Source organism: Thermobia domestica, chromosome 7 (genome assembly GCF_964235325.1).
Source record: "Thermobia domestica chromosome 7, izTheDome1.hap1.1, whole genome shotgun sequence".
Lineage (NCBI taxonomy): Eukaryota > Metazoa > Arthropoda > Insecta > Zygentoma > Lepismatidae > Thermobia > Thermobia domestica.
In genome coordinates, this window is record NC_137460.1 from 289,277,565 (window position 1) to 289,349,653 (window position 72,089).

The 72,089-nt window shown below is 36.8% G+C and overlaps 1 protein-coding gene across 1 annotated transcript; it reads left to right on the top strand.

Moving 5' to 3' along the window:
• The first annotated feature begins 29,844 nt into the window (after positions 1–29,844).
• On the top strand, positions 29,845–58,290 carry LOC145691018 (uncharacterized). The gene is made up of 4 exons (XM_081766554.1): positions 29,845–30,412; positions 44,528–44,689; positions 46,730–47,238; positions 56,059–58,290. The coding sequence occupies exons 1-4, from the start codon at positions 30,251–30,253 to the stop codon at positions 56,729–56,731; spliced, it is 1,506 nt and encodes a 501-aa protein (XP_081622680.1). The 5' UTR covers positions 29,845–30,250; the 3' UTR covers positions 56,732–58,290.
• Positions 58,291–72,089: the final 13,799 nt, after the last annotated feature.

Here is a 72,089-nt window from a genome sequence, read left to right on the forward strand (position 1 = left end):
TTTTGGCAGGGGTACCATGGCCCACCCCCTAAATTTTGGCAGGGGTACATAGGACCACCCCCCTTAAATTTTGGAAATTGCCAAATCTAAAAATTTGGTATGGTAGCCTAGGACCATAGTATGTACCTCTATTAGTATTGGGTGTCTATGTCGTTCCCTTTCATGGGTAAAAAATTGCCAAAAAGTCAAATTTCGGGGGTTTTTGACCTAATTTATCCCCTTGGATGAGGTGTTATTACCCTATATGGTTATATGGGCGTATACAGGGGTCCATTCCCTTTCATAAGACATGGGTATATTAATGCACCCCTTGAAATTTTTGGGAGGGGTACCTTGGCCCACCCCTTCAATTTTGGAAATTGCCCAATTTCAACATTGGGTATTATAGTACAGGACCCTAATATGTATTATGATAAATTTGGGTGGTCCACCTCATTCCCTTTTAGGGGTAAAAAATTGCCAAAAATTCAAATTTCGGGGGTTTTTGACCTAATTTATCCCCTTGGATGAGGTGTTATTACCCTATATAGTTATATGGACGTATACAGGGGTCCATTACCTTTCATAAGACATGGGTATATTAATGCACCCCTTGAAAAATTTGGGAGGGGTACCATGGCCCACCCCTTAAATTTTGGAAATTGACCAATTTAAACATTTGGTATTATAGTACCGGATCCTAACATGTATTATGATAAATTTGGATGGTCCACCTCGTTTCCTTCTAGGGGTACAAAATTGTCAAAATATAAACGTAAGCAATACGTTGTTCCACGTGTTTGGTCTTTTGGCCCAATTTAACCTCTTGGATGAGGTTCTATTACCTTATATGGTTATATGGTTATGTATAGGGGTCTATTCCCTATCATAAGACATAGGTACATTTGTGCACTCCTTTAAAAATTTGGGAGGGGTACTTTGGCCCACCCCTTCATTTTTAGAAATTGCTCATTTTATATATTTGGTATTATAGTACTGGACCCTAACATGTATTATGATAAATTTGGGTGGTCCACCTCGTTCCCTTTTAGGGGTACAAATTGCCAAAATATAAACGTAAGCAATACGTTGTACCACGTGTTTGGTTTGACCTAAGTTATCCCCTTGGATGAGGTTCTATTACCTTATATGGTTATATGATTATGTATAGGGGTCTATTCCCTATCATAAGACATAGGTACATTTGTGCACCCCGGGAGGGGTACTTTGGCCCACCCCTTTAATTTTGGAAATTGCCCCTTTTACATGTTTGGTATTATAGTATAGAACCCTAATATATATTACTATAAATTTGGGTGGTTCACCACGTTTCCTTTGATGGGTACGAAATTGCCAAATTTTAGTACAACCACGTGTTTGGTTTTGGCTCAATTTATCCCCTTGGATGAGGTCCTATTACCTTATATGGTTATATGATCATGTATAGGGGTCCATTCCATATCCCCTTAAATTTTGGAAATTTTCCAATTTAAGCATTCGGTATCATAGTACATGACCTCAACATGTATCATGATAAATTTGGGTGATCCATCTTGTTCCCTTTCATGGGTAAAAATTACTAAAATATAAACATAAGCAATATGTTGTACCATGCGTTTGGTTTTTGGCCCAATTTCTTCCCTTTGATGGGGTTCTATTACCTTATATGGTTATATGGTCATGTATATGGGTTCATTTCCTATCATAAGACATGGGTACATTGACGCATCCCTTGAAAAATTTGGGAGGGGTATTTTGGCTCATCCAGTCGGTTTTAGAAATTGTTTTAATATAAGCATTTGGTATCATAGTACAGGACTTCAATATGTACCACTATAAATTTGGATGGTCCACATCGTTCCCTTTCATGGGTAAAGAACTACCAAAAATCGAATTTCGGAGGTTATTGACACCTATTTAGCACGTTATATGGTTTATTACCTTTATATGTTTATGTTCCCTTTTAAATTTGGGAATTATCAAATAACAAAATTCGGTAAACGTTTTCTAGGACCCATTGGTGTTCCTCTTATGGCCAAATATTCAAAATTTAAATGTTATTGACCGGTTTTATTATTGAATAAGTACAGGATTTATTACTTTTTTTTCATAAGACACAGGTGTATTTGTGTACCAATCTTAAATTTTGGGAGGGGGTACATTTCTTATTGTCGTATCAATAATTGGTAATTGGATAGTATATCATTCATTGGGTAAATCATTGTCAAATATGAGTATGATCACGTGATCAGTTATTAACCTATGATGGGATTAGGAGTCCACGACATTGGTACATTAAAACTTTGTAGTATAATTTAAGAATTGTCAAATGAAATTACGTCATTGGCTTTGATTATTCACGCCAAATATAAACGTAAGCAAGACGTTGTACCACGTGATTGTCCTTGATGAGGTAGTGTACAGGGATTCATTTCCTTTGTTGTGGTACTTCTTAAGTTTGAGTACACACACTTCTAGAAAACAGTTGGTTCTACTCAGGTAAACAATTGACGGACATTATTGACCTTATTGAACATATAATAATATGATTAACTCTAAGACTTAGGTATATCAGGAGAAGTATTCTTTAAATTTGGGAATGGTGATAAACAGAATTTTAACATAAGGCGCGAAATTAGAAACAATACATTGAACTTTAGTCACAGCTCATAGTCTAAGATCATTGGTGGTGATTGATTTGAAATCTGATAGCTATCCTTATTGAATCTTATGACTCATAGACGAAAGGCAATACATGCTACAACACTGGCAAAGTTATTGTTAATGCAATTTGATTGGTTGATCACTATCTTTCCTGCAATCTGATTGGTTGATCACTATCTTTCGTGCAATCTGATTGGCTGATGATTTTCAAATCTTTGCTGTATTCAGTTTTAAGTTTTGTTTAACATTTAAAAATCTTGGTTTCGTTCAACATTTTGCACTCACTGATAAATATGATCAAAACCGTTTATTTGTTAATCGAATAGTTAAAAACCGGATAAAGTTTGACGGTTAACCGTGAAACGTAAAATTTTTTTAGTTTGAAATTTTTTTGCTTGAAATTTTTTTGTTTGAAAATTTTTTCGTTTCCAAATTTTTTTGTTTCAAAATTTTGTTTGAGATTTTTTCGTTTGAAATTTTTTGTTTGAAAATTTTTTCGTTTGAAATTTTTTGTTTGAAAATTTTTGTTCGAAAATTTTGTTTAAAATTTTTTGTTTAAAATTTTTTGATTCCAATTTTTTTGTTTCAAAATTTTGTTTGAAATTTTTTTTCGTTTCAAAATTTTGTTTCAAAGATTTTTGTTTGAAATTTTTGTTTCAAAGTTTGAGTTGACATTTTTAAAAGTTTGTGCACTCATTAGTAAAGAACCGGAACTGTTAGAACTAAAACCTCTGGCAACATTGTGGTGCAATAGTACACGTCAGAACCTGGGGTTGTACTTGAAATGAAAAAAACACAATTCATTGAAATGGATCATTTTATTACACTCCACATACATCCATACCAGATAGTGGTTCTGGATATTGTCGATACAATGTATTTTGAACTTCTTGCACTAGTTTGTCTTTAGCATATAATTTTAATTCCAATTGAAGTCTTTTAAGGTCTATTGCAATATCAATTGGTGGAAACTCAATGTCCATTTGATCACAAATAAACTGTTTATCAATACAGGTATGCACCCACGAACGATGTTGACAACCATCACAATATCTAGATACATGTTGTACAATATGCATAACACATTTTTCAAAATAGTACTTTTTCAGGAATATACTAGTTTTGTTGCACACTTCCACTGCATGTTTCACACACTGAAATACGCTGATGAATTTGTTCCATTCTGTTTGCGTTAGATACACCATGTTGCGATGGACATGGAATGTACTCTTTTTACGTAACAGCACCATCTTCTCTTCGAGGACTGTACGCATCACCACTTCATGATTTGAGCCTAATGATTTGACTATGGTCACATTTAGCTCATCATGAAAATAATCGTTCATTTGGTCGATTCGTGAACATAATATTTGCCATTCTTCACAGGTCAGTTGTACACCAAATTGTTCTGCTTTGCCCAATCGAATCACAGGTTCAAATGTTCTAGCACTGATACCAATCATCACATGTTTTGTTTGAAATATATTTATTGGATAATAGCTTGCGAAGATGAACTCTTTATCGTTAGAAGTACACATCTTTCCTCCTGAAAAGCACTTGCTCAAATGATTTCGTGGGATGACACTGTATTTGCTGGTTTATAATTATTGCTGACGTCACTGGTAAGGAATGTGCTGACGTTTGAATTCATGATTTCAACACAGTTGCTGACGTCATGCCGACCAACCACATTCATACAACTACAGCTGACGTGCTAATTCATGATTTTGCTGACGAATCTGGCTGTGTACTAAATTCAAGTTGATGACTTCGACCCAAGAATCCTTTGTAACATAAAGATACAGATCCAGTATTTAAGAATCGCAGCAGTTCTTCTTGTTTTGATGGTTCCATGGGTAAATATCTTGCTGGTAAAATTATATTCTTATCATTTTCAAGCTTCACTACGATTCTTAATCCAAACTTTGTAGGGATCATTTGGCTAGCTAAGATTCTATAAGGTACATTCTGTTGTAAATCAGTAATCTTGGTAAATGATTTCATCACATCACGTGTGTTTAGAAACTGCAGACAAGTAGCCATGATGACGTTATCATGAATACTAACTCGAACGATACTTATATATGATGCAAAACTGATGACATTGCATTATTATGTTCTGACGTGTACTATTGCACCATGATAAACAACGTTGCCAGATGTTTTTGTTCTAAACAGTTCCGGCTAGTGCATACCTGTATTGATAAACAGTTTATTTGTGATCAAATGGACATTGAGTTTCCACCAATTGATATTGCAATAGACCTTAAAAGACTTCAATTGGAATTAAAATTATATGCTAAAGACAAACTAGTGCAAGAAGTTCAAAATACATTGTATCGACAATATCCAGAACCACTATCTGGTATGGATGTATGTGGAGTGTAATAAAATGATCCATTTCAATGAATTGTGTTTTTTTCATTTCAAGTACAACCCCAGGTTCTGACGTGTACTATTGCACCACAATGTTGTCAAAGGTTTTTGTTCTAAACAGTTCCGGTTCTTTACTAATAGGTGCACAAACTTTTAAAAATGTCAACTCAAACTTTGAAACAAAAATTTCAAACAAAAATCTTTGAAACAAAATTTTGAAACGAAAAAAAAATCAAACAAAAAATTTCAAACCAAAAAAAATTCAAACAAAATTTTGAAGCGAAAAAAAATTTCAAACAAAATTTTGAAACAAAAAATTTGGAATCAAAAAATTTTAAACAAAAAAATTTAAACAAAATTTTCGAACAAAAATTTTCAAACAAAAAATTTCAAACGAAAAAATTTTCAAACAAAAAATTTCAAACGAAAAAATCTCAAACAAAATTTTGAAACAAAAAAATTTGGAAACGAAAAAATTTTCAAACAAAAAAATTTCAAGCAAAAAAATTTCAAACTAAAAAAAATTTACGTTTCACGGTTAACCGTCAAACTTTATCCGGTTTTTAACTATTCGATTAACAAATAAACGGTTTTGATCATATTTATCAGTGAGTGCAAAATGTTGAACGAAACCAAGATTTTTAAATGTTAAACAAAACTTAAAACTGAATACAGCAAAGATTTGAAAATCATCAGCCAATCAGATTGCACGAAAGATAGTGATCAACCAATCAGATTGCAGGAAAGATAGTGATCAACCAATCAAATTGCATTAACAATAACTTTGCCAGTGTTGTAGCATGTATTGCCTTTCGTCTATGAGTCATAAGATTCAATAAGGATAGCTATCAGATTTCAAATCAATCACCACCAATGATCTTAGACTATGAGCTGTGACTAAAGTTCAATGTATTGTTTCTAATTTCGCGCCTTATGTTAAAATTCTGTTTATCACCATTCCCAAATTTAAAGAATACTTCTCCTGATATACCTAAGTCTTAGAGTTAATCATATTATTATATGTTCAATAAGGTCAATAATGTCCGTCAATTGTTTACCTGAGTAGAACCAACTGTTTTCTAGAAGTGTGTGTACTCAAACTTAAGAAGTACCACAACAAAGGAAATGAATCCCTGTACACTACCTCATCAAGGACAATCACGTGGTACAACGTCTTGCTTACGTTTATATTTGGCGTGAATAATCAAAGCCAATGACGTAATTTCATTTGACAATTCTTAAATTATACTACAAAGTTTTAATGTACCAATGTCGTGGACTCCTAATCCCATCATAGGTTAATAACTGATCACGTGATCATACTCATATTTGACAATGATTTACCCAATGAATGATATACTATCCAATTACCAATTATTGATACGACAATAAGAAATGTACCCCCTCCCAAAATTTAAGATTGGTACACAAATACACCTGTGTCTTATGAAAAAAAAGTAATAAATCCTGTACTTATTCAATAATAAAACCGGTCAATAACATTTAAATTTTGAATATTTGGCCATAAGAGGAACACCAATGGGTCCTAGAAAACGTTTACCGAATTTTGTTATTTGATAATTCCCAAATTTAAAAGGGAACATAAACATATAAAGGTAATAAACCATATAACGTGCTAAATAGGTGTCAATAACCTCCGAAATTCGATTTTTGGTAGTTCTTTACCCATGAAAGGGAACGATGTGGACCATCCAAATTTATAGTGGTACATATTGAAGTCCTGTACTATGATACCAAATGCTTATATTAAAACAATTTCTAAAACCGACTGGATGAGCCAAAATACCCCTCCCAAATTTTTCAAGGGATGCGTCAATGTACCCATGTCTTATGATAGGAAATGAACCCATATACATGACCATATAACCATATAAGGTAATAGAACCCCATCAAAGGGAAGAAATTGGGCCAAAAACCAAACGCATGGTACAACATATTGCTTATGTTTATATTTTAGTAATTTTTACCCATGAAAGGGAACAAGATGGATCACCCAAATTTATCATGATACATGTTGAGGTCATGTACTATGATACCGAATGCTTAAATTGGAAAATTTCCAAAATTTAAGGGGATATGGAATGGACCCCTATACATGATCATATAACCATATAAGGTAATAGGACCTCATCCAAGGGGATAAATTGAGCCAAAACCAAACACGTGGTTGTACTAAAATTTGGCAATTTCGTACCCATCAAAGGAAACGTGGTGAACCACCCAAATTTATAGTAATATATATTAGGGTTCTATACTATAATACCAAACATGTAAAAGGGGCAATTTCCAAAATTAAAGGGGTGGGCCAAAGTACCCCTCCCGGGGTGCACAAATGTACCTATGTCTTATGATAGGGAATAGACCCCTATACATAATCATATAACCATATAAGGTAATAGAACCTCATCCAAGGGGATAACTTAGGTCAAACCAAACACGTGGTACAACGTATTGCTTACGTTTATATTTTGGCAATTTGTACCCCTAAAAGGGAACGAGGTGGACCACCCAAATTTATCATAATACATGTTAGGGTCCAGTACTATAATACCAAATATATAAAATGAGCAATTTCTAAAAATGAAGGGGTGGGCCAAAGTACCCCTCCCAAATTTTTAAAGGAGTGCACAAATGTACCTATGTCTTATGATAGGGAATAGACCCCTATACATAACCATATAACCATATAAGGTAATAGAACCTCATCCAAGAGGTTAAATTGGGCCAAAAGACCAAACACGTGGAACAACGTATTGCTTACGTTTATATTTTGACAATTTTGTACCCCTAGAAGGAAACGAGGTGGACCATCCAAATTTATCATAATACATGTTAGGATCCGGTACTATAATACCAAATGTTTAAATTGGTCAATTTCCAAAATTTAAGGGGTGGGCCATGGTACCCCTCCCAAATTTTTCAAGGGGTGCATTAATATACCCATGTCTTATGAAAGGTAATGGACCCCTGTATACGTCCATATAACTATATAGGGTAATAACACCTCATCCAAGGGGATAAATTAGGTCAAAAACCCCCGAAATTTGAATTTTTGGCAATTTTTTACCCCTAAAAGGGAATGAGGTGGACCACCCAAATTTATCATAATACATATTAGGGTCCTGTACTATAATACCCAATGTTGAAATTGGGCAATTTCCAAAATTGAAGGGGTGGGCCAAGGTACCCCTCCCAAAAATTTCAAGGGGTGCATTAATATACCCATGTCTTATGAAAGGGAATGGACCCCTGTATACGCCCATATAACCATATAGGGTAATAACACCTCATCCAAGGGGATAAATTAGGTCAAAAACCCCCGAAATTTGACTTTTTGGCAATTTTTTACCCATGAAAGGGAACGACATAGACACCCAATACTAATAGAGGTACATACTATGGTCCTAGGCTACCATACCAAATTTTTAGATTTGGCAATTTCCAAAATTTAAGGGGGGTGGTCCTATGTACCCCTGCCAAAATTTAGGGGGTGGGCCATGGTACCCCTGCCAAAATTTAGAGGGGTGGTCCTAGGTACCCCTAGGTCATTGACCCTGGGCCAAGGTCATTGACCTTTGACCTATGACGTCACAAAGGTCGGGGTCAAAGTCCAAAGTGAGACCAAGTCATGCGATTACTACTACGAGTCGATACTGTAGGTATAACGCTACACGGTAATATTTCTCATTTATTTTAGGAGATGATATTTGTTGTAGCATAAGTTTGCTGAGTTAGTATCAGTGGTACTTTCAAGGCCAGATCAGTGGATGGAAGAGTAGTGGGGAGGGTGGTGGAATACGAAGTGCTCCTCAGCGATCTGCGCATCTTGGTTTGAAACTTGTCGAGTTATACCTAATTCTGTGAAACTGTTAGAATTAATTATAGTCTGTGTAGAAACGCTCTCAAAATGCATTAAAATTATAAATGACAAGTAAAAGGTGCCTTGCTGAGCGTACCTTGTAGGGGCCCCCTCAAGTCTACTCCTCCGCACCGCGGGGTGTGCGCACCCTTTATCGCCGGCACTGACTAATATGAATATGAAACGGATGTCAGGCAAGGACAACTAGCGGTGTTTCCCATATGATCAGACGATGACTTATTTATGGCACGAGCCATAGTAGAAAGCGGCATAGTTGAAGAAACTATACCCTCTCAGTAACCTAAATTGCACGAAAATTTCTAAAGCAGGTTCATTGACCTGAGTACCGCATCTTGCCCACTTTGTCCAAGAGTGGGGTAGTTTGTTTCTAACTTTTCTACCGAAAAGCATTTGTCTGGAATGGTGTTTCGGAGACAATAAAATAAAGAAAATATACTAGGCAGAGAGAGAGCAGGAGGAGGGAGTGTACCAATTATTCCTTCCTCTAAACCACTGCCTTCTACATCCGTCCGCTCCCTCTAGTGAATCGTGAAGGCGCTGCTCTAAACTTTCCTTCGCCTTCTACAAGAGAATGCCATTTTCTGCCTAGTCCTAGACTGCGAGGAAGGGCTGGAGGATGTGAGAAAAAATCTGTAGGATTTCAGAACAAGTTTATCTCTTGTTTGTCTTGGTTGCTAACAATATTGTTATTCCATAAACTAGGCATTCCTCACGCTCCCATATAAGACATTTTTGCATGGTATAAGCATATATCTTAAATAAAAACATAAAATATGCTGAATATGCTCTTAAACACTAACATATGCATTAACATTTGAAATATGCATTTATATGCATTATAAAACTTCAAACTCGAGCTGTATTATCGTTGTTAGAAACCCCTACCAAGTCTAACAGAGATGCATATAAGCAAATAAAATATGCATTTGCATTAAAATCCGATGTCTACTCATTACCAACTTTGTAAGTAGCATGGAAGCACAGTGGAGAGCATGCATCACTGTCTGTGGTAATCACAGAACCTTGTAAGGACCACTTAGACCTTCTGTAATGTCTGAGGAGACATCATGAATCGCAGTGGTTTCAGCGTTGAATTTGAATTAAAGTGTCATTTTTTCTAATGATGTGTTTGTTTGTATTGCTTCCTGTATCATACTTTCTATGCATGGTTCAAGTTCCACCAATCTATGCCACTTCGGGTATATGAAACTTACTTTCGCAAGTGACATAGCACGCGGAATAATTGTCCTAAGAGCTGCACAACAGTGTATACCAAGGTACATATACTAGCAGAAATGTCCGAGCTACGTGAGGAAGAATAAAGTTTAATGAATAAAATCCCAGAAATTTCAGTGTTGTACGAAATAACTTCTTTCCTCCTTTAGAAACAGGAAAGCTAGAATACGTGTTTGCTCATTCTTATTGAGGAGCTTATAATCAATAATTCACGTCTCTGACTTAAGTGAATCCTCACATTCAACATTATGTGCTTATAAGATCTGAAGTTAGAGCAGTATATGAATTACTGTTTCTTACTTCATAAGCGAAGTGTTTGCCTGCTGGATTTCACACCTCCAACTTGGGCCTCCAACCATAACTTAAAACAGGAGAGGGCAAGATAGTTTTGGGCGGCTAGCTCGAAATGAAATCTTTCAGTATTACTTCAAGTCGCACGATTTTGCCCTGTAAGTTAAAGAAAACAGTGAGGTTGAGAACGAATAAAATGGTAGAATGAAATAAGTGGGAGGAAACTAGAGAACCACGAGAAAGTCCAGATACACGGTGTTTCTGTGCCACAAAGCCCACTTGGCACCAGCTGGGGATCGAATTAGAGTCCTCACACACCAAGGGTGAAAGCTGTGCCACTGAGTCACAGCGGACCCGGGGCTAGGTCGAGTTCACTTTACGTTCATAGTTTCGTAGTACATAAATGTTACGATTATGAAGCCTTCGAAATGCATTAAACAATTAGCTCGATTTGATTATGAACTTATATTAATAGTTTCTGTAAATTTAAAACTGATTACAAAATGAATCCGTAATTTTATTAGGTGAATATAAAATATACTCCCAGCACAAAACAAAACTATCTGGAATTGTCATGAAAAAAAGAAAGAAAAGGAAATATCGTTGTAACGAGAAGAGTAAAGTGAGAAGTGTATTTATCTCACAGTGAACTGCTTTGATGCCAAATGGTCTAACTCAAAACTTAAACTTTCCAAAAGCGGAATTTGAAGTTCAATATTTCATGAACAATCCATATTTGTTTTATGTTGAGAACCAAAACCATAACTACTGTATGTAGTTTATTGTTTCATTTAGTGTTTAAAAAAGTCCTTTTAAAAAATACCTATCTACAGAAGTGAAAGGTACCTGTACTAGTTCTTGGCATCCAAGCAGTCCATTTATTGCAATATACTATGTAAAATAGTCTCGTATCATAATATGTGATGTACAATAAATGTTACATTATATATTATCCGTAACACGTGACTGGGAAAGCGAATAATCCAAAAGTTACGTAGCCGTATTGCATTCGTGAAAATAAAAACACAATAGTTATAACTATGCTAAATTACTATAGACTGCCAAATGCTCATTCAGAGAATTTATAATGTTCACTTTATTGAAATGGTTTTGTACAAACTAGATATAGGCTACGGATAATAGTTTTATAGAAACTAGATAATCAATTATTATTATTATTATTATTATTATTATTATTATTATTATTATTATTATTATTATTATTATTATTATATTTGAAGTACAATCAAATATCACTACATTAATTATTAGCAGGGCCCGGATATTGTTGACAAGTCAACTTTTTTCTGTTACGCATATGACAAGGCAAGTTCAAATTAAAACGTTGTCCATCAACTCTTGGTTCTAAAAATATATTTTATAGAGTCAACTTTTGGTCACTTTTTGCCATTTTGAAGTTTCAGGTCAATTTTTTATATTTTAAGGTAACTTTTAGGTCATTTATGGTCTTTTTATTCTTTTTCTTCTACATAAGGAAATCTTAAAATGAAAACTGTTTACGGATTTAAAAACACGAAAATAAATGATCTTTTTTTCCTGCTTCCTGATTGTTGGGGTGGAAAAACTGCATTCCTAACAAGTCAATGAACACTAAGCTGTAGCTGGTTGACGAGAGCTGGAGGTTCGTAAGTGGCCAAAGCAGATGGTTGTAGGTTGTTTACTACAGAGGATATGACTACGTGAATAACTAAAAATTATTCTTTAAGTGCGCTTCCTAGTTTCAACTCGAGAGTCAATTGATGCTTTGAGTATGTAGAATGCCGAGGCCTAAACCATCTACAGCTTCTCATTTAAGACATATTGTTTCTGAATTTGGTGAGAATGTTTTTAGTACTGACAGCACAATAGTTTTTCAAGGTATGTGAAGAAAAGTGGCAGCAGAAAAAAGATACACTGTGCTAAAGCATATCAGAAGCGAAAAACATTTATGTGCAGTTGAAAACAAACATAAAACCAAGTGTTCGCAAGTGTTACTTGTGGAGAGTGCTTCGAATAGCAAAGGCAAATCCTCAGTTTTCAAAAGAGATGTGTGAAGTTTTTGTCTCTTCAAATATTCCTCTTTGGAAACTCAACAAATGTGAAACTGCTGGATTTCCTGGAACGTCATACAGGTCGTTCCATTCCAGACGAAACGAATCTTAAGAAAAATTACATGCCAAAGTGTAACGAGGACACAATAAGAAAAATAAGAGAGGAACTTTGGATTTAGAAAATTTTTGTTTCTATAGACAGACTAGTGATGTGGAGGAACGTTATATAGTCAATATTATTATTGGGACAATGAAAGCCGACGAACCTAGCAAAATATTTTTGCTAACTGGTGAAGTGTTGGAATCTGTCAACCATTTTGCAATATGTAGACTTTTCGATAAATCGATATCCCTACTTTGGCCTGAAGGTGTCCAACATGACCATGTTTTTTATTTTGTAACAGATGCTGCTCCGTATATAATTAAGGCTGCTAATTCAATTAAATCATAAAAATGTTTACAGTTATTTACTGCAATGCTGAATAAGGTATGAGCTAAATTTTGAGACGATTACAAAGTTCCTGAGTTAGTTTGTTGTATCTCAGCTTATAAAATGTTTATATGTTGCTTAACTGGATATAGGCCTATATATCTGTAATTCAAATATGAAATGCTTAGCTATTTACTAAGTTGGTCAAAGTTTAATTTTAATATTATTGCTTTTTCAAAAGCAGACACAAATGATCAATGGACTGCAACTAACTGAAACAAAACTTTTGAAAATGAGTGAGAAATAGTACTTAAAATCCAATAAATATTCAAAAATGTTAATGTTTTAATTAAATAAACATTTAGAAACTGCAAGTTTTAAGGTCAACTTTTGTTAATTTTAGGGTCATTTTACAGGAATTTTAGTATCATTTTATAGGTCACTTTTTAGAAAATTTTAGGTCAACAGATCCCGGGCCCTGATTATTAGTTTTAATTAACTGAATTGAGCTGAAAATCAAGTCTTGATCTCCAAAGATTAACTATTAAATTTATATGTTCTATACCTTTCTAAAGTAATAAATGCTGGAATTGGTTTCAAGGCTGTTCCTGAGTGAACACTTTCTTCAAAATAATATTAAAAATTACGGAAAAATTTTTCGAGACATTCGAGTCGAGATTTTTATGAGCAGTCTCGACTCGACTCGTGTCTCGACTCGAAAATTCGAGTCGAGAAATACGTTTGTCTCGACTCGTCTCGAATTTTACAAAGTGTGTCTCGACTCGTGCACATCCCTAACAAAGAATGAAAAGTTTGTTTCTAGTAGAATGAAAAGTGTTAATTTCGAAGAATAACGTACTTCAAAGTAATAGCTTTGTTTTAAACTAGAAAACAACTAGTAAAAATTTATATTTGTGTGGTTAATTTGTAGTTTTGTGTTGCAAATTTCAACGCTATCTTCTAATAAATGTAATAGGAAGGGGATTTATCCTACTAAAATGGATGAGAGAAAATATTTAGTATTTAATAATAATAATAATAATAATAATAATAATAATAATAATAATAATAATAATAATAATAATAATAATGTAATATAATTGAATGGCTCCGTCGAACAACGTTGCAAGCAACAATAATCCAAGTTTACAGAAATCGGGGGGGAGGAAACTATATGTTGATTATGTATAGGCTTTAAATTTATTTTTTTTCAGTTTCAAACTATGCCTTTTTGTCAAATGATGTTACATAGAATTGGAACTTCTATTACAGTACCGGTGAATTTTTACCAAAACCATCACTTTCCTGATTTTGTAGTGCACGTGACATTTGATCCTTCTTCTAATACCAATCCAAATATTGGGCCCAAACACCCCTTAAGTCTTGGTAGGCTAGTTTTCACAATAAGGTTCCAGGAATAAAATCTTTTCAACCTACGGGACGAAATCTTATTAAAGTGCTTTTTTATACCGGACAGCAAGCTAATGACTTTCCGACTAACCCGATTCTACGAGAAAACGGATGGAAAGCATACATACCAACCTACGCCACATATTCCGTTGGCGTGAACACAGGGGTGGACACTGACATAACGGATGCCGAACTCAAAACAGATATAAAAAGTAGGGCAGAAATAACGCATATTCGCCGCATTCATCGCCGGCACAATAATGAGTTCGTCCCCACCACCACAGTGGTACTTAGTTTTGCCTCTCAAAATCTACCAGAGGAATGCTCGCTCTATTATGCGAAATTCCGAGTAGCAACGTATATCCCTCCAGTCAAACAGTGCTGTGGGGTTGTTTCCGTCTGGGACACCGAAAAGTTGGGTGCCGCTCCAAACAAACAATATGCGCTAAATGTGGAGATTCAGATGATACTGACACTTGCATCAAGCCACTTTGCTGCATCAATTGTCACGGACCTCACGCAGACAATGAACGCACCTGCCCGCCACGGAAACGACATGAGCGAATTAATCAACTCATGGTATTGGAAAAATTAGCTTATAACGAAGCACAAAAACGAGTGCCTCCTTTGCAGCGCTCATCTCCTAACCTTTCCTCGGCTGTACCTACCTCTAATTTCTACTTCCCACTCCTTGCACTACCTCAGCAGCTCACGCCCGAGCGCCACTCAATTCCTTCCTCTTCCACGAAAGTGAACACCCTTTCTTACCACTATTCGCGCACACCCCAACGACCTACCTCTCGTAAAGAAATAGAACTCCACGATGAACATCGCCACGTTCTTCCTCCAAAACGACGACCCCCAACTGGATATAATTCTATCCAATCGGCTTCACAGAAACAATCGTTTATTCCAACCTCGACTAATTACTCTTCCTCAGAAGAACGTGCATTAATAGGTTCTCCAGGATCCTCTCCGGTTAGACGGACTCGCACGTTCAGAGGAGATACCTTGTACACCGGCTCTTCGAAGCCAGTCTGGAAGCAAGAACGTGATACTACTCATGCCAAGAAACAGGAACTATTACAGAAATTGCATCAGTTAACTCCCCAACTTCAGTCCGACACCCAGCCACTTACCGCATTAGATTTACAGGCGCTACTACTATGAATTATTCGCTTTCTGGAACATATCCAAGAATGATTCAGTTGCAGCAGTTAAGAATACTTCAATGGAATATCCAACAATTTCGTGGCAAGGAGGTGTTTTTATCGCAAATATGCCGCTTCTTTACTCCGGCTATCATACTGTTACAAGAAACCTGGACCCGCATTGAAGACAACTTAAGAATTCCTGGATACCGAGTTTATCACCGTCCTCGGGATGACAGCTACGGAGGGATCGCCTTGGGTATCCGCACCTCCTTACCGGCTCTCACCACTTCCGCCAACCGGCTCAACAAAAATACAAGTGCTCGGAGTGCTGTGTGCTGGACTCACTTTTATCAACATCTACGCCCCAGCAGACAGCCCTCCTACCACTAATTACTTGCAACAATTATTTACTTCAATCGAAGGTCGCTGTGTTATTGGGGGAGATCCGAAGTGTAAAAGTGTAAAATGGGGCAATCGTTACACCAACGTAGCTGCTCGGAACCTTCTCGCTGCAATGGACCATACAACTCACCTCATTGCAAATGATGAGACTGCTACTCGCCTCACGAATCTCAATGGTTATCACAGTGCGCCTGACATCACCATCCTCAGTTCTCCTCCGTATGCAAACCATAGTTGGTGTGTATATGGGTATACAGGTGGCAGCGATCATTTTCCTATTATAACTACACTTGAAGGAGTTACTTTTCCGAGAACGCCCAAGGCTCACCTCACGCCATCTGCCCCAACCGTTTCTCGCATTCCTCAATCATACAATCCGTACAACATACCAGAGTGCGACCGACGAACTTTTCCGGTATTTTTCTGAACAAGTCACTCCTATTAATACCTCTTCTTTCATACATATTATAGAAGCAGCATCCTCAGAAGCCTCCATATCTACTTCTCCAATTCCTGGCCAGACTCGAACCCAAGCATCCCGTTCCCATTTTCCTTGGTGGAACAGGCGTTGCCAACGTCTCCTAAATGATAGTAAACAGAAGCAAAAGGCATTTTTTAAAGAGAAGAGTCAACAAACATATGTACTCTATCGCCAGTCCCAAGCGATGTATAAACGATACATCTAACAATGTCGCAAACAACACTGGCAACAATTTTGTGCCACACTCCACCCACAGGCTACTTCGTCTTCTATCTGGACATTTATATGGAACCATATTACAGGGTCTCCTCCACGAACACTTCCCACTGACAGTCTCCCGCCTTGGATTGATGAATTTCATCGCCTTCTCACGCCTCCAGAACCACTGAATGACAGGTGAACTATACAAGCTCTTCTTGATCCGGAGGGTGATTCACCAATCTACAAGAATATCACCATCCAAGAACTGAACCTGGTGTTAACTGCTCGGCGATCCACAGCTCCTGGGAGAGATCAGATTAGATATCAACACTTGCACGACCTATCTCCATATGATCGATCCGTACTTCTTCAAATCTACTCTCAGATATGGAGGACAGGACACATTCCATCTTCATGGAAGGAATTAGCGGTAGTCCCTATACTTAAACCACACAAACCTATCGGGTTGGCTCAGAGCTATCGTCCAATTACTCTTATTTCATGCGTCGTTGAAAGTTTTTGAGAAGATCATCCTCTCTAAATTGAACTGGCACTTGGAATATTTTTCAATCTTCCCACCCACATTAACTGGTTACCGAAAAGGCATGTCATCTTTGGACTCGGTTGCTGCTCTTCTTCTCGATATCTGGAACACATTTCAACATCAACGGTATTTGATTGCTGTTAAACTGGATCTGGAACATGCATATGACTCCATCATTCTCGATCGCCTCATCAGTCACATGGCACAACTCCAACTTCCTACACTTTTTCTCCGCTATACTCATAATTGGTTGGTACAGCGTCGCATCTGCATCAAATACCATAACAGATATTCTTCTTATCGTTCAACATCATTGGGTATTCCTCAAGGCTCAAGTCTCTGTCCAACTTTATTTAACATATACACAGTCTCTCTCCATCAACGACTTAGAAAACTGGTTCGTATTCAACAATACTGTGATGACATGTTGTTATATGTCAAACCTTCCAACATAGTGGACGGGATACGCATTTTGCACGACGCTCTCCTAGAACTTCACTCCTGAAAACGGCATGTCAGTCAACTGGGCGAAATCTTCTTGCACTCTCTTCACCCGGAAACGTTTTCAACCTCCAATCCATCTCACGGTAAATAACACTCCTTTACCAGTTACGCCTACTTTACAATATCTTGGTTTTCATCTCGATTTTAAACTAAATTGGAAGCATCATCTCAAAACAATAGCACTTAAAGCCCAACCTTATTTTAAGTTGCTGTCTTGAATCAACCACAAGGGGTGGGGAACAGATATATCCTCCCTGCAGCAAGTCAGTACTCAATGTTGTTACCTCATACATCGTATATTGTAACATGGCCCGGAAGTTTTGGGCAACCAGTGTATATATGAATTTAATATTTATTAAAATTTTATTTTTAATATATAATTAATCAATGACTTGATTTGAAGTAGATCGCAAAATTTGCGTTAAGTTCCTTGAACTAATGATTTTAGTATATTTAGAGGGAAATATATGGTAATATATTTACATTGAATAATTATTCGTATATTTAGCTAAAATATAATATTATTTTGGGAAATAAGGTAATATCTGGTCGTATTTAGTCCTTTCCAATCAATTTTCATTCATATTTTTGGCTTAGGGGATATTCAAAAGAATTCAAAATTTTTATTTCAAAAATCTTCTTTAAAATTTTTCATTTGTAAAGTCAGCCATAGTAGCTTCTTGAAGCATCCCTTTGTTTAATCTAAATTATCTGTGATTGGATCTTCCGCAATCACAGTTGTGGTTGAGATTTTTCGGCTCCTTTGATCTTGAGGAGTACACCTATCATCGTATAGTTACGTCACAATGAACCTCCAATTAGGGATCTTCTTCCCATTGTCATTTTTTTTTACCGGAATCCGTACGATAATCTCCGTCCATAAAAACGTGGAAAAGAGAAGTATTTAAAGGTTTCGACACAAAATAATTGATACCATTGATATCTGTGGACATAATATGGAAGGCAGTGAGTTGGTTGCTGTGCTCGATGCACTGTAAAGTTGTGGAAGTGAAAACAAACGAATACATCAGAGCGTGCAGGACTGACGCCAGCCTTTTGGGTGAAACCGTGTCGGGAATCGAACGTGAGGCCATTCGAGTACATACATTTCACCCCAAAATTATATTTTGGATATGTATTTTCGTATATTCTTTTTCTGTTATTTATTATTTTCCGTACTGCTATATCACAGAACAAAATCCATTCTCTGGTTTGTGCTTACCTTCACTTTAGTTTGAATACGATGAGACAAAATGTATACAAAGTTTCGACTCACATTGATAACAAGGGTGCTTGCATAGCTATTGGTAATGGGAGATGCTCGTCAACAACAACACGTTCGTTATGTATTTTAAATTCCTTTCACCAGAAACCAGAAATTCGAATTTTAAGCACATAGTTTAAGACTTTTTTTTATTTTAACAATATACAAAAGTAGAGCTGAATGGTCGACGTCCCATACGTCCTCGGTAAGAAGCAGGGTGTGTGCTATATTATTAATCTGTTGAATAAAGTGATTTTATATGTTTTAGGTTAAGTTAGATAGTTAGGCTAGGGACTAGGTTAAGTGTAGAAAGTAAAATATGTAGCATACAGCCGTAATGAGTAGCACATGTGTAGTGCTTACGTGATTTTGTAGTAAATGTCCTTATTTTCAAAATGTTTTCTTTTTGACTAAACTAAACGTATGTAGAATTGTTCATGATATGTGAATAGAGTATGCAATGCAATGATAAACTTACCCATTCAGCTATGTCAAGAATTTTCTTCAATTTCCAACCTTTTTTTTTTTAATGTATTCTCCTGTTATCTCTTATCATACAGAAAGTTAGTGTAAATAAAGCGTGCGAGTCGAAACAAAATCTTTCATTGTCCAGTACAAAGCTAATTATTTTAAAACGATGTCGTATAGTAACTTCAATAGTATTGTTGGTACTCAGAAAGTAGAGTGTTTAAAGCAGTACGTGAATAGTGTAACGAAAGTATATTATAGCATCTTGAGACGCATAGAATCGTTTTCACTTAGTGTGACCGGGGTTGGAATCACAGACCTGCCAGGAAATTTCACTTCGTTAATAATATCAGCAAAATTCATTTTTTGGCATTCAGTTTTCTTTTTCGAAATTTCATCCCGTTGCGCGCTTTAGATTCGATTCGAGATTTTTTTATCTGGGTTAGTAAACACACACATTTAGATTTTCGAAGCACTCACCGTCAGTTTCACTCTTGGGTCAGTGTCTTGTTCTGTCGGATTGTGGTTTGTAACCTTATCTCGCGATGGGATGCAGGCTATGAACTGCGGATCGGGATACTGGGCTGCGAGTGAGAATGAAGGAGGCTTAGAAATCTTTATATTTAGGGTCAACTTGAGTTCTATTTTCCGGAGATGATTGGTGTAGTGGATGGGTCAGTGAGTGTTGATAGCTTACCCGTCTGGGCCCGGTGGGTTCGCGTTCATCAGTCGGTGACACATTCACGCAGCCATAGTCTCGAGGAAAGGGAACATCATACAGAAACACAATATCAGTATCATCATCATTATTTTTATTTTTATTTTTATTTTTACATTTTTATTTTACATTTTATTTTATTTTTATATTTTATATGACTTTTTTTTGTAAAATTGGCGTTCCACAGCCAGGATCTGTTATTTCAATCTTTCGCGAGTGCTAAGTGAATCATATTGAAAGAGCAGTGTAATGTAATGGGGACTGTTGTGACAGACGACTCCTTGAACGATGTGTAGGCACTCTTGAGTTTGTATATGTGTAACTTGGGGAAAACAATTTATATGAAATGGAGATGTCTGCTGGTAGCAGGTCAAGTACTGAATCCTGTAGCCCGGATGAATATGTGTGTTGTAGTGAGGAAATACAGGGCTTCAGTGTGTATTGTGACGGTTGTTCTGGATGGGTGCATGCACAGTGCTATGGTATAACCGACGTTCAGGTAGAACAATTGAATAAGTGTAGTGAGCCCTGGTTTTGTAAAACGTGTGTGGCCAAACAGCTGACTGTGCAATCGCTTTCCAAGTCACAGGAAAGTGGAAGTGAATGGAACACCGCGACGCACGACACGGGAGAGAAACTCTTACACAACGGTGGAGAGAGTGTCGGAACTGCAGGTTCACCTGCATCCGTGACAGACCTTGCGAAAATGTTAGAACGTTTTAGTCAAACTTTAACTTTGGACCAAAAATTTGAAAAGGTTGACAGTATTATGAACCAAAGGTTTGATAAAGTAGATAATAATTTGTACGCGATGAATCAAAAATTTGATTTGTTAAAGTCGGAAATGGAGCAAATTGTAAATGAAAGAGTCGAAAATGTAACGAAGGACGTATCGGACCTCCGGAACGAAGTTCGCGATTTGTACACTTCGGTGGGGGAATTTCAGGATACGATAACAACGCGGGTGGACACCGTTGAGGAGAATCTCCGGTTGTCAATAGAAAAGCAAAATCGCAGATGTGATCAGCTCGCCAAAGAACTATCGCATCTCGAGTCGAGCACCCAGAAATCGTATGACGTACTCGAGGCTAAGATCCAAACTTTGGTGAAGGATCGGGAGCAAAGTAAACCAGATCGTGCCGGTCGCAAGCGGTCACGTGACTTTGTTGGTTGTGAGGGTGTTGACTCTGACGGAACAGACTCTGACACCCGAGTGGATGTACCAGTCTCTTCGGTTGGGGAGACTCGTACTGTCCCAACGGTGACAGTCTCTGTCTGTCAGCCGACCAGAGTTCACACTAAGAATGTCTGGCCGTTTGACTTAAATTCGCATTCGTTGGTCACGAACAATTCCAGTCCCGCCTGTGGGGATATCATGAGTGGTCAGGTTGCCTCTAGGGCTTTAAATCCTTTATTGACGTGGTCTCAGGCTTCGGTCTCGACTTCCAATGTATGTAGCTTAAGTCATGTAGTGTCAAGTACTGTTGCAGATAGGACTCCTTCGTTTGTTGGAATTCCGGAGGGAGTATGTAGTCACACAGTGGTATCGATGCCAAGCAACTTACCTTTTGGACCAAATTATACTTCTTATTCGAATTTTGGACAAAATCATGATAATGCAAAGAGCCCTGTGATTGGCTGCAACTCTCCCCTGAATCCCGGCAGATATGAGGGATGTTCTGGAAATAGGGCGTTAAATTTAAGGCTGTCGGAGCTAAATCACTTACCAAACTTCACTGGAGAATATGGTTTGGCCAGGTCTTTTCTAGAAAACTTAGAACAGGCGTTTAAGATAATCTCCGCGTCGGAATACGAACGCATGGTTTTGGTACCGTGTTGTTTGTCGGCTGGGGCCAAGACTTGGTAGCAAACGGTCTGTAAAGACATCAACAGTTATGCTGACTTTGTGCGTCTATTTAAGGAGCACTACTTCTCGGCCAAGATGGAACGCCTGCAGAAGAAATTCATACAAGGAATGAAATTTGAACGGTCCAAGTATAACCGGCTAACTGACTTTGCCTGGAAGGTCATAGCCGAATACTATGCTGTGGCACAACATCCAGATGAGACAGAACTCATTGAAATTGTCCTAGATTGTCTGCCAGCTGGAGATGCTAGATTGTTGCGAGCCGTGGAGCCCAAGAATATCCAGCATCTGATTGTTAAGATAGCCGAAATAGAAGGTCATCCGGAACCTATGGAACCAGTAACAGATAAGAAATTTAAGCGTCTGCACATTCGGCAGGCCAAGATTGGGAAAAAGACCGAAAAGAACGGGAAGTCTCAACAGACAAAAGACACTTCGTCGCAGACGGAGGAGGACGAAGGAAAGAAGAATGGTGATGCCAAGGGAAATGGAAATGGCAATCGATTCTTGGGGAACCGAGGTCGAAGAAGAAATTTTCAGGCCAGAAGACCCTGGCACAACAAGAACCGAAGGCAAAACTGGGGGAACGGAAACCAGAATGTTCCATATGTTTTCAATCCTAACTACCAATCGGGAGCGACGAACTTTGGATGTCATCGAGGTGCATCCCAACAGTGCGCGCCGAATTCGAACCATATACCGGGAGCGCAAGCCTATCCAGGATACATGCCGAATTTGCCTCCTGGAGGAGGAGTGGCGACTCCCACATCCACTCCTTCCCCAGCGGTGAACATGGCTATGTCCACTGGTTGGCCTCCGCCGTATACGTCGTTCATGCCGCCGATGGCGCAGTCATCTGAAGCGAATGGGAATAGTTCGGGAAATGCATGTCGCAGCCCTCATTAGGGGAGACTGTGGACTGCGATATGAATTCCTCGACTCCCCAAAAAGAAGAAAGTTCGGTAACGGAACATCAAAATTTTTCATTGGCATCAACCTGTCCAGAAGTTAATTTCGAACCTCAAAATTCAAAATTAGATGTTTTGGTAACTTCCGGAATTCGGGGAAACAAATCGGGCACGCCTCTGTTCTCGGTTCGTTTCGTGATAGACGAGAGGGAGCGTGACTCCAGTGCGGAAAGGAGTGTTCTCTTATCCTATCCCTCACCCACTCTAACTTGTTCGGTAGGAGAGTTATCTTTGGTTTGTATCCTAGATTCTGGAGCGGATACGAATTTGCTCTCGGGAGATGCTTGGAGGCGAATAAAAGAGATCTATCCTTCTGCCAAACTTCGACCGAAAACTAATATCTCTTTAAAAGGTTTTACAGGAGACGAATCATTCCAAGTTAAAGGTTTCCAGATCTTAAACTTCACTATCCAAGGTTGTGTGTTTGAAGTCCCAGTCTATGTTGTTCAGAAATAAAAAGCACACTGTATTTTAGGATTCCCATTTTTCGTTCGGTACAACCTTTCTCTAAATTGTAAATCTAAAGAAATTTCGCTTGAATCAGACTCGGGACAGATCATTTCTATTGACATGGAACAGCAGCATTGTTGCCAGGTTACTGTCGCAGAATTAACTTCAGATAAAGAGGACGACTCTTTATTTCAACCCTCGGTTACGAAGGAGGAACTTCGGGACTTTGTTTCTCAGAGAACCGATCTCGATTCGGATTCTCAGGAGAGGTTATTTTCATTATTAGTTCGATTCAGGTGTCTCTTCACAGAGAATCCCCGTGTCATAAAGGTCGAGCCGTATAGAATACAGCTTTCCGACGACCTCCCGGTGGTAGGAAGGTTGTATCCTGTACCCATTCATCTTCAAAAAGAGTTTGAGGAGGTCTTAGATAAGTGGGTAAAACTTGGGATTATTGTTGAAGGTCCTTCACCTTACAGATGCCCTGTACATATTGTGCGTAAGGCGTCTGGAGAGCTAAGGCCCGTGATTGATTTGCGTGGTATCAATGAGCGTGTGATTGTACCAAAGATTCAGGTCGAGCCGATCTCCGATCTAATCGCGCGAGTCAGTGGTGCAACCATTTTCACCTCGTTGGACTGTACGCAATCATATCATAGTGTCCCGATCCATCCAGACTCTTACAAATATGTTAGTTTTGTTTACAAAGGACGTCAGTATCAAATGACTCGTTTAACAATGGGTTTGAAATCATCACCAGCGGTTTTCCAGTCTGTCATGCACACTTTTTTTGGATTAGAAACCTTCAAAAATTTTCTTATAGTTTACCTGGACGACGTACTTTGTTTTTCATCTTCCATAGACGAACATTTCCAGCATTTAGAAAAGGTCTTCAACACTCTTCGTTCGGCTAATCTTTCTCTCAATTTTCGGAAATGCAACTTCTTCAAATTCGAAATTCCTTTTCTTGGTCATCTTGTTTCAGGATCTTCTGTAAAAATAAATCCTAAAAGTAATGAGGCCTCCTTATCAGTCTTCCAGTTAGAGTTGGCAGCTGTCCTTTTCCTTTGCGAAAAGTTCTCCTACTTCATTTTAGGTCGCCGGACTACGGTCCACTGTGACAATGCTGCAGTCACATATGCTTTCAGTTTGAGAAATCTTGATGCTCGAACTACTCGTCTTCTGCTCAAACTGCAACGTTTCGATCTGCAGTTTGTTCACATCAAAGGCTCTGACAATGAAATCGCTGACCTATTGAGCCGTTATCCTCCAGAAATTCCTGAGGCAGAAGAGGATCATTTTATAAATTTTTTGACCGCGGAGGACGCTGACCTCTTGGATGTCGCGGAACTGAGGCGAGAACAGCGGAAAGATCCGTATTGTAGAAAGCTACACGCCATTTGGAAGGTTTCTCGAGACAATGACAGGATACGTGTGGAGAATCATTTAGTTTATATTAGAAATTCTTAAAATTCTGTTTGGTGGAAAATATTGTTTCGGCGATTCACAACAAAGGCCATTTTGGTGTGAAGCGATGTTTGTCGTTCGCTAAGGCCATGTTTCACTGGAAAAGTATGCGTGCGACTTTTACTAAGTATATTCAAGAATGCCTTCCTTGTGCACGAACTAAGTACTCGTACAGGGTGATCAGAAAGGAACCCTGCCATGTTGAGGCCTCTGCTTCCTTCGAGAAACAATGCCTCGACCCGGTCGGGCCCCTTCCTAGGAGTCAGGGTTATAAGTATATCTTGTCTATCTTGGACGTCTACAGTCGCTTCGTGTGTTTCTTCCCCCTTAGGACGGCTCACACGAGGGAGATTGTGGCTGTCCTAGAGAAAAGATATTACTATCAACTACCTTATCCTAAGTATTTGGTGAGTGACCAAGGTCCGCAATTCTTGTCGCGCGTCTGGCGAGAATTTTGTCAAAAACACCGAATCAAACACATACTTACCACGCCATACCATCCTTCCTCCCATGGCATTATCGAGCGCAGACATCGTGACCTCCACCGCATTCTCCGCCTCTATTGTAGCGAGAATCAATCCAAATGGAGTACCTTTCTAAAAGCCGCCCAAGATTTGTGTAACCATTCCTGGTGTGATGCACTTGGATGCACACCGGCAGAGCGTTTCCTATGCTACTCTGCGTCCAAGAGCTTCAAGGAGAACTTTATCTGGCCAAAAGAGTCACTTCCTGTCAGTGAAGACAGGAAACTCGTAATATCTAGTCCAGCAATGGTGCCCAAGAAAGAACGTAAACAGCAGAAACATCAGGATACCATTACAGAAGGCTCATTGGTAATGGTTAAAACTCATCACGTATCATCCATACCAAAGAAAATATTTGCCAAGTTTATGGATACCTATGTGGGACCATATATTGTTTCCGCTATAACTAGAAATTCAGCGAGATTACAAAGTTTAAAAGGAGAGAATATTGGTACTCAGAGTTTCGATAATCTCAAATTATTTCGATGCTCTGAAGAAAAGAGGAGAGAGCTGTTGGGAGGTTGAACAGAAACAAAACATAGTCGAGAGAAAAAAGAAAGAGAATCGTAGGTTAAATTTAGATTAAGGTAATTTTTGTTTGTTTTTGTCTATTTTGTGTCCAATTTTCCTTTTTCCGTATAGAGTAGTTATAAATTCTTTGTTAGGATTAAGGTCACTGAAAAATTGTCAAAACATTTCCTATATTGATTGCATTGCATTAGTGTATTTTATGATTAAAATGTTAGGATAGAGAAAAAAAAGGAGCTTAACTTAGGACTTCTAAGTTAGATTTTTTTTCCGAAGCTCCCGGAGGATGTTACCTTATACATCGTATAATGTAACATGGCCCGGAAGTTTTGGGCAACCAGTATATATATGAATTTAATATTTATTAAAATTTTATTTTTAATATATAATTAATCAATGACTTGATTTGAAGTAGATCGCAAAATTTGCGTTAAGTTCCTTGAACTAATGATTTTAGTATATTTAGAGGGAAATATATGGTAATATATTTACATTGAATAATTATTCGTATATTTAGCTAAAATATAATATTATTTTGGGAAATAAGGTAATATCTGGTCGTATTTAGTCCTTTCCAATCAATTTTCATTCATATTTTTGGCTTAGGGGATCTTCAAAAGAATTCAAAATTTTTATTTCAAAAATCTTCTTTAAAATTTTTCATTTGTAAAGTCAGCCATAGTAGCTTCTTGAAGCATCCCTTTGTTTAATCTAAATTATCTGTGATTGGATCTTCCGCAATCACAGTTGTGGTTGAGATTTTTCGGCTCCTTTGATCTTGAGGAGTACACCTATCATCGTATAGTTACGTCACAATGAACCTCCAATTAGGGATCTTCTTCCCATTGTCATTTTTTTACCGGAATCCGTACGATAATCTCCGTCCATAAAAACGTGGAAAAGAGAAGTATTTAAAGGTTTCGACACAAAATAATTGATACCATTGATATCTGTGGACATAATATGGAAGGCAGTGAGTTGGTTGCTGTGCTCGATGCACTGTAAAGTTGTGGAAGTGAAAACAAACGAATACATCAGAGCGTGCAGGACTGACGCCAGCCTTTTGGGTGAAACCGTGTCGGGAATCGAACGTGAAGGCCAGCAAATGCCTTTTGTGTTTTGTATTCGCTATTAACTCACTCACTTGAGTGGGAGCGAAAAAAAAATATCTTCTTCAAGAAAGTCTGGCTAGGAAGGACAGACCTGGAAGGTATCTATATTTCTTTCATGGAATCCAAGTAAGTGATAGCATCCAAATTTACTGTTGTTTTGGCCACGTGAGAACCTCTAAATTCTAACCTCTTTCGTATCAGACATGTTTATATCGGGTGTTGTGATGCCTTATAAAATGTGCTAAACGCTGCGTAGTTTTCCCTAAGTTGTACAATATACAAACTCTGCGATGTAACATAAATCACTCGTTCAATGGAGGGGGGGGAGGATTGTTCTTTTGGAGTTTCAGTGTGGATGTTTGTTACCAACAGTCCATGAAATGTGTATACTTTCGAGTACATACATTTCACCCCAAAATTATATTTTGGATATGTAATTTCGTATATTCTTTTTCTGTTATTTATTATTTTCCGTACTGCTATATCACAGAACAAAATCCATTCTCTGGTTTGTGCTTACCTTCACTTTAGTTTGAATACGATGAGACAAAATGTATACAAAGTTTCGACTCACATTGATAACAAGGGTGCTTGCATAGCTATTGGTAATGGGAGATGCTCGTCAACAACAACACGTTCGTTATGTATTTTAAATTCCTTTCACCAGAAACCAGAAATTCGAATTTTAAGCACATAGTTTAAGACTTTTTTTTATTTTAACAATATACAAAAGTAGAGCTGAATGGTCGACGTCCCATATGTCCTCGGTAAGAAGCAGGGTGTGTGCTATATTATTAATCTGTTGAATAAAGTGATTTTATATGTTTTAGGTTAAGTTAGATAGTTATTTTAAAACGATGTCGTATAGTAACTTCAATAGTATTGTTGGTACTCAGAAAGTAGAGTGTTTAAAGCAGTACGTGAATAGTGTAACGAAAGTATATTATAGCATCTTGAGACGTATAGAATCGTTTTCACTTAGTGTGACCGGGGTTGGAATCACAGACCTGCCAGGAAATTTCACTTCGTTAATAATATCAGCAAAATTCATTTTTTGGCATTCAGTTTTCTTTTTCGAAATTTCATCCCGTTGCGCGCTTTAGATTCGATTCGAGATTTTTTTTATCTGGGTTAGTAAACACACACATTTAGATTTTCGAAGCACTCACCGTCAGTTTCACTCTTGGGTCAGTGTCTTGTTCTGTCGGATTGTGGTTTGTAACCTTATCTCGCGATGGGATGCAGGCTATGAACTGCGGATCGGGATACTGGGCTGCGAGTGAGAATGAAGGAGGCTTAGAAATCTTTATATTTAGGGTCAACTTGAGTTCTATTTTCCGGAGATGATTGGTGTAGTGGATGGGTCAGTGAGTGTTGATAGCTATACCCGTCTGGGCCCGGTGGGTTCGCGTTCATCAGTCGGTGACACATTCACGCAGCCATAGTCTCGAGGAAAGGGAACATCATACAGAAACGCAATATCAGTATCATCATCATTATTTTTATTTTTATTTTTATTTTTACATTTTTATTTTACATTTTATTTTATTTATTTATTTTATCGACTTTTTTTTGTAAAAATGTGTGGATGCAAAACTTCAATATGGCGGAATATTACTCTCTCCACTACCCAAACGGATCAGCGAACATCACATCCGTCTTCAAGCCACAACACAGCGAATTATATTCCGACAACCAAAGACGGCACCTTCCTCAGCACTTTTAGAAGAAACTGGAACAATTCCTTTCCCAGTGAAAACATATTTTGTGGCTAAAAAATTCCTCCTTCAACGAATATGCTGCACCTCCTCCCTATTATTACCGAAATTACAATTCCTATACAATAGCAACCTTCATACCCGACTTCCATATTATAAACAGCTACCTTGGATTTATCGAGCATTCGTTAGTATTCATAACTTGCTCAATCAATTGCATCGAGGACCGACACTACCATGCTATACTGCACAATATAATACTCTTCTACATTCTCCCACACTTGAGCAACTGGTGGTCTCTTTCAAACGTCCTCGCTCCAATCAGCCCCAGATAGTGCGCCATCTGGGAACATCACATTCAATCTCATCACTCCAATACCATTTTAATTTACATGGATGCTTCTAAACAGTATACCGAACATGGATCTGTGGTTGGAGCAGGAATTTATATACCAGCGCTTAATTACGCAGAGACTCATAGACTTCCACCGAATACATCAATCTATTTAGCAGAAAGCTGGGCAATTAAAAGTCGCCCTACAACGAAAATTACCTATCGTGGGAATTTGTAATGATAGCCTTAGTGCGTTAAAAAGAATATGTAGAACCCCATGGACATCTGCCAATACATGGTTGCACATCAATATTCGCCAACAGCTTCGAATATTACATAACAATCATCAAGTGGTTACGTTAATTCATACGCCCTCACACTGCGACATCCCCGGGAACGAAGTCAGCGATATCCTGAGCAGATATGCAACACAACATGGCATACCGATTGATCTCCGGCTTCCAGCATCTTCTTTCGCCGAGATGCTGCTCCAGAAACGGCAAACCGAATGGCGAACCTACCAATAACAACAACGATCAGGACTAGGGATTTATTATTGGCAACTAGAACCGACTCCCACCACGAGAAAATGGGAGGCCCCTCATAATTGGACAAGAAAACATCATTGTTTATATTCTCGCCTTCGTCTTCATACTGCTCAGACTCCCATCCAGCAATATAAACAGCAGTAGCGCCCCTCACGTTCTGTTATTGTGGAGAAAATGAAGGTTCTATTGATCACCTGACCTTTCAGTTCTCTGTAACGCCTGGTTACCGTCCAATACTCAGCACAGTCATTCATTCTGTTTATTTCACTAGCCCCGTAACAGTGTCCTTCTTACTAGCTAACAAAAACCATCCTGTTCTTTACCATCTGCTTCAATATTACATAGTGAACAACTACGACTTGTAATGGTGTCAAAGTGATCAACAGTGCAGTGCTTATATTATTCATCGCAGTTTGTAATATATAGTTTCTTCGACAGAATTAGTGTTCCACATGAAGTGATTGTTTCTATTGTGTTTGTTTATTTTGTTCCCAAATTGATCCTTGACCATTCATCTCTACAAGTATAGATACCCATTTAACCGTCTGTATTGCTCAGCGGACGAGTTCCTGGAGCATCAAAACATTGAGAGAGAGAGAGAATAATATATTTAATATTCATGAAGTCACGCAAAAACATTATGACCGACTAGTACTAAGAATGGAAAATTCTTATGAAATGACCAATACAGTGGACAATCCAGAGACGCTTTGTCGCTTCTGTTTACAAAATTTGGTGAATGCGTTGAAAGTGGATATATTTGAAGGACATCATGCTGGTAAAAGTTTTGTTCACAAAATTTTGGCGTGCCTATCCCTTACAGTGAGTACAAATATATTGCTAAATATTAGGAGTTAAGTGTTACAGAAATACTCCAGAAACAAAAGATCTATACGAACTCAACCTACCCTACCTTAACAGCCTCAAGTAGCATTCAATTCGTTGATAGAAAGTGAAAATTTAACATTGGATACAGCTGGATCTCTTCTTTAACAAAATAGTCGATAGTAGTGGTTCTGTGTATTGTAGTTTTGTCATTTCTTTTCAATGAATCGGGAGGTACCCAACGTATTCTCCTTGCTCTAAACAGATAACCTTACTTGCAATTAAAATCTAGGATAGATTGGTGTGATTTTTTTTGTAACTCTGTCTTTGCAGTTATACTGGCTGCCTACGTCTAAATTTAACCTGCATCGCGAATACTATTTACCTATAAAATTCAATTTTTAAAGGTGCTAACAGTCGGTTATGTATTGAAGGGATTCTTTGTGTAATGAAATTTTGGTCCCTCCCGCATTGTAAATCTGCACGATAAGCTTTTTAGTACAAAAAATCCAGAAGCTCGTAAAAAACACAAAATTTACAGGAGAAATGAATGATGGAAGTACTTAGACGCAGGTTGGATTGATTTAAATCAGTCTGATTTAAATCAAGATTTAAATCACTTGATTTTTTTAATAAAAATCGTTGATTTAAATCGAATTCCGAAATAAATTAATTTAAAGTGAAAATAAGTAAAATCCCGTTTCTGTTTTGTTATTTCGATTATGGAAATTAATAATCATAATACAATGAGACTCAAATGTACAGTATAGTATGAAAACAAATGTCATGCAGAGGATGATTAGGGAAAATCCCGTTTTGAACAGGTAACGGAGCAATCCTGTTTTCTTCTTTTCGTAACATTGGGTTTGGGTTTTAAGATCGTTAACTATTCCAACGGGGAAATCACTATCGATATTTAAGACGAAAATTCTTTTTTGTGCGTGTCTGTTTGTTTGTTCCTAGATAATAGGGTGTATTTAGAGGGGTCCTATCCTCTCTCCATTTTTGTTTTTTGTTTTATAACTTTAGGCGAAATTTATGTATTTCATGCTACAAGCTAGTTCTGAGTTTTTAAAAATAGGCCCGTGGCAAATATAAGTAACTTTTGTGAAAAAAAGTGTCATTTTGATAAACGTTGCTGTACTTTTACCTTAATGCTTAACCTTTTAAATTATATAATTAAATTATTCTATTTAAATTATATTATATTTAATATTTTTAGGTGATAGGGTAGAATCTTCATTATTCGATTAAAAAAGTACCAATAAAGCTTTTTACTTCGTTTTCTTCAAGACTGGAGGCATTCTAGAACATGTTACATATGCTTTCACGCCTTTCTGCGTTGAGGCATAGTGTGTGATGACGTCAAATTTTAAAAAATGATTTTTTTGTTATGCGTATTATTATTATTATTTGGCATTTTGCGGGTTATATTTTGCATTCAGAAGACTGAAATTTTGCACACGCGTTCACTGCACCCCTTAATAATTTTCAGATGTTTTCAGATCTCTGTAGAAACAGCGGGGTCCAGAGAGGCAAAAATGTTAAAAAAAAAAAAAAAAAAAAAAACGATATTTTTAACAAAAACTGCTTTTTTCGTGATTTTCCCGTCTCAGATGGAGACATATGAATGGTACCGTTTCAAAGGCTGTTCTATTCTGAAAAAAATGATGTACGTAGTATGCTCCTAGGATAAATAGGGATGTCGCAGGAAATTGTTATCTGAGATCCTGTTTTATAAGGGAATCTGGGGTATTTGAGGAATATTATTTTTCGCGGGCTTACTTTTGCACCTACAAGATTGAAATTTTACACATGTACTCAGTGCACCCCTCAGTATTTTTCAGATTTGTTTCAGATCTCTGCCTTAAAACAGGGGCAGGGGTCCACAGAGGTATTATTTATTTAAAAAAAAAAAAAAAAAAAGATATTTTTAACAGAAAATTCATTTTTTCGTGATTTACCCGCCCCAGATACATGATGGAGACATTTGAAGGGACACGTTTGAAAATTTGTTTTATTCTTAAGAGAATAATGTACAAATCATGATCCTAGGATAAATAGGGATGTCTGAGGAAATTTTTATATTACATCCGGGTCATCTTGGGAATGTTCTTAGCCCATTGTTAAATAATTTCCACACCCTTACTACTCAAGATAGAAGCTTGAAATTTTGTACATACATTTAGTACACCCCTTAGTATTTCCCAGTTGCTTTTGAGATCTGTGCGTTAACACAGGGGAATCCAGAGGGGATTAAAATTTTTAAAAAAAAGTAAAAAAAAAATGCCGATTACTCTCAAAATTTCCCGCTTCAGGGACATGATAGGGAAATGTGAATATTACCGTTTCAAAAACTGTTCTATTCTAAAAAGAGTGATGTATGTACCATGATCCTAGGATAAATAGGGATGATGCTGTAGCTGCTTGACTGAAAGTCTATAATTTACGTTTAAAAAGAGCCATAATTTAAAAGGGTTAAGAAACATTGTTTGGGATTGATATAGGTTAACGATTGGGGATAATTCAAAATTCAACCCCAATACTTTCACTTAAATGGCATAATTAGCATTTAATACTAATTCCTAATGCTTTTTCTTTAGTTCGCGACTTGCATTATACGAGGAGAAAGATTTGATTTAAATCAAAAAAATCGATTTAAATCAAAAAAATCAACAAAAATGATTTTTTTGAAAAAAATCATGATTTTTTCCCACCCTGCTTAGACGTAACAACGTAACCAAATCTAACCTAACATAAATTAACCTAAGCTAACCTGAACTAACGTAATATTAGTAGAAATACGCGAAATTCTATAATTTTTTGGAAAATTATGCGGGATCCCTACACTAATATAACTTAAGGCATTTATTCCGAAGTTGGGCGTCCGCTTTCGCCGCGTTTTTTCGCTGTTATCTCCTTTCCACACTTTCTGCAATTTGTTATTAGGTTCATTAATCCGCGCTCTTCACAAACTTTTAAAAGATTTTGCTCGTTATCAATGTATTGTTTCACAAATGTTAAATCTGTTAGTTCATTGCCCTTGTACATTCGCCATGTTGATAACATAAATGCTCGTTTCCTTCCCACAATGCAACTGTTCGGTTACCTTGCGCCAAGTAGTTCCCTCCGCTCGCCGTATAGTCCCATGTTTGTAACCGCTTATATATAACAAATAAAGAGATTTTTCGATACTCTTATATATTATCAAGCACACAAACGATCAAATTATCCATATCTTTCCCGTAAATTTTAAAAATTTTGCTGGAAACGGACGCCCAACCTTGGAATTTAACCCTAACATAAACTAAACTAACCTAATCTAACCTAGCCTACCCTAAACTAACCGAATGTGAACAGAAAATACCAAAATTGTAACATTTTTTAAAGAAAAGAGCTGGACCCCTTCTGCTAAACATAGGCCTTCGAGTACTCTTTTGAGATATTATTTAGTTTATCCCCAAATCACTTGGTAGTGACTTTGGCTCACTTAGTGATTACGGTTCGTTATTTGTAATTGTGATTAGTATAAATACAGTGTTTAGATATGGCATAAAAATTACAGAGTAGAGGACAACAACCAACTTGTGCTTGGTAACCACTGAAAAATACGGATGCTATCTAGCTAAATCACGACAGGAGCGCAGCAGGCAAACACAAGCAGTATCAAGGGTGAGAGTCCGTAGAGAGCAGGTGCGTTAGTCGTGGTGGGTATACGCGAAATAAGGTTTACAGAGGATCACTATAAGTCACTATAAGCCTCTAGGGAGCAGTCAATGGATAAAAGTTTACTTAGGCCATGTCATTCAGTTGAATTGTTCAATGAACCAGTTAATGAAGAACCGGTTCCTCGGAACATTTCGTTAAATACCACCTGGAACCAGTTCCTTACGAATCAAGTCTGTTATAAATTATGGTGGTCCGAGTGTAGTGATTCTATTATTATTTACGACATTTCATGTTTCAAGTATTAATACATATAGAACTAAGCGAACTTCGTATCGTAGCAATTCTAAAAATAACAAAACTTAAAATACATTACGTATTAAATAATAGATGAAACTACAGCAAGAACCACCATACTTTCATAATTAAAAAAAAAAAAAAAAAAAAAAAAAAAAAAAAGCACGAGGGGGTGCATGCCCCCCTCTTAGAAGGGGATATAATTTTACAGTGAGGGGAGCACGCCCTTCTAATCCTTTTTTAAGCCCATTACAGTTTAAAAAACGGCAGTTAACATGCAGTGGAAATTTCACAAAACTATATACTTGAAATGAAACAACAGCAAACAAACCCAAATATTAAATGTTTTACAGCTAAGGAAAAAATAATTAAAGCTAAATATCTCATATTTCAATGCGATGTGTACAATTCCGCAGCATGCGTCATAAATAAAAAGTACTTTTGCCCAATTCTGTAACCAGAACACCACCGGTAAGTTCAACATGCCGAACTACAGCCTCAAAACAAACTTCTCTGCAAACGTTGAGCCAATGGGAAACTTTTCTTCTGCTTAACAAAGAGCCAAATGAACCTTCATAAATAATATAAAAGAATCTGACGTACTCCCAACTTAGATCCACTAATAAAGCTGCCAGTTCTCACAGACAACTGCTTCAAGTAAGAAGAACACTGACGGTTATAACATACAAAGTACGCTCTTAACCGATTATGCCGAACTGTGTTCAATAGCTTCTGCTCCTTTTCACAGACACTACAAATCCTTTAAAGGTTTAATACTGTCACATTAAAGCAAAATCTATAAGCGTCAACATCATTTCCGCAAATTAATGTTGTTAGCTTATAAAAATTTATATTTCCTATGACTTTTTGATCAGAAGAAACCTCTATACGATTTGACATGACACAAAGATAACATTAATGCGAACGAAAAACTCGCAAAACAAACGACGCACCTCTATGGCATTTAACACTGCACGAACACCACACTAATAGCAATGAACCACCCACTCAACAAACCACGTGAAGCATTGAAGACTGTCACACCATATCCATAATTCCCCGTTCAAACAAAAAGGCATCAAGAGCACATGACTTCCTGCCATGGGCGGCGATTAGGGGGGCAGTTTCCCCCTCCCCCCACTTTTTTTAAGTAACCCATTGATGTATATAGTTTCATTTCGAAATGTAAAGTTATTGTATATATATATTACTGGTTCATAGAAAAGAATGATGCCACACATTTGCCGTTGCCTGAGTACGTATTGGTTATTTCTCTTCCCGTGGTGTTAAGAAAGCTACAAGAATTGCGTTTTAATTGCTACGGAAAATGGTCCAAAATTTAACCTATTGGAGCACAATAATTCCAGCGTACTTTCATTTCTTCTTACAGTGTTAGTCAGCCGCTTTGAAACTAATTGAAATAGCACTTCGTAAAAATAAATAAATAAAAATAAAAAAGGTCATTCACAAGTTATTCTTTAATTGCATAAAAATTGCCAGTTTCGAAAGTGTATTTTCTTTTTTCTAATAGCAAGGAATATTGATAAAAAAAAACAGTAATAAGGAACAACTTCTATCTTTTCCATTGTTTTACAGTGTAATATACGAGTGAAGTGGTGTGTTTGGGGGGGGGGATACGAGTTTATATACAATTAAATTTATTGAATTCAACATAATGCTAGATTTCAGGATTATTTTGCATAACTGGAGTGTGGAGTGATTCTAATTATTTTTGAGTTTAGATGTATTCCAAGAAAGTGAAAACTGCACCTAATGACAACGAAAATGTTTCGGAAAGCTGCAAAAAATATTTCTTTAAATGTCGTAGCATATGCTTGTAGTATTCACCAGGGTTGGCTGGTTTAAACCAAGGTGGTTTAAACCAGCTGGTTTTTTCAAAAAAACCAACTGGTTTAAACCAAAAAACAAAAAAATGTTCGTAAAAGTGTAAGTGTTTGTAAAATCTTGATTAACACACATTTGTAGGTTATCACGTTTCACTCCCGTATATTATTCGTATTATATTCAGACCTAAATTCCCCATTCATTACTCAAAAAGATTGTACTACAAAAGCAACTTTTTTTTTACAAGTTTATAAATGTTTATTTTGTGATTTTTTTGTAGTTGTTATTATTGTTATGTAATTGCAATCGAAGAAAAATTCTAAATATTATTTCGTTTCAATGTTTACTATTGATAAAATACATCGAAAATGCCATACTTTTTGTGTGTGTGGGGGGGGGGAGTCATACAGACCCCACGAGAGGCATTTAGTGAAATAAGTATCTTTGGTATTTATTTATGTATAAATGAGTTTGAGCCAAAGTGGACTCAAGTAATTCGTATCTTTATTCACTTTTCTTATTGATATGCAGATTAAGTCGGTGTATTTCTTTAATTTGGACCAATAAAAGTCGTTGTTAACTAACTTGAACTAAATTAGTTGTTCTGTACTCCGTAGTACTTTGAAATTGCTCATATGTAATTCTGTGTAATGGTTTCACTTGTGCAACTGTTTATCTTTTTGTCTTTCTGAAATGACTCTTGACAGTTATATTAAGAAGCATGTAAAGATCAGTACAACGTTTTTTTTTTTTTTTTTTTTTTTTTTTTTTTATCAGGATTCCTTCGTGAGTAAGTCGGCAGACGTATCGCATTTGTGGCCAATTAGTCCTGGTTCTGGGTTCAAATGGAAGACAATTTCTCTCGGATGTAACTGGAGAAGCGGTTTTTATTCCGCTTTAAGCTTATGTGACCCCTTCCAGCATAACCCGGTTGTTGCATAATGATATCAACGCGAAACAAACTTATTTCTGTCCATATATGATATGAATATATAGAGCAAATCATTTAAACCATGAAAACCTGGTTTAAACCAAAAAAAAACGGTTTTATTGGTTTTTTAAATAAAAACCATGGTTTTTGCCAACCCTCGTATTCACTGTCTCTCTAAGAGTAATAACACGTATAATAGCATATGTGAAATTATAAATATAAGTTGTTCGTTAATCCCCGGTTTCAACTTTTGCAAAAGAAGCCTCATTATTCATTACTATGATTAATATTATCCTTTCTATTTATTTGTTTTTCAAATTTGTTATTAAATAATCTGATCACACAATTTTCGAGACAAAATTTTAAAATGTTCATGAGCAAGAAATCAAATCACTTTCGTTGTTTAAGAATACAAAGGGCTAGTACCTACTTCCATTGCTCAATACCTACTTGACAATTTACAAAGGGCTAGTGCATACTTGTCAATTTACTTAATAAACTATGAAATACGATATACGGTATTTCAACTGAAAAAGGTAGTATCCTATTAGTTATACAACCTTTCGTCAAACAAAGTGTTAGCATTAACCAGGTAAACTAACATTGATATACAAAACTTCAGATCATGTCTTGCACCCCACTTTTAACGTCCAATCGTGGCCACTGCTTCCTACTAGCAATCAAGTTAGCAGAACAGGTAAGCTCTCAAAACCGGAATCAAAAGATCAAATCACTGAATCGAAAAAGTGAATGAAATGGCGATAGGAAACTCTTGCCGTAATTATTGTCAGGTTGAAAAGCAGGCATTGGTTAACGGAATTAACACCTTTTCGTTTCCCAGGACAAAAATATTGGAGCACAGCTAACTAACACAATCCTAGGACAATGTTTAGCAGAAGGAGTCTAGCTATTTTTTTCTTTAAAAAGAAGTTACAATATCGATAGTTTCTGTTCAGTTTGGATCAGTTTAGATGAGTTTAGGTCAGTTTAGGTTAGGTTAGATTAGATTAGGTTTGGTTAGTTTCTGTAGATTATGTTAGTGTTGGGGTCCAGAATAATTTTCGATAAAATTATAGAATTTCGCTTATTTTACTTATTATTACGTTAGTTTCGGTTAGTTCAGGTTACTTTACGTTACTTAGGGTAGGTTAGATTATGCTAGGTCTAAGTACTTGCGTCTTCCATTTCTCCTTTAAATTTTACATTTTTTACGTATTTCGGAACCCCTTCTGCTAAACATTTACCCAGTCGAAATCAAAATAGAAGTAATTAACGTAAAGTTATCCTTATTATATCTGTAAATATCAATTCCGATGTCACCGATAATTTGTCACCAAGTTAAAAGCGAATAGAGCATCGAACAACTTTTTTCTTTGTCGGGAGATATTCAAAACCTTCCTTTGTCATTTCGTTGTTTTGGGCGTATACAATCTAGACTCTTATTGAAGGAAAGGGCGCGTAATTGTAATTCAAGTAAGTATAGCTCGTCTTTCTAGTTAAGCTAGGGTTGGAGCTATATCTTCCTTAGTAAAAGACTATGGTTTGGTAGAAGGGTAAATACATAAGAATTGGAAGAAGAACTCATGCCTTCCTTGAACACTTATTTTGACATGCTGAATGAAATCAAAGAAGAAAAAAGTAAATTTCTTTCTGCCATATCCAGACGTTTACTTGTTAATACAGATATTTTAAAAAAATAATGATAAAAAAGTAGAAACGTACTGTAACTCAGTTTTGAGCTGTACAGGTTATCATGATACGCCCTATGTAGCTTTTATTCGAATGGATAGCAGTGGTGGACCTAGCCCCCCTCAGTCTTTTAGTGAGAAAAATAACTTAAACTGTTATTTATATATTTTTGGAGGTTTATAGTAATCTCGTGATATACCTACTGTAGTCTGGGTTTTGGCTTTCCGCTCCTCCCCCCAGTTTTCACCTTCTAGATCCGCCTGTGATGGATACAAAACGCTATATTTTCGTAGCATGCAAATATTGACAGGGGTACATTGTTTAGCAGATTCCTCATTATAATCGGGTTAACAATATTGCCATTCCAACACAAACTTTCCATTTAACATATCGATTGAAATATGTCTTAAATTTACATGTTAAGTGGAAACTTATAAGTCACACTTATTATTCAGAGTTGCAAGCTGAGGACGCTACAGTATCACAACCTGCAAAAGACCAACTAAATTTTGAAGTCTTCTACAACAGAACTAACGCAAGTTAGGTGGAAGGGGCAATGCACATCCAATATTCCATTGTTTCAGATAGTATGAAAATTAGTAAAATTTCTTTTCTGTTCTGTTATTTCGATTATGGAAGATAATCATAATACAATGAGACTCAAATGTATGTACAGCACAGTATGAAAACGATCGTTTCATACGAAGGATGACTAGGGAAAAACCCGTTTCGGACGGGTAAAGGGGGAATCCTGCTTACTTTTCGTACCATAGGATTTGTAAATCATTAACTATTCCAATGGGGATATCACAATAGACATTTAAGACGAAAATTCTTGTGTGTGCGCGTCTTTGTTCCAAGATAATAGGGGCCGGTTCCCTCTCCGAAACTTAATTTCTTTTTTGACTTCATAACTTAAGACGAAATTTATGTATTTCGTGCCGGAAGCTAGTTCTGATTTTTTAAAAAAACATGTCCCTGTCAAATATGAGAAACTTTTGTGGAGAAAAAAAAGTGCCATGTTGATAAACTTCGCTGTACTTTCTCCTTAACGCTTAAGAAACATTATTTGGGATTGAAATAGGGTAACGCTTGGGGATTAATTCAAAATTCAACCCCAGTACTTTCACGTAAATGGCATAATTAACATTTAATACTGATTCCTAATGTTTTTTTCTTCTGTTCGCAACTTGTATTATATGAGGAGAAAGATTTGATTTAAATGAAAAAATCAAGAAAAAAATATTTTTTTTAAATCGTAATTTTTTGCACCTTGCAAGAAAATAATTATTATAATCCCAATCGCGTCTTGCAATACGATAAGATATCATGCATTCCTAATCATTACTAAAACTTGAGAAGGATTTTAATAATGGTTGGTAGCAGTGTGTTTAGTCACGTTTGTGTTTTCAGTTAATGAGGTGGTAATAAATTTTGCTTATCTGCTTTTTTATTTATTATTATTATTATTATATTTTTTAAAGTGACAACCCAATTTTTGTACTAGGAAATATGAGCTGTAACCCCTCATACTGATTTAATTACAATCTGTTCAGATCGATTATACACAACGCGCTATTCCATAAATTAAAATGTAATGTTTCGGAAAATCCGTTAGGCTGTATAGTTCTTCTACACATTCTCGAATATTATCACACATAGCTAGTCATTCATAGATATATTCTTTATATGTTCATACAAGAACATTAAATATATTAAACTGCAAAATGCATGCATAGGTAATGGCTGTACTATATATGTGTATCCAACATCACATTAATAACAGTCTGTTGGCTTTAAAACTTTCGTGTCGATTTCGTGGCTCTTAATGTATGCATCTTCTGCGCTAGATACTTGCTATTTGATTGTATCATTTTCCCTTGATTGTTAACTACACAACATGACAACACTAATGCAATTGAGGTCCTGTGAATATTCTATTCCTGTAGTGTTTCGAATCGAAGTTGCTTTCTGAAACAGTTACCAGTTAAACAAACTGTGATAATGTCATTTGACGACAGCTACAACGTAATTCTCAAATTATTCTTAACAAATCCCAGATGATAGCCTTATTTGCTGAGTTTTAAACTCTTTAATCAACTTTCAATAACTATTACTATTTATGTGTTTACTTACTGCGTAATGCTTCATAAGTACCGTAGAAAATAAAAGAAAAGCACTTAATAGAATAGTTTGCATCAAAACGATGGTTGGGATGAGTGTAGGACAAAATCCAAGCTAAATTCTGGTAAGTCGGACAAAATCCAAGCGGATAAAATCGAAGTAACAGTATCATGTGCGTGGCTGTGGTATGTGCCTGTAAACACCCTAATTAAATTGTGTGTTTGTTTCTTTCTTGAATTGTCAATTGCATTCTAAAGTTTTATCTGTAATTCTTCAATTTATTGAAATAACATTTCATTTACTTTTAAAGAACTGAAAGTCCAATAATACATGAAAAATGGTCACAGTAAGAGTGCAGATGAGCTTTAATTACTCATAAAATATTCTGGCTACTGCTAGGACATGTCCAGGTGGATCCAATTTAGGGTGATCAGAAATATTTTGACTAAAAAGAGTACATTCACATAAATAACCAGAAAATGAAAGCACTGACTTGCTAAATTAGAGATAACAAATAACAGCAAAGCAGCCCAGTCTTAAAAAGAGTTCACTTGCGTAATTCTATTCTATTCATTGAGAATTAAAGTAGAAATAAAATTAAAAAGATATAATTTAGATTAAAAAAAATTACTTTACCCTTATTTACATCAGTTACACTTTTGAAAATAACCAATAATATATATATATATTCATTTAGTCTGTCTAAACACATTTTCACATTTCGATTTTCTAGATAACACTTTTACATTATTTAATTCACACACATTATTACATTATTAAAAATACACACTTCAATAGCATAATAAATGGTGGTTAGCAACAAGTAAAAAAAAAAAAAAAAAAAATCTACCATTACCATGTTCACATTTTGATCTTGATAGATACATCTATATTTCACTTATTTAAAGTATAAGCGAAAGACGAGAATACAAAAATAAATAAAGTAATAAAATAAAATAAAACAGCATTCTACAACTACCGTACATATTTCACATTTTGATCATTTCTGACGAAAATTTGATCAGTATATCAGAATTATTTGTTTCAAAATACTGTGTATAATAAAATTGAGTTGAAAATACATACTTTTACAACATATTTGTACATATATAATACTTTTACATACTTTCATATGGATGTGATAAGTAATTAAAGCTCAGCTACACTCTTACTGTGACAATCTTACATGTTCTATTGGATTTTCAGTTCTTTAAAAGTAAATGAGATGTTATTTCAATAAATTGAAGAATTACAGATAAAACTTTAGAATGCATGACAATGGAAGAAAGAAACAAACACACAATTTAATTAGGGTGTTCACAGGCAGATACCACAGCTACGCACATGATACTGTTCCTTGGATTTTATCCGCTTGGATTTTGTCCGCTTTGCCAGAATGTAGCTTGGATTTTGTCCTCTTGGATTTTGTCCGCGCCCCGGTTGGGATGGTGCCTTCGCTGAAATTTCCGACAGAGAAATCTGGACAATAGGTTTGACATAAGTCCGTGCAACAGAAAAAAGAAGATTGTGATTGGCTGGTTAATTGATTATTGTCACGATCTGTCCAATCAGATTGGAACTCTGCAAAACAAAAGGAAAATTGCGATGTATCTCAGACTGAATAGAAATAGACAAAGAGTCTGTTCTCATAATATTATAAACGTAATGCTTTGTTCTGCACACAAGTATTTGTCCACTTTCGTTAGGACTTATATTACTCGCGCTGAGTCGTGAAGCTTGACCTAGATCTACCGATTTCACCGCCCAATAGAACGCGAGGGGGTGTTCCAGTCGTCAACCCCCACCCATCACATTTTGTCAGTGTCTTCTCTCGTGCTACACGGAAAACATCTCCCGAGAGTACAGTGTTGTCGGATTGGCGTCAAATTCTGTTTTGTTATTTTTTTTGTTGCGTTATATTTACGTTGTTACTATTTGTGCTATTGTTACCATTTTAGAATAGTTGTTACAGTAGTTATTGTTGTGCAGTGTTATTATTGGTAATTTTTAAATTCCTTTTTCATATACTCATTTACTATGTCTTCAAAGTTTGGCAACATTGTTGGTGAATTTCAGCTGTTGGACATTTCCCCAAGTGTGCTCTCGGGAAGCGGATCCACAAATTTACCGAAGTTTTCCGATGTGTTGGAGCTCAAGCAAAATATTTTTATGATTGGTTTAGAACCCAAGTTTCACGACTTGGCGCGAGTACTATACTTCTAGGAATATCAAAGTATAAGGTATCAGTGGCGCCAACTTAAAGTCGCCTTCACCGTACTAGATGAATGTTGTAATAAAGTTTTGTTTCTTTCGAGAACGAGGACATATTGTCGATTGCAGAAGTTACAAGGATTTTTTTAAAACAGACTTTATTTCTAAACAATTGTAGGCTCTCAGTAGTCATAAAGCTTATAATGCTGCTCACACCAATTTGATATCTCAGATCATTCCGGAGATATGAAAAATATATATATTAGAGATTGCTAAATTGCTTAAAATGGGATATTTGTGCGGGAATTTTCAGAAAGAGTTCTTGGTTATTTTGCTTGTGTAACATTACAGCAATAGTTCTTGGTAGTTGTAGTAAAATAAGTTGTCCGAATTACATAATTTTAAACAGTTTGCAAAGTTTACCGCTGATTAATATATCTCCAGTATGGTTTCAGATATCAAATCACTGTAAACCCTATTATGATCTTTACATCTATTGAAAATCATCTCTACTGTTGATGACGTTATATAAAATAAAGGCTTTTGAAAGAAAATGAAATTGTCAATCTGTTGTAACTTTGATTCAATTCATTGAAATCCGTCGTATCCTAGTTATAGTATCAGAAACTAAAGTACTTTGGATATGCATGCCCTGTCCGTGTCTCACTTGCGTTATTACTGCATAGAGGCTTCCTGGATGTTTGGATGCTGTAGTGTCCTTAATTTGCAACAATGACTATTGCATGTAATAATTGGAGCGAAATGAGCTTAAGCTCCGTTTTAGTCGATTTAGGCGTTCGTTTGTTCAAATACTTCTTCCGTATACCTGAATCGTTCTTGTGATTCGAGAGCACGCGCTGAGTTTTACTGGGTCATATGTCCCGATCGGCTATACCATTGAGGAGTAATCACCGAAAAACGGAATAATCAATTATGGTCCATCACTTCGCTCCAAATTTGCAGTTGTTGTGTACCTAATGTGAGTTCTTGTTTAACATGTAGATTTGAACTATGCAGTAACCTGACATAGTGCTATTTGAAAAACTAAAAGTTTATGTTGGGTTGGCAATACTGTTACCCTGGTGGTACCGCAAAGTATGTCAAACAGTATCCCTCTCCTGGTATTTGCAAAGGAGTTTCAGCGTCTTTTGACTATTAGTTTAAACGTTACGAAGGCGTATCAAGACATTGCATTTCTGAAGAATGAGTTTCAGCAATAAATTTCCCAAAATATTGCCCCACTTATTCTTGACCTGTAGCATTTATGGTATTTTGCTCCTATATTAAATAGACTTTTTGTGTGGATTTGTTGTTACCTAGATAAAATAAAAACATTTTCTTCTTTGTAGGTTTCGGTGTTCGACGATCTTCCTAACGTCATCTGCCAATCATGTGCAAATAAACTGGATAGTTTCCACGAGTTTCGAGAGATGTGCCGTAAATCTGAGATCTATCTCATGAAACTGGTGTCTGCTCGACTGGCCAACACCACAGTTCTGGACAATAGTCAGGTTCGTATAGACTTTCGATCAGCATTTCAGCAACTATTAATAAGCAGATTTACTTTTTTTTTTTTTTTTTTTGTAACAAAAACCGTAGGAACTCATGTTATACAACGAGAAGGGTTAACTTTACACTAGCTGGTATACTCACTCAGAAACGAGAAATTACACTCTGTTAGACTCATTAATAGAGCGTTCACCTCTAGTGTATGAGGTACTTGCTTCGATCCTAGCACGCGCCAAGTGAACTTTGTGGTGGACAAACACCGTGTGCCTGGGTTTTTTCAGTGTTCTCCCACTTTTTTCATTCCACCATTTCATTCATTTCTCATCATCACCGTCTCCTTTAGCCTAGCCGGTATAACCGTGGGACATAGAACTTGGGTATTTCATTTCGTTTTTACACTGTATTAATTTTATGAAAATGGGTCAAAACTTCCCTAACGTCAAGCGAACCCGTTTCTACCCCCATCCTACTTATTCCTATCTTATTCTACTCTACGCCACTTTATACTATATACCCCTACTTATCGTCCTACTTATCGATGCGCGGCTGGAGCGTGTATTGTAACGTTTACCCAACGAAAATCTTCTAAGTTCTTATAACTAACGAAATCAGACGGAAATCCAAGTCAGTTAAGATTTGATTTCATGTCAAAGGAAAGAAAAAATAAAGTAAGACTAGCATTTACATTTTACTAGTATATAATGTTTGAAATTTTTACGATGTCATTTAATTTCGAATGGCCCAGAATTATTTACTTTCAGAAAGGATAGGTACAACAATGTCTTTATTTTCATTGTTGCTTCCAATGATGATATACTGTTTAGGTAATTGGATTTAAAAAACATAACTTTCTCTTGGGTTGGCAACACTGTTCAATCGGTGATGTTCGTCAATACACCGGCAGGTGTCCTCCTTCCTCTAGTTACTTCGTGCAAAGTTTCGTTTCCCTGTCTCTTTTGGTTTCTCCGTTGTCACGGTTGGACGTTCTAAATTATATTATAATATGAAAACGTAATTTCATGACTTTGTCGTCAAATCGGCTCGGGTTAACGTTCTTGTAGGGAGCTACTATTTCACAAATGCGTGTTTACGGCCACAGAGAATATATTTCACGGGTATGCGTATCGTAACATGAAATTATCTTATATAAGGGACACCTTAATATATATATATATATATCTATTTATACCCTCCCCATGTTGCGGGGCACGGCATCGGAAGTGTCACTCTTCATGTCAGCGACCCCGAAAACTGTGGATTCGACACTAATATTGGTCATTTTCGATCATTTTTATACATCTCGTCCTCCTCCAAGTTGTGGGGCTGAATTTGGATTTAAACAGCATCCGAAGTGTCACGATTCATCTCAGCAACCTCGAAGACTATAGATTCGACACTAATATCGGTCATTTTTAAATGTCTCTCACCCTCCCCTAAGTTGCACCGTCAAAGTAATATAAAATCCATCCCAGGTTCGAACCTCATCCATGTTGACGACATCAGTCGGGTGGTTCAAGAGTTATTAAGTTTTCTCCCTCCCCTAAGTTCTATCGTGAAAGTGAAATGATAAAAGAAAAGCTTCCCAGTCCAGAGCTTCATCTATGTTGAAAATTTGATCGAGATCGGTTCGATGGCTCAACAGTTATTAAGTTTTATTTATTTTTTATATCTCCCCTCCTCCCCCAAGTTCTACCGTCAGGTTGAAAAATAACATCCCAGAACTAAATCTCATCTATATTAAAAATTTGATCGAGATCTGTCCGGTGGTTCAAGAGATTGAGTCACGAACGTAGTCACTTTCAATTTCATAATATAGATTATTATTATTATTATTATTATTATTATTATTATTATTATTATTATTATTGCATTGTTATCATCTGTTAAATTTGTAAGATATTCCAGTGTAAACTGGCGTTTAGCTGTATCTACAATTATTTTTGTAAATAAAATAAAAGAAAGTAAAAATTAAAAATTATTTCTAAGCTTGCTTGACCCTTGCTTGGGAATTATTTAGTTATGTGTGTTTTTGTGTTTTGCAGAACGAAGAAAATAATGAAACACCAAGTGTAGTTACGGAGAATGTGGAGAAGTCTCCTCAAAGTGTGTTCGTGAAAATTGAACCAGGTGAATTGGGCGACGTGTTTGAGTCGGAAGACTCGAAGCCCATCATTGGGAACCTAGAGAACACAGAAGTTCCATCTACAGTGCAGCCAAACTCGTCAGCTGAGGGAGGAGAAAACGTCTCCCCTGCTACAAACGGCAGCGAGAGGGATGACTTAGGCTTACTGAAAGCTGATGACAATTCAGTTGAAAGTAATACAGAGTTCGTGGAAACCAAGTTCTCAGTGAAAATTGAACCAGTGGATGGAGACGCCAATATGCACGAAAAAGACGAAAAGGATATTGCATTAGAAAGTGACTTTGACGGTGATGGCGGTGGTGATGAGGCAGATTATGAAAGCATGCCAGTGGATTGTGTGTTAAACATGCCTAGTACGTCTGCTGGAGTAAGTGACGATGGAGCAGTGCAAGAGACTTCTAGTGAAACGTGAGTATCGAGCGCATAGTTCCTTTCTTCTAGAATAGCTTGTCGTAAATCATATCTTCCCTACAAGGTAAATTGTAGTCCGTAGTTTTTTATGAAGTTCATTCAGAGAATAATTAAATTGATATAAGACCGACGTACAATAACCTTTAGACGCCTGCCAGGAATTTTAACAAAATCATAAATTCTCAAGTTGGGGGCTCTGGTGACCTCCTTAATTATCAGTCACACCGTTGAAAAGCTTATAGACCACAAAATCCAACGAGGTAGCATTCGTGCAATTCTCGCGATATTCGTAGAAGAAGAAGAAAAATTTTATAAAAATATGAAAAAAATAGACTTTCGGGGCCCTGACAACCCTTGCAGTCATTCTACACTGACAAAATGATGCTAATGTGTAAGCCAGACACTTGACAATAATTATATATATATATAGTGGCCATTGCTGGGCAATACAAAGCGAGATAAAATTCATAACGAAATTCCTATAAAAACGCTCTGTGCGTCATTTTCTTAGGTTCTGTGTTGCAGACCTTTGCGTTGGCAGCCCTGGTGACTCCCCTAATTATCACAGTCATGATTCATACACTGTTGGAAAGTTTATACTGACAGAAAGCTTCATCTGTCAGGAATACATTGGTAGCAAATCATCTTTATAGCTTAATTAGGGGCTGAGCTATTGATGTTTGTCGTAAAAAATAAATGTCATTTACCTCAAAAAACTGAAACTTTAAAAATTGGCCAACTTTGCCCCCTCCCATATAAGCAAGAAGTACAAATACAGTATTCCAGGTCTTGCTCAGTCACTTCCTCCAGCTTAGCTGCTGTATTGTTGATAATCGTTTGCACCTCCTTGACAATTTTCTTTGAAGGGATTGCAGCAGTATCGCTTTGTCACACGATCCGAACTAGAAGTTGCACTCTGCTGCTCCATTTTCCAAGTCATTCAGCATACAGTATCTCTGAAAAGACGCAAAACAGAATGTAAATGTTAGACAATGAATTAGTAACATATAAGGCAGATGTTTATTACCTCAGAATCATTCATCCATTAGTTTAATATCCCCACATTAATACCATTACAGTCTCCGGAAGGCGCTAACAAGGGCCACTTCAAGTTCGCATTTGACCAAGATGCCATCCAGTCTCTAAAATGATATTTTGGTCTACAAGGCTCTTTGACATGCTCTTTCCAATGGGACCAACCAAAGTAGGGTGACGAACTGGCATGTTGGTCAACTACGTAATTGAAAATAGGTACGTTTTGGCATTTTTCTGTTTGTGACCAACTTTCATCAGGTTCCACTTACAGATTATACGACTTAGAAACTTCCCACTTCGCACACAGACTATCATGTTTGAGGCCAACTGGGGAAAAACAATTGGTATCAAATAACCCCACAGTTCAAGAGAGATCGACTCATCCGTGCAGCAGTACTTGGTTTTACGGGTAACTTTTTGACATTTTCAATCTCACTTTCTGTAAGCCACCTGGGTGAAAACTGCTTTCATTTCTGGCATCCTTGCACAAAAATGTCCCAGACTAGTTACTTTCAGCACCAACAAACAAATACCAACTGAGAACGACCTCCTCAAAATGCCTCTGTGACGCTCCTGTCTCCGTTCTGGTGTTTCGGTTCAACATATAAAGGCACTGTTCTTGGAAACTATAACAGCAACAGAGCTGACATTTTGCACATGTCTGTTTGGGCCAAGTACCAACCTGTGTTCCAAATCTCATTCAAATCTGAGAGGGTGAGGTGGGGCCGATTCCTGAAATTGGACCACTTAATATGAAATGACTCTACTTCATGCTTTGAATGTCTCATCACAAGATTTTGCTTTTAAATTTTCGGACGTGAGAGATTTATTGGCAGCCCAACTGGTATATTGTTTTCATTCATAAAGGAGCACTCCCTGGTCTCATGAGCTCTGTTACACTGTTGTAGAATTCGCAATGTCCCCTTTTACATGTTTAGAAATTGTAAAACTGAAACTGGGGCTGCGGTGGCTCAGTGGTAGAGCGTTCGCCTGTGGTGCGTGGAGTCCCTGGTTCAATCTTTGCTCGCACGAACACCAGGTGCATGAGTTTTCTCGGGGTCTTCCCTTTTCCTTCCACTTTCTTCATTCCACCATTTTATCCATTTGTCATAATCAACGTCTCCTTTAGCCTAGGCGGAATAACCATGGGACGTAAAACTTAAAGATTTCATTTCATTTCTAAAAGTGAAACATACGTTGTAACGTATTGAACTGTATTTGAATGTTTATGTCAGCCAACAGTCGACATGAAGTACGTAGAGCCGATCGTTTTCACGTAGGTTTTGTAGCGTAAATAATGTCGTACACTATTAAACAAAGATGAGAGGAATAATTAAGTTTTAGAGATTTAGAATTCACGTAACGAAAATGTAGATCAACACATTTTTTATTTGTGCTTATTGTAGAACCGTTCATAGTGCAGTGTTCGTAGATTTATTCGATAACACGAAAGATCTCGTTATACTGTTCCTTTTCTTCTTGCTGTTGACTTTCTTCCTAAAAAAAAAAAAAAAAAAAAAAAAAAAAAAAAAAAAAAAAAAAAAAAAAAACTTCTTCTAAAGTTGAGTTGTGATACGCGTGAGGATAAAGTACTTGTTACAATTATAGTGAAGAATTCTTGATTTAACTCCAAATTGGTTTTCTGAGATCTGTTTGTTTGGGGAAACTAAGAATATAAAAGTGAAAATTAATAAATTAATATTACGCGAATTGATGGAATTTAGGTTCAGAGTCCATGCGGGAGAAGTATTCATTAAATGTGTGTGAAGCTTGACGAAACTACTGCTGTGATCTATGGGAGGTTAGAAAGGGCTTATGATGAACATTCCCTTTCCAGGATTATGTGTTCAGATGGCACAAGTCCTTTTGAGAAGAATTGGAGAACGAGCATTCCAAGAAAGCGAGAATGAGTTAATTTGAAATAAAATTGATTTTTTTTCTTGATTGTCGGGTTATCATTCACAAGGTATTTGTAGTAACAAGACAACCTGTCAATCAAATTTTTAATCAGGAGTCATTGAAAAACGTAAGAAAATGGTGGCGCGTACCAGGCATTACACACATTAGGATGCTGCACCATTACAACGCACTATGTCACACGTTGTAACGCCTGTTAAGATATCTAAATAAAATTTAAAATTTCTAACCCGTCGTTTTCTGGCAGGGCGTAACTATATAGCACACCTCCACACTTAATATCGTTTAAGAAGGTAGTTTTCTTAGCAAATAATAATGAATTGAAAATTGATCGATACTGTACAAATATTTTATACAGATTTCCTACAAAAAATCTCAGAAATGCAAATACTTGCAAAGGAATTCTGATATTTTCAATCTTACGGCAATAAAAAGCTATTTGGCTATTATTTGAAGGTTTCAAATGAAAACTCGGATGCTCGGTTTCTCCCCCTCCCCCCAAAGTATGCTTGGTATAACGCAAAATTTCACTGATTTTGTCGTTTCTTGTAAGTTCTAATTTCCCCACTATTGTCATCGTTGTTAGTTGACCTATATTATTATGATTACGGTTGTTACTTGCAATCGTATCTTCATACTCATCAGTTCGTCGTCGTTGGTGAATTTGAATATACTAATTGCGCATAACAAAGTCACATATGGATTTATAAATGCTCTTAACGGTTGGCCAAGAACAAGTAAATAAATAACTTCTTCCACCATACTTGGCGAAGGTCGGACATATATTCATCCTCTACATTTTTATCGATTATCATCTTGTTTTTATTTTTGTCGTATTTGATTTTCATGTATATTCCTTGTTAGCGCATGGTCCTCATTTCCTAGTAGTTTGCGTGTATACAACTCAAAAATTGCATTTAATTTGTGGTAATTAGCATAGTAATCACTGCCTTTTACAGTTTATGGAAATGAACTTTTGAAACTGTACTCGAAATCTGAGATATACAAACTGTTCATTTATTATGTAGCCAAATCCACTGATGAAATGCTCATATCTAAACAACAAAAAAGTCCATATGAACATAGAGCGAAAAACGCTTTGTTTCAAAGTTACGGAATGCTGAAATAGAGAAAATTGTAATTTTGAGCCTGCCTAGCTCGAAAACTATGAGAGATATCAACGGCCGTTAAAGACATATTAGAGGAACTAGTACAGTTGAGACGTATCGGCGCAACGGATTTTATAGAGGGAGCTGCGGTATAGGTTCCGCTCCTCTCTCTAAAATCACATGCGCCGGTACAACCCAACTCTGAAACATGGTTATTTAGATAGACAGCGTACTAGTTTCTCTAATATTTGTTTAACCGTCTTTAATATCTCTCATAGTTTTCGAGCTAGGCAGCCTCAAAATTACAATTTTCTCGATTTCGGCATCCCGTAACTTTGAAACAAAGTGTTTTCCGCCCTATGTTCATATAGACATTTTTTATTGTTTAGGTATGAGGATTTCACCAGTGAATTTTGACTACACAGTAAATGAACACCCTGTATATATTCTCTCATTTCTATATGTTAACGTACACGCTGGGTATTCATCCTCTAGCAGACATGTTAGTGAAAGTGTGTAAGCGCATAATTGAAGATTTGCTTCAGCATTTGCTAAAACGATTGGTTCTCCATGTCATCTGTGTCTGTATAAGCATTTCAACTGGAGCGGGCTTTTTAAAGTTAACCTTTCATTTTTCCATCTTTCTTTTCGCTGTACAGTTTGCTGTCCACGCCAATAATGTTATCTGGAAAACTTCAATGTAATGTTTATACTTTATCTGAATAACGTAGCACATAGTGAATCCTTATCTGTAACCTAAGAGTAAAGTAATTGTAAGTGTTGACTTCTTGAGCTCCGTGACGAAATCGATATTTGGAAAGAAAAAAGCATGAAGAGTGCAGCTTTAGCGGGGAGTAGAAGCTCAAGCTCGAAATTTAAATTCAGAGTTTTTAAATATTTAGCCTTCGATTTGACCTTGATGCCAGAAATCGGGAACATCAACAATCCATTTCTCGTTTGATAGGCTAATACCTAGATTTTTTGAGTAAGTAAGTCCGGTTTAACTGAACTCGTAATTTTAGTGGTTTTCATAATGCTGAAGTAGGTTTACTTTTTCAAGCTGTGTGTAATAAATCGAAGTGGAAGATTTCAATATGAGTGGAAAAATTAACATACGTTTGAAATGGCTATCACTCGGGCCGAATTATTAAGTAAATAAACCTTAGAGAGTTACGGGCACAAGAGTGAGTACAAGATGGTGTGTGCATATCAGACAGTATACACGTACATAGTTATTGTCTAGATTTATTGAATTAATAAATATCTTATTTATTACAGATGTCATATTTATGTGAGTGTGTAGGGGGTAAGATATTATTGTCTCATTTTGAATTATTGCATCCTGTTGGCCTAATTTTATCCCCCCCAATATAGATTATCTAATTCGCACACTATATATATATTCAATTCACAAAGATAATTATGGAATATTACACTCAATGCTTTACAAATACATGAATATCGAAATTGAATAGCAAATACAGAAGCCAGCTTACAGGATAACAGGTAACTTCCAACGTACCACGTTCAACTTGTTATGACAGACTTCCAAATATTCTTTGTTCAATAACTATAAATCCAGAATACAACCGTATCTCACTAAACTTTATAATATTATTCGTATATACAGGTAATTCACAGTAAGTATACCTTTTCTTTATAACACAATATACAATTCGTTCACTCACTATATTTTAGAATTTCGATTAACCCGGTTTGATGACGCGTCTAAATGTGAAGCTGGACATTCGCTCTCTAGTTCTTATTATCGCCATACTTGGCGCTACTAGTTTTAACAGCATTATATAATAGTTTTGTTTGTTTGTTTGTTTGTTTAACAAATTGTCCTCAACTCATTACCACGGGAGTCTCCATCAATAAATTTTTGGCAGAAAGAAAGTATTCTTGTAATTCGTCAGCGCCCTTATTCAGTCCTTGTGACTTCTTTTTATTTGACTTGCTCAAAAACCAGTGGGAAGGGCGCCATTTTGGTACATTGGATAATATCAAAAAGAACATAACCGGTAAGCTGAAAGGTATTTAGCACTGTTACGGAAAATAGAAACAATGCCTCCGTCGCTGTTTTAGCTGTCCAAAGGACATTATTTTCAAGGGGATAACCTTGATTTTTATAATTTAAAAAAATCGTCATTAACAGAAAAATGATTTATTATTTTTCTAACATAGCTCATATATTCTTGTTGCGTAAAGTTTCTTAAAGGAAATTAATAAGCTTTGTAACAGTCTGAACCCATTGTCATTACCAAAGTTAGATTGATATTTTGATAATGAGGAAGGAAATGATGGTCAGACTGTAGAGGTGGTGCTGAAAGCAGCATAGGCGCTGCGCCTCGAAGAACCGCCATGTGACATTTTTGTCGAAAATGAGAAGCCGTGCAAATAAACCTGAAAACTGTCACGTAGCTTCCCTTATAATGTGATAAGTGAATATTCAATTGTTTCGCCATAGCAATGAAAAAAATAATAGATTGAAAAATTAAGGGCTTCAAGTTCTCATCCCATACGTATTGTTCCTTTATGTGCTTATAAAGGTGCAAAACCAGCATGTGTTACGTAAACACAAAAATAGTAATAGAATATTGTTAAAGCAAGCTAGAACAATGTCCAGTGCATAATATACGCAGAACCAATTTTATTATATTTTTCGTGTATTTGGCAAAATTTTAAGAGTTTGGAATGTTTTTTGCTTCTCCTGAAAAGTTGTGGTTTTTAACAGACAGCGGTTCTTCGAGGCGCAACAACGATATATTAAATTCTATGAGAAGTAAGATTCTCTTGCACAAAATGCCTTTTTACATTATACTCGCGTTTTCCAAAAGTAGAACACTAAGTTCCAGATTTTATTGTAACCATTTACGGATGTGTAGTGCACCTTTCTGCTTCTAAAATAATGGCGCCGTCGAAACTTCTGTTAGTGAGTGTTGTTTGTTTCTGGTGAAAATGATTTTGCGTATTTCCGTTAAATCATTCAAGATACATTTACTTCCGATCGTCATTATTCAGCAGATTTAATATTGGTGGTTCTCTTCAATTAGTATTCTTGGATATTTGATATAATTGTGAACAATGAAAGCAGTAGATTAAATGCCTTCTTTGTTGGTTTTTCCTTGTTCTTCTCTTCGCCACAACCACTTTTTTCCATTCTATAGGATATATTGTGTACAGGTTGTTTTTGATCCACATACTGTTTGTGATTATTTTTAAGATTCACACTAGCGGTCTAGGTTTAGGCCTTAAAACAATAGGAATGATCCAAAAAATAGATCAAAAGATTGCGATCTTGGCGATAGTTTTTGGATCAGGGGCCACAAAATTTTTGGACGGCCCTTAAATCGAGTTCTTCCGTATTCATACTGAGTTAAGTGATAGTTTGGGTTTGGATATATTATATGTAGTCTCAAGATATAAGGCCTACAAGAAAATTTTTGATTGAAATATATTGGATCTTTTGATCCCCCCCAAAAAATGTTTGGTCACTTCCGTCCTATGGAGAGCATAAGATATCGTTGTCAAAATATATATGAAGACTCGATTTCGTTGTTATAGCGTACATGTAGAACAGGAAATGTAGAAGGTAAAACAGGATTTAGTCTTGCAGAATTCGCATAACTCTGAAGAATATTTAGTTAAAGTTTTTATTTGTTTAGGTCTCGTATCACTGTAACTTGATTCTGTACTTTCCACCGTGGAATATTTCAAAATTTTATTTTTTACATTTTCGCATTTTGGGCAGCCTATACTTCCGAAAAAGTGTGCCTTCTGTGAGTTTTTAAATTTTTAAGCTACTAATTTAATGGATAAGCTTTGCGAACAAAAATCTAGGCACTTAATCCTCTTCCTAGTATTGAATAAAAACAATTAATTGGATACATTAAAATAGAACTGAACAAAGGTAAAGGCTCCTCTACGGAGAAAGTAGAGAAGTGGAGCCCCAACAGAATTTTGTACAGGCTTTCAGTTTAGTCGAACTTCAGTGACAGATAAGTTTTTAAAATTATTACGTGGTAGGAGATCAGTCTTTTCAGAAAAAGAAAAACAAAAAAACTGGTTGGTTCAGAGCCTTTATGGTTTATATTACTGTGCGAAAAAGGAATGAAAAAAGGGATAGAACGGCCAATTCGCAACTATTTCTCTCGGGAAAAAATAAGGAAAAGGTAAACAATGAAAACTCTGATTTTCAATAAAACTATGTAATTGACTATTTAGTATTTTCAGTGTTTCTCTTCAACCTCTTTTTACGACAAAAGAGGAAATACTCAGTTCTCATTAAAAATGTACTGGTACGCCGTACCGTTGCGTACCGTCAGAAATAAAACTATATAACGTATATATGGCAGCATCATTAAAATATTGACAAGAAACTTGTATATACAGACTATAATTTGATTATTGAAGTAATAAAATGGAATAGTTCGGTGCTACCAGTCAGTGGAATGTGTGGAGCACAAAAATGCAAAGATTTGCCGTATTAATGGGAAAGAGTTGCGCCTCTTTCTGAGGACAGGCAAGGGTCCTCACTTAGTGACTTCAGCATGAACACGAGAGGTATTCAGCAGCAGGCTGGGCTGCGGAAAACAAGAGAAATAAGAAAACGTTTCCTTTTATTTGTATTCATGTGTGGATTAGATGAATTGGAAGGATGCATAGCAAAATTATAGATGATGTACCTAAAAAAACATTGTTTGTATAGTGCTTCAGGAGGTAACTAAAATTGTGCTTTCACTTCTATTTTCAGGTCTTCCAACAAAACAGAAACAGAAATAGATGAAAGAAACATTCCACAGCGGAAGTGGATAACTTGTATGATCTGTAACGGACTCCTACAGAGAGAGAAAATGACAAAACATTTCGAGTTCCACGTGAGAGAAGCAGGATTTACAGTGAGTGCTGTTAAAGAAAAGAGTGTGGTTAGTGACAAAAATGCAGTTGAACCAAACGACCCGATTTCCAGGTTCGCGTTGCAAATAGGTGAGAATATTTTAACGAGACGGTATCTCAGAACTTTCATTCAAAATCATACAAAGGAAGGTAAATCATCCAAGAATCTCCGCAACTTTCCATTTGAAGAATTGCGTACTTGTCGTATTTGTGTAAAGGTGTTTTCCAAAGAGAGTTCATACAGGGATCATCTGAAAACACATTCCAATGAAAAGAGTTACGTATGTGATAAGTGTGGCAAATCATTTAACGTGGAAAGATACTTGCGTTACCATATTATTGCAGTGCACACTGATACTAAATCATATGTGTGTCCCGAGTGCAACAAAGCTTTCAAAACTAATACAGTGTTGAAAAACCATTTAAGAGTTCATTCTGATGAGAGACCTTTCGTGTGTACGGAATGTGGAAGATCATTCAGACATAAAAGAGTGTGCCAAAATCACATGAAAATCCATTCCAAATCGTAATGTTTTCTATTTATTTATAATATGTAAGGTTTGTTGTATTTTTCACACATTGTTCATTGTAGTTCATTTAGCACAGAACTGTTCAACAGGGTATTTATTGCTCACAAAAGTACGATACAGATGAATGGTTTATAAAAGCGTGGCGTTTTGTAAAGATTTTATTTATTTATTTATTTTTTTAAAGATTAGGAAACCCCCGTGAGTTTCATAGCTTCTCGACTTTTGCAAGTCGTGCCAAAGGACCAGATATTTGTTGTAAGCAGGGCCATATTTAGGTATTTTACACTCTGGGCCCAAGATAATTTTGTGCTCCCTTATTTATTTGTATTCTGTAACGAGAAGGCCTAGTCCTAAATAATACAATTGCGGCCACTTACATTGAACCATTAGCAACGGGGCGGAACGGGGAGTATGAAACCAAATGCATAAACTACACTGCCATCAATATGCTATAGCTTCAGCTCCTTCTAGCGCTCGTAACGTTATAACGTGGAAACTTGTCGCATCATTTTTGGTACAAATCTCCTATTAAATATATACCGTGTAAATAACCTCTTTTCAAATATGCCACCCTGACAGGCCTGCTTGTAATATTACTCTCAACATTCATAACAGGTACGGAAGTGAAACGGGCGATTTCGCAACTCTGGAAATAGCAAGTTACGGTAGGAATCAGACAACGGAAGTGGTGCCATCTGGACAACAAATCTTTGCCATTGACCGTGATATGGGTGTTCAGTCGAGATGGCGTCGTGGACCGATGAACAACGCGCTCTTGCTGTGAAGACGTTTTACAAAAACAACGACAGTTACATGGCCCCGCAGGGTGTATTTCGTCAATCTTGCACGTCATACCCCAGTCCCGTCGGCGCATGCTATCAAATTGTGGGTATAGAATTTTGAGGAAACGGGTAATGTGGGGAGAAAGAGGAGTGAAAGTGCAAAACGCGTGTGTACACCAGATAATGTTGCAAGAGTGGAAGAATCCTTCAGCTGAAGTCCCAGGCGTTCTGCATGCAAGCATTCCCTGCACCAGGAACTGAAGGATCAAAATCGAATTTCCGTGCCAGTAGTGAAGGAAAATGACATCCTATGTGATGTTATTTTCAAGTTATGGACATTTTGTACCGTGACATGTCTGTGCAAGATGTGAAAGTTGTTCAGAAACATTCATCACAAATTTCAAACATTGTAAATTTATGTTTTATTTCTTTTATATTGGTGTGAATAACTTTTTATGCCTGGTGGAGGTTTCAAAATCGCCCATTTCATTGCCGCACCTGTTATTTAAGTTAAATTCTTTCAAACGGCAGGAGTACCTGGAATAAGTTGGTTTGAAGAACGAGGAGTTGGCTGTAACGTGATGTGTATTGGTACACATATTGACGATTGTTTTAAAAAGTTATTTATTATTATTATTTGTGGACTTCCATCGAAACTTGTCTACGAGAAGTCAAGGATGCGCTTGTGTTGTTAACTTTTTTAAAGTATTCTTTCGTTACTGTAATATAACTGTTATGTTTTCTACATAGTTATAATATATAATAAGTTATGTCTTATTATTTGAAGTCTTTTTAGGAGTTTTCCTCAGTAAGTGAAAATATAAATTGTAAGAATTGTATTGTGTCAGGAACAAGTCAACATCTTCGTGTATGTAGTGTAAATTGACATATTTGAGCGATAAACATATTAAGGTATTCTCGATTACATTGCCGGTATTTTCGATAGCTGTGAAAAGAGTTATTTATCAGATGATCCAGAAGAAGATAATGAAATTTCTAGTATTAAAAAAGTTTATCATTTGAAGACAATTATACAATCTTTGTTCAGAAAGTTCGGTGAATGACGTCATACTACTGACGGTCGTAACAGTTCGTCACCGCCGCATCGCACGAAAGACAAATCACGACAAGTTCGCGAGTGTGCTTATCGTGTGTAAATAGCACATTGTAGAATGAAGCTGTAGTGCCCGCCGTCGAAACCAAAAACAGATTTAAAAATATAGAGCAGCGAACGAATATGCTGTTCTGTTTCAAACTTGGAAAATCAGCGAAAGAGTCTCATGAAATGCTGACAACAGTTTACGAAGAACGTGCTGTCACCTCCAAGTGTGTTTGTGAGTGTTCTAAACGTTTCCGAGAAGGGCGGGACACTTTGGAAGACGCCCACCCAACTGGTCGCCTTGTAAGTGCACGCACCTCGGACAACGTACAGAAAGTGAAGGAACTTCTGGCCCAGGATCGTCATGGAACAGTGCGAATGATAACAGAGGAAGTTTGAATTGGTCATGAGACGGCCCACTTTATAGTGACCCAGGTTTGGTTAAACGAATGTTTTGCCACCGACTTGTGCCGCACACTTTGACGTCGGAACAGATAAAATTTCGTCTTGAGACCTCATCGACATGGCGGGTCAAGACCCAAATTTCCTGAAAATCATCGTCACGGGCGATGAGATCCGGTGCTTGAGATACGACGCCAAAGGCACATATCAAAGTATGGAGTGGCGGAGTCCAGGATCGTTGAAAACCTAGAAAGTGTGAAATTGGAGAATCCGCATCAAGACAATGCTCATGTTGTTCTTTGACTCTGAGAGTCTCATTCATAAAGAATTCCTTCCTGAGGGCACCACGTTAAATACTGCTACATGCATGGAAATACTGAACGGATCAAGCGGGTATGCCCCCAGTACACGAAATAAAGTGACTGAGCCCTGCTCCATAACGATGCCCACCCACATACTGTCTTTCTTGTGCAGCAGTTCCTGGCTAACAGGAGAGTTGTGTCACTCTGTCACCACCCTACTCTTCAGACTTCTTTCTCTCGGAGTCTTTCTTATTCCCCAATATGAAAGTAGCTCTGAATGGCCAGAGGTTTTCGGACATCCAACGTAATGTTACGATCCAGATGAAGGCCAACCATAAACACGAATATTATGGAGTTTCCAGGACTTGTACAGCCGTTCCCAGAAGTGCAGTACCATCAATGGGGATTACTTGGAAGGACAGTAACTGCTATTTCAAGGAAGATATCACTTCATTTGAAATATAGACACTTTCATCGAACTTTCTGGACAGAGGTTGTATTTCTTACTAATGAGAAGATGGAAAATCTGTCATTACTGTCAGTGTTCAGAACTGCAATGACTTGAGAGACAAGAGAGGAGCTACTTGAGGTAATATAACGACGAATTTTGCGTCTAGCAACGCGTATATTGTTTATTTATTGTTTTCATCAAAAACCATTACGAGAACGTGGCTTATTACAAAATGTTACTTCATGCAGATTAGCTGATGAACTTGTGAAACCCTGCATGAATATAAAAGATGATTACCTCTGCACTTCAAAATCATGTTTGAATCTCCGTGGAAAGATTTGCAGCTACCTGTGATAGAAATGGAAGACCTGAAACGCCAATATCAGCAGAGAATGTGTGTTATAAATGTCCCACGAACAAGTATGCGGGTGCGGGTCGTCAGTTCTATTAACTCAGATGTTAATCTATAATTTATCAATAAATTACCATAAATTCTAAAACAAGGGAATGTAGATGCGGATGAGAACTAACAACGCACACGCAACTGTTCTAATGAAAGGGTATGCTTTAATGAGTAAATGAAACTCAACCATTTCAAATTGATAAGATACGACTGGATCTGGTATAAGGTAAAAGAGGGAGAGAAGAGATTTGACTACAAGGATAGGAATGAACACTTGCCTTAGTTATTCTTGGTCCTTGATGATCTCGTAGTCGTGAAGAATGATGAGTAGCCTCTTCGAAATACTGTTTCACTTCTGGCTAGTAATTGAAGAAACCAAATGGAGTTGACTGGATTCTTATCCCGTCAAATCTGGCAGGTGCGATGAATGAAGCACGGGAGTAGCTCGATGGGAATCGCTTAATGATGGCCTGTTTTTCTCTCATGGACTGTTTCTACTGCAATGAACTTCCAGCGCTTCAAAGGTCCGGGATAGTGGCCTGGAGACAGCTTCTGCCTCCAAACAGAACTGAATTGTTCTTCTACTTCTGTCGCACACTTGACTTCTGATCCACAACTACCTCACTTGAAACGTATCTCTAATAGTTCTGTTGAGAAAGAACATTGACGTTGGAGATCATTCAACTAGAAGGTTCATGCAATCTAAAGAAATGTAGTGTGATGGAAAAGAAATATTAGTTTTCCGTTATTGGCTAATTTACATAATGACGAAGTGAATATATGATTCTACAAATATGTATCTGACAGTGTACATGCATAGTCAAATGTTTTATGAATCTGAATTAATGAATTAAATGAGATTTAAAATGATTTGATTTTAACAATGATTTATATGGTTCAATAAATTGTAATCGTAATAGCACATAGTTATTTCACAATATAATAGTACTGTACATCCTTGTGAGAATACTGCACACAAGGTGAGAAAAAGCTTCAAATATTTGCGTAAGGTGTGAAAGGTATGTCGGCAATGAACATTCTGTTGCATTCGTTGTTTGCGAAGACTGTATGTAAGAACTGTCTATTAAAATGGTAACACACATTTTTGATTATGCCATGCTATAGTTTCAAATATTGAAAATAAAAGCTTGAGTTTACATGTTTTTGAAAACCTTTTTGAGAGATTACTTTCAGAAATTTAACAATACTGAACATAAGCACTTTATACTGATCAATACATTTCGTTTTACATATTTTTCTCTGTAAGTTTGCCCAATAGTTGCTAGTATGAAATAGTATCTGTGTTAGTATTTTGAGTAAATGGCTAAAATACAATTTCAAGAAATATTGTACGAATTAATTCCTCAAACTAAAAGTTCATTAAATGAGTAAATATGAATGAACGAATAAAATTATCTGTAAGTCACAAAATAACTAGTACACCTACAGCATTCCAATTAAGTATGAGTCAAAATTATCTATTTGATGGAAACTATGATAAATTTCATGCTGTGCCTTCTAGGGTTATATTATCTTGGAAAACAAATAACGAAGACAATGAGACAATCTTGACTGCAGTAACAGTAATGTTCTTTTCTTATGAAACGTCTTAATTTATTGGTGGTGAGCTCTACCTCCACTCGATAATTGGTACAAGTTGAATGTAGTGTGATTAATCGTATTTTGTCGCTGATCGAAAATGTCCAACCTTTCTCAGCCGTAGTTAAATCATGTGAAATCAAGAGCTCCTCACCCTGGCCAGAGAAGTTCATGTAACAACAAGGAGAGTCGTGTACTTGGAGCACAACTAAGAAAGGAAAACGCGCTCATAGTGCGAAACATATAAAAGTCTTTGCGTGGAGATAATCAAAACGATGGAATTTTCGGAAGAAAGAAAAAAAAGTGTATATAAACGAACCTCAAACGCAGGGATAATAAGACTTCGCAACTTACCACACTAGAATAAAATACATTTTACAAATCCTGAATCCTGTTACTTATCGAACAAAACAAGGCCACGTCAACGAAAAGCAGTTACCACTCGACAAATTACAGATTTTATAAACTTTTTGCAGCAACATACAGTGTGCATGTATGAGTGCTAGAGATCACCTAGAATAAAAACGCTAGCTCAAATTGTGTGAGACAAAACAGCCGAAACTGAGAGTGAAGTTCTGTGTTGAATCAGAATATTACTTTCTTTTTATATTTAATGCCCCACAATTATGCTCCGAGATACACGAAAACGGTGATAATAATATATGAAATGGTAGAATGAAGAATGTAAGGAGAAATGGGAGAACCCCGAGGAAACTCATGCACAAGGTGTTTGTCCATCACAAAGGCCATTTGGCGAAAACTTGTATCGGAATCGAACCAGGGATTCCACACACAAGAGATGAGCTATCTAGCATTGAGCCACTGCAGCTCCCAGAACATTACATTGTCTGTTATAGATTATCCCATATAAAACTTTCGAGGAAAGCGGCAAAGCTAAGTCAAGTGAAGCTGTTGCTTGAGCCATTGCTGAATAAAGCTATTGTTTAAATGTAACATTACCCTGAATCCATTAAACTTATCACTTCCAGGGATAAAAGGACATGTACCTAGACGAAACTTGGTGTGATAGTAACATTTGTCACATTAAGAATTGATCCGATAATTTTAGCAATGGCAACTTTAGATACGAACCGCAGGAGAATTGTTAGTTATGAATAGATGATTTGGTTTCATGGGAGAATTCTTTATATATAAGGAAGTGACTGATTATATAATTCAGAAAATATCAAGGTGGGATTAACTGCTACGAAGTATATCACTAAGTAAAAGAATCGGAATTATATGTAGATATGATTACATTGTGAAAGAGTTTTTGATACATGTGTAGAAGGTTATGCAAATAAATGAGTGAAGATAGGCTAATTGTGATTTTTATATCAAGTTCACGAACCATCAGAAAATGCGAAACTAAGTTTACTTGTAAACAAGTGTGTGTGAAGAATTGAATCATGATGTAAACTCTGTTATACAATCATGTCTGTGAATTCGTCTTGCGCGCTGATTACATAATTAGAACCAATCACGGAAAACTGGTGCAGACATACTTTTTACTTCCTAAATTTCGAATTTTTTTCTGGAACTTCTGAAACCTGGAATCGAAAAGTTGTATTACTGCACATGAGTTTATGTCACGTCTACGAGCTTTTAGACTATCAACTTTAGCAAAGATCCTGGTATAAAATGTTAGGTAATTTTAAAGATAGAGTTCTGGTACTCAGAAAATAAACGACGCAAGATCTATGTCCACTGTCATCATGGATATAACTAAAGTTCTGTACTCTTCGTTTACCAGACTTCGATTTAATTAGTATTGATTTCAAGTTGAACCCTGTCGAAACTGAAGGTGTTCGGCTTAATTGTTACAGGACTAGTAAAGAATTACTAGCCATCATTACCTCGTCTTTGAGATAATAACTCGCCACCAACCAGGATTATATCAGGGTTGGAGTTGAACAATAATCAAAAGAACAGAAATGGAATGATCATCAACAGTATCTACCAGGTACGTGTAAGATAAATCTGTTTGTGTTAAACTTTTGTGTTGGATTACGGGATCGTTTGTACGTAGACTGCAAGTGTGTAATAATGCAAAGAGGGAAACGTGTCTGAGTTTTAAAGAGACCAAGTTGTGCAAACGTTCTTAATTGGAGCAAGTGTATCTAAGGGGGCCAATGTGTCGCGAGGAAGAATATCCAAGTGATAACGGCGTATAAAACTCATGGTGAAAGAAAGCCCCCGCCAAGTGAACTTTGTGGTGGACAAACATCGCGTGCGTGGGTTTCCTCGGGGTTCTCCCGTTTCCTCCCACTTTCTTCATTCCACCATTTCATTCATTACTCATCATCAACGTCTCCTTTAGCCTAATCGGCATAATCGTGGGACGTAAAACTCAAAGATTTCATTTGATTTTTCATTTCATAGTGAAAGAAAACTTCGAAGAGTAAAATGGACTGAAGAGAAGTCTCAGTGACAAGGATTGCCGAGCATTTATGAAGACTGACAGCAAGGACCGTAGAACGAATGAGGTAAAAGGGACTTCGGAACTGAATCAGCGCCTGCAACAGCCTATTACAGTAACTACAATCCGACGCCAGATGCATAACTTCAACATCTGTTATCGCATGTCTGCCCAACAAGATGGAGTTACTCGTCACGATTGTCAATACTGTTTACAAAAAAAAAAAAAAAAAAAAAAAAGTGAGATCTGCCTGGTTTTTCTTACCGTGTTGGTACATTGATCAGAAGTAGGGTATATGTTATTCAAGAACATTTATGAAATTTAGAAAACTTCGAATTTTTCTATCTTCTTTCAACTTTTCATAGTGCAGAGTGAGGCAAAGTCCAGCACCACCCTTTTATTTTTCAAACGGCTCGAGGCCAGATGACGAAAGTTTGGATGTAAGTAACTGAGTTTGGGGACGCACCAGACTAGTGATGGGTAAATTCCCGGGAAGATTCCCAAAAATGGGAATTTTCCGGAAATTTATGTACAATCATAAAGAAAATTGCATTCTTGTACTATATTATAATTTCAAAGTTAAATTCGTTTTATATCACAGTATATTATTACTGTTGTCCCCAGATAAGTCTTTGAAATGTATATTCTGAACGATGTTATTTTATTATATTTAGAGGTACGCATAAATGGATATCTATTTACAATATGTTCTATGAAAGTAAATGTTTCAAAAATGGTATAGTAAGTCCACATACTTTTAAACCGCTAAACAGTTTAAATTTACATGTAAGTGGATTTTCTAAACTTGACTCTACTACTGATATTATAAACATATTAAATTTTTAAATATTATAAACAAATTAGGTTGGGTAACTGCCAGAAAACACATGTCCCACCATTTTGTCAACATTTGCGCATAAATATGTATGTTCACAATATTTGCAAGATACTTAATAATTGTGCATGTAAGATTGCCACACACGACCTTTCTTCCTGCCCATTTCTCGAAATTTCTTGCGTTAATTTACATCTGAAAGAAGTCCGAGCACCTCTTCAGAAATTCGAGTCAGAGAGAGGAGACAGACCGATGTCTATTACTAACGGTGGTTCAGGGTTCATTAATAGTAGTTCATCTCTATTTCTACATAATTCTGCATTATTTTACAAAATGAATCCTTTTCATCATTTGTAAATTAGTACTTTGCTGCTTTTGGCTATTGTTTAGCTTTGAGGGGCCAGATTTTGCACCTACCTTTTTGCGATATTCTATTCCGATGCGGTCGTTTTATGGTTTCATACGTTATATTACGTTACCAACATTAAATTGAGACAGCATTGCCGAGCGAGCGTAAGCGAGTGAAGACGGGTTAGAGCACCGCAAGGCACGTTGTTTTCTATCTTCGTTACCAACAATTCACTTTCTTTTCTCACATAAATCACTTCCACTTACCTTTACGATTTGTACAAATCCCCTACTGCCCTACTGCCTTGTGTTCGATACTTTCTTGACTACTTGAACACCACTAGCAACTCATTTGTTCCGTAAATCGTCCTACTTTTTGCTAGTTTTCGGCCCCCAATACTAAACGATTACCCTATTTTTAGCGTAAATGGAAATTGAATTTTAAAAAATCATATTATTAGTTATATAAAGTGTAGTCAAATAATTTTAAATTTTTCACGTCCGAATTCTTAAAACCTAGAAGTAATCATAATATATTAAAATAAAGTAATTAGTCATATAGTTCTTATAATTTGGAAGATATAGTAAAGAAATGGAAACAAATTCCTTCCCGGGAATTTATATGCCAAGGAAAAAACACGAGAATATTCCCATTTTTTAAATTCCTTCCCACCGGGAATATTCCCACTGCCCATCACTACACCAGACGGTGCTATTTAGCATTATGGCGGCTATCTTGAAACCCGCCATTTTTAGTTCAGGTCCAATACTTAAAATGTGAATAGGGCATGCAACACATGATTTTAGGTTAGAATTTCACCGGAAAGACTAATCTGAGGTTATTTTTCAGCTAACTTTAATCAGTAGTGAAATTTTGTGAAGTAAACATTTGAGATCCTACAAGACGTCTATGTGTTCCCCTTTGTGTGCTACACATAATGCAATACACTTTTTGTAGTCGTGATGGACACTTCATAGCACTTCAGGCGTCACAGAGTCACAAATATGTCTAATTCGTTTTGAAGTGTCGGAGATGCGATTTTTTTTATAAAGTTCTTTGAGATGAATCCACAGGTAAAAGTTTAAGGATGTCAGGTCGGGCAAACGGAGTGGCCACTCAATTCCCATTCAATGGCCAATCCAGTGGCCCGGGATCTGCATCCAACCACTTCCTGACACATAATGCATAGTGAGGAGGCGCACCACCTTGTTTGAAAAAGGCAGGGAAGTCACGTGGGTTCAGTAGTGATAGAGATCCTGTTCCTGCATCATGTCAAGATATGTCCTCATTTAGGTTCCCATGGATGAAGAACGGCCCGGTGATATTGGTATTCCATATCCCACACCAATTACTCTCAAAGCATCCGTCCATACTGCTCAATAACAGTGATTCTGTTCACCGTCCATATGGAACAAAGTCTCATCATTAAACAACACACTAATAGGAAACATGGAATCCTCGTTACACTTCGTCAGCCCATTCCTCAAATTGCATTCTCCTGTCTTCAGCAGTTCGAATTTTTGTGAATTCCACTTGTTTGTGTGCAACACACGGAGTATCGATCTCTGACGTATGACTGAACTTGCAGTTAAATGTCTGGTACTGCGTTCCGGGCTTTCCATGAATGATGCTACAAGTGCTGTTGCTGTGGCCTCGTCTGTCGCAGTCCTCGTGTCGCGTACAGATCCAAAATCTTCAAATTTCTACAAAATACGTGACACTGCGGTATGTACAATGTTGTCCCTTTATAGAAGCCAGGCATTGAAGTCATCAGTGATGGCTCTGGCACTGCGTTTCCACTGACGAGAACAATTTCAATCCTTCCTTGGCGGGTAAGACCCATGGTACATCACCCGAAAAGACAAAATCCATTACATAGTGCAATATGCAATGTTTAAGACTATTTTACAAAACTTCATTACCGATTAAAGTTAAGTGAAAAATAACCAGCTGTGTGTCGCATGCCCCCTTTTTATTTGATATAGGACCTGAATAGAAAAGGTGGATTTCAAGATAGTCGTAATGATGCAAAATTGCACCGTTTGATGCACCCCAACCCAATTACCCACATCCTAAGATTTGTCATCTTTCCTCAAGCCGTTTAAAAAATATAAGTGTAGTGCTGGAAAAAGATGTACACTTTTCGAAAAACCAACTTTCCAAATTAAATTTGGATTCGTTTGTTCAATTTAAAGTAAATTTCGCGGTGGAAGAAGAACCCAAAGTCGATAAAGAAGAATATTTCTCAACATCTTCTGTAGTCAAAGGTACTATAGGAGGTGTATCCTTAAAATACCACATAGAAAGCGGTGCGGAGGTCTGTATAATGGATTGGGAGGTTTGGAATCAGTTAAAGAAGCGTTTTCCTTCAGCTAAACTCAGACCATACTCAGGCCTGACTTTACGTGCTTTCGCTGGTACAGAGAAGTTCACTGTACAATGAGTACAAAATTTCAGCATTAGCATGCAAGGTATCTTCGAAATTCCAAGTTTGTGATAAAATACTTCGAAGTTTGTGATAAAATACTTGAAAACTGATATTATTTTAGGTTGTCCATTTCTAAATAAGTTCAAAGCAGTGATTGATCGAGATCGTAAAGAAATGAAGCTTCATAGTAGCTTCGGAAATGTCATAATAGTCCCAACCGATCAACCCAATATTCTCTTCGTCACAGTTTCCTTTAATGAGATTGGAGTAAGTCTATCGGAGTGGCCAGTGAAAAGGAAGCCTATGATTGAACTCATGTCAGAGTGCTACGGCGGAATTATCCTCACACAAGCGGAGGAGTAAAATAAGGCTACCAATACTGATGCCTTACCCGTGGCTGAGGGCAGTGTCACGGAGGAAGATATAGATTCTTACCTAAAGACACGAGATGATTTAAATAAATGGGTAAGAGATGACCTTCGAAACTTTTTAATACAATTTAGATTTATTTTCTGAATATCCGAGGAGGGTGAATGCGCCACCTTACAAAATTCAACACAAGGACAAAGAGCCGGTGGGGGGTCCGTATTATACCGTACCTCAGGCTATGCAGGCTGAGTTCGAAGTTGAACTGAATAAGTAGCTTCGACTTGGGATTGCCAAGGAACAGATGTCCCCTTACCGAAATCCAATTCATGTGGTCAGAAAAGCCTCTGGCTGAGTACACCCTGTTTTAGATCTTCGAGCTACGAATCAGAAAGTATTCTCTCCTCAGGTGCAGGTCGAACCGATCACGGAACTGCTAAATCGAGTAGCACAAGCCGAATGGTTCAATAGTATCGATTGTTCCTCTGCGTACTATGGCATTAGTCTCCATTCCGAATCTTACGCTTGTACTAGCTTTCTTTACAAAGGTCGACAGTATATGATGACGGTATTACCTCAAGGGATTAAGACCGCACCACCAATTTTCCAACATGTTATGCATAAGTTCTTTGGTTCAACTAGGTCGTTCGTCATTTTGTATTTAGATGATGTTTTAATCAAGTCAGTCACAGGAGGCGCATCTGAACCATTTACCCGCTGCTTTTAACATTTTTAAGAAGGCGAATTTTCCACTTAACTTTAAGAAGTGTAATTTCTTTCTACATGAAATCAAATTCCTGGGACACATGGTTAGTGGAAAGTTAATTAAAGTAGATCCTAAACACAACGAAGCGATTTGATGTTTCCCAGTGCCTAAAATCAGAAAAGTCTCGAGAAAATTTTTAGGCCTTGTAAACTGGAGGAGGAACACATAAACAACTTTTCGCAATTAACATCCAAGTTATACGATCTCAAGAAAGATCGAAAATTTATTTTCGACGAAAAGACTTCGTCATCTTTTTATAAGCTAAGAGAGATAATGAGCCAGCCACCAGCATTGAGCCAGCCTGATTTCTCTCTCTCCCATATCACATTCAAAGTGATGCCTATATGGAGAATCTGGCAGGCCTGCTTTCACAATACCCGCCTCAAAGTGACGAACCAAACGTCCTTGGGTATGCCAGTCGACGTGTAAAACCTTTTGAATTATCCCTTTCGATTTTTCAACTCGAGCTGCTTGCGGTGTTGTTCCTTTGCGAACACTTCGAACAATACATTATGGGTATGGGTCGGACAACTTATGTGCACACCGAAAACGCTGCCGTCACTCATGCTTTTACCTTGAAAAGTCTTGAACCCCGCACGACTCGTATATTATAAAAACTACAGATATTTGACCTAATATTTGATCATTGCCCTGGGAAAAGGAATTTTGTAGCCGACACATTGAGTCGTAACCCACCCAAAGTTTCGGTTGAGTCCGAGACCCACTATGTAAATTTCCTTTTTGTAAAAGACTGCGGATATAAATTTGGACGATTTCAAAATTAAGCAGGAACAGGATGAACTTTGTATGAAATTAAAAGCACAATAAGCGTGTGGTAATACAGACAAAATTGCATGTCAAACGGGTTTATTGTATGTCAGAAATCCTCGGACTCTTCGATGGCTTCTGGTGATCCCTCAAGGGTGTGTCAATGACATAATTAAGATTGTACACTCGAAAGGGAACTTTGGAGTGCGGAAATGTTGGATATTGTGTCATTCCGTTAGCCAAGGGTATTACTATATACTATCCACGATAGACATTTATTCTCGATTTGTCAGCTTCCTACCGTTGAAGACTGCTCATGCAAAGGAAATAATTACAACTTTAGAAAGGAGATACTTCCATATGGTCCCGTATCCTGTTGAGATATTGACTCATCGTGGAGCACAATTTCAGTCCAAGAGATGGAAGGAATATTGTACGGGTCACGGCATTAAACATATCTTGACATCAAGTTATACTCCGAATTAAAATGGCTTGACCTAAGTCACAGTGAATTAAATCGATTGATTAGATTGGAGTGCCACAATGACCATACTACTTGGACGAAACATCTGGTTAGAGTTCAGGAATTATTGAACCATTCATATTGTGATAGTATAGGATCCGCACCAGCTGAACTTTTCTTCAATTACTCAGCGTTAGAAACGTTCAGAAAGTCATTGGCTTGGCTTCTGGATTAGATGAAGTAGATGACAAAAAGAGATACATTGAAATACCCTCTGGGGAGAGGAAACATAAATCCGTACCGAATGCTGGGGTAGAAATTGAACTGAAGGAAGGCCAACTCGTAATGTTGAGAACTCACTTCCTATCTTCAGTTCAATGATATGAGATAAATAAATGGATGAAGTGTTATGCTGGATCATATCTCATCAAAAAGGTACGCAAAAGCTGTGCCGTGTTACACAGTCTAAATGGAGAAAGCATAGGAAGAACCCAGAATTTCAAGAATCTAAAGCTTTTCAACTGTTCCGCTGAAAAACCTGAAGCAATATTAAAGGATTATCCATTTTAATCGTGTATGCCTTTCATGAGAACTCGTCCCACTGCTAATCCTCTGGCGCAACATGTTACCTTAGGATTTTTGGGGGGGAGGTAGTGTACCGAAGCATTACTTTAAGAATAAAAGTAAAGTATTACTTTTATTTTTAAAGGAGGCCGGTAGATGTAACACGACCGATTTTCGATCGTCCGTTTTATTTATTTTTTTTAAAAAAATATCTTTTCAGTGGCACCGTAAATTTTCTTCCGTTTGGATAGAGACGGTTTCTTGTTAGGTTCTCCGTAAAATAAGGGTGCGAATCGGATCAGAGGCGAAAATGCGAAACATTTTCGAAGGTAGCTTCGGGACTGCGCGCGAGAGTAGTGTTTGACCGACGCTATGATTATCTAATAGGACGGACGAATATATATCAACGCTATTCCATCGGCGTAAAGAAAAACGAAAACAATGCCAAAAATTTAGTGACTCCTGTGACTTTAATAATACCACTTTAAAGATCATATCCTGCAGAGTCAATTTAAGCCAAGCAGTGGAGACTCTTTAGTGAAGGAAACTGGTCTGTTGGACACACAATGTTGGGCTATGCTTTGTGGAATTTAGAAGTACGATTCGCCTTAAGAAATAGTGAAAATTGATATTGAGGATTGCTTCCCTTCTGTAAAAGTTAAAAGTTTCGGGCTACAAATTAACGCAATAGAAATTGTAGGGCTTGGCTTGTAAATATATTTATCTGCGAGAGTGTTATGTCGTGTTTAGAGTATAAAATGCCTGGGAAAAAGTATACAATTTTAACATTGGTTTCTAATTTGGTGTGCATCCTCCCTTGAGTATTTCAAAGGGCTCCCTGCGACGTAGTCCTTAATCTTGTCTCTTATCACCAGTCTTCACGTTATTTGATCAGAATGAACAGTGTAACATAATCTCTTTTTTCCTTCCCGGAAGACATTATTCGAAGTGAGTAACATGATGTTTTGATGAGAGGTTGGCAGTGGTTATTGTTTTGAATAGATGTAAAAAGTGAAGAGTATGAAAAGGTATTCCGAGAATGTATATAAATATTTAAATTTTCGTAATTAAAGTTATATAAACTTTAATATTCTAGTTAATGTTCGACTTACGAACAATAATATATATATATATATATATATATATATATATATATATATATATATATATATATATATATATATATATATATATATATATATAAACGTATCTATGTTTATTTTTGTTTATTCTTTTTCCCTTTTATGTAATAAAAATCTTATATATCTTGTATTTTAATCCATTTTATTTGACTTATAAAAATATTAGACACTGCCTTCAGCTCTGATGTAGTTCAAAGGTTCTAGATTTAATGATGTTTCC

Excerpts from the sequence above, each read along its gene's own strand:
- LOC145691018 (XM_081766554.1), top strand. The coding sequence starts at position 30,251 with ATGGAAAATTCTTATGAAATGACCAATACAGTGGACAATCCAGAGACG. Across the intron at positions 30,413-44,527 it reads TGGCGTGCCTATCCCTTACA|GTTTCGGTGTTCGACGATCT; the intron begins GTGAGTACAAAT and ends TCTTCTTTGTAG. Across the intron at positions 47,239-56,058 it reads CAAGAGACTTCTAGTGAAAC|GTCTTCCAACAAAACAGAAA; the intron begins GTGAGTATCGAG and ends TTCTATTTTCAG.